This window comes from Vitis vinifera, chromosome 12 (genome assembly GCF_030704535.1).
Source record: "Vitis vinifera cultivar Pinot Noir 40024 chromosome 12, ASM3070453v1".
NCBI lineage: Eukaryota > Viridiplantae > Streptophyta > Magnoliopsida > Vitales > Vitaceae > Vitis > Vitis vinifera.
The window spans coordinates 7,561,810-7,633,898 of NC_081816.1; the positions used below are offsets into that span (position 1 = coordinate 7,561,810).

Consider the following 72,089-nt stretch of genomic DNA (forward strand, 5'->3'; position numbering starts at 1 on the left):
TGTTTAAATGAAAGATGAGATAAATAAGATATTTTTTTGGAAATTTTGACTGAGTAAGAATATGTTTCTGGGTAATATATATATATATATATATATATATATATATTATAAAAGGAAATAAGAGAGTGATTAGGAAAATATATATATATATTTACCCTTTTTACTTTTTCTATCCATCCAAACAAAGTATTAAACATGGGTAGGACCATAGCTTTAACAGTCCATTGGTGGATCCAAAACTATGGTACAAGGAAAGGTCCAAATGGGCAAATTCAGTATGATTGAAGTATCGACCAAGTGCATGGAGAGAGACTTTTTGTAGAGGGAAAAATAAAATATTGCAGAAGAGAGGTGGTGGGTGCTGAGCTACAGAGACTTGCAGCGAAAAAAATGGAATATACAAGTCATAAAGGAAAGCCAGCCATAGAAAAAGCTTCAATCCTAAGCCTCTCTGCTTCCCAAAAAACCCCACCAATTTTTCTGTAAATCAGTCTCGATATTTTTCCAGGAATGTCAGAGAGAGCTTAGTGGGTACACAACATCTCTCTCTCTCGCGCTCTCTCTCTCCCACTTTGTGTACACTTTTTATGTGTTTTCTCTGTCTTTATAGGACTTGTTGCTTCTCACGCAGTTGTCTCTCTTACCATATTGTTTCTGCACCAATTGACTACACATTGCAGAGCCAAAGGCCACATCTTGTGTTTGTCTTCTTGCAGATTGCAGAATATGGCCTTCTTGTTGTGGCTTCCTCTCTTTGTATTTGGTATCTGCATATCTCTGTCTTGGTGGGGTTGTTAATGTTATTCTGACACAAGTTCCAAAAAAAGAGACTCTTGATTTGAGTTGGGTCGTTGGGTTTTTGTGTTTCTGCTTATTCGCGGGGTATGGAAAGCTGTTGTGATCTTCAAGTGGATGTCAATGGAGAGGAGACTTTCATGGTGGACAAGGTAATTCCCTGCTCTATCTACCTTCCCATTTCTTCTGCTTTGTCTTTGCAAACTCTTATCTTCAATGGTTTTCCCTCCTTTTCTCTGTTTGGTTGCTGAGAAGTTGTTGTAGAACAAAAGAAAAGAAAATAAAAGAAAATTTGCACCATTAGTTGTCCTTTTTTGCTTTTAGGGAATCCTCAATAGAGTAGATTCACAAGTTATGATCTCTAATTTTTTTTTTCTTTTGGTAGAATGTGGAAGTAATTTGATTTGTCTGCTATGATTCTTCAAATTTTCCTTTTTAGTTGAAATTTGGGTCATTTTCCATTTTTCTTCCCATGATTTTCCTACTCCTGCTCCACACCCACCTCTTAATTTGTACTTATTTTGGAATGAGGTGGGACGTGGGTTCAATTCAATTGCTTTTCTCCACCATTTTCACAGATTGAACGCCTCTGCTCTGGCCTTTCTGTTTTGCTTCTTGTTCCTCTCATTTATTGCCATTGTTATTGTGCTTAAATGTTCATACCTTTTCTTGTTTTTTCTCACCTCTTTTGAGAAGGACTAGAAGTTGCTCTCAAAGTATTTACTACTGTTCCTTTCCCTTATTTGCTGGGACGTTTAGCAGACATCTTTTCCTGATTCACCTTACTCAATTTAATGCCTATAACGACCTCTCACCACTCTTTTGCAGAGACTGGTGTGATTCCCCTTTAATATATAATTTTTGTTTCGTTAGATTCAATGAATTCTAGGCTTTTCCAAGCCAGAAAAACCTACAATATTCAATGATTTTGATGGGGTTGTTTTTTAGCATGGCAACAAGGTTACACAGTTAGCTTCATTCTGTATCACTTGAATGAATTGATGTTGGGAAGTTCTGTTTTTCTGTGTTTGATCTTTTCTAGTTATCTGACTCTTCTATTATTGGCACTTGCAGAAAATTATTTCTTCGTTTTCGGGGAGATTAAGCAAATTATTTGCAAAATCAAGAAGTTCAGTGAACAATTTCAAGGTGATATTCCATGACTTTCCAGGAGGGGGAGAGAATTTTGAACTGGTTACCAGGTTCTGCTACAACAATGGCATCATAGAGATAAACCCCTCCAACATTGCCCTCCTAAATCGTGCTGCACATTTCATGGAAATGAACGAGTCGGTGTCTAGACGGCATAATTTGCTTGAACAAACTGAGAAATCGCTTGAACAGATCAGCTATTGGTCATGGTCTGAGCTTTTGGTAGCTTTGAAGCAGTGCCAAGATTTACCTCCAGTTGCAAAATCTTCTGGTATACTTCAAAAATGTTTGGATTCCCTCATTGGAAGAGTGGCATTGGCCAGTGGCAGTGAAGCAAGTCCATATCCATCTAATTCTTCCCCAGATAGCTCTGGGTTTCGGTTTTCTTGTGACACTAGAAGCACTGAGAGCTTGAAAAACAGCTTCTCTAGAGTAACCTGGTGGTTTGAAGATCTGTTGGTTTTGAATCCTAATTTGGTTGAAATGGTGGTAAAGTCCATGCTCTCCCGGAAATATGACCATGCCATTATCAGTAGGTTTCTCTTTTATTACCAGAAGTCTAAATTTGTCACTGCTACATCTGTTGAGAAGCGCAAAATCATTGAAAGTGTCGTTGACTTGTTTTGCTTTCTTGATCAGAGTTCTGTTTCTTGTAAGAGTTTATTTGGGATTCTTCGAGTTGCTCTAAGTTTAAACATAAGCAAAGGTTGTAGGATCAAGTTGGAGAGTATGATTGGCTCACAGATTGATCAAGCAGCACTAGACAATCTGCTTGTTCCATCTCCACATGGCTCCAACTATTTATATGATGTGAATCTTGTTCTAAGATTTTTGAAAGCATTTCTTCGTGGGGGGATCAGTAAAATTTCTCCAGTTCGTCTCAGAAGAGTTGCTAGCTTGGTGGACTTGTACATAGCAGAAGTAGCTCCTGATCCTAGTCTGAAACCTTCAAAATTCATCGCCCTCACCTCAGCTTTGCCAGGTTCTGCCAGAGAGTCTTATGATGGAATCTATTCTGCCATGGGCATGTATCTAGAGGTGATGCACTGCTTTCAACAATTTTTTTCTGGATCAAAAAGTTTTATGGCTTTTAATTTGGAAGATATGAGTTTAAACTTTAGGACTGAATTTGGTTTTTGAACAGGTGCATGCAGGACTATCCGAAGAAGAAAAGATGAAGATCTGTTGTACATTGAACTATGACAAACTCTCATCTGAAGCTTGCATGCATCTTGCTCAGAATACAAAATTCCCATCAAAAACCACGGTTCAAGCTCTCATCTCTCAGCAGTCCAAGCTCAAAAATTTACTCCATGAGACCAACCATTCAAGATCTTTCACAGATTCCCCTTGTAGTATCTCTTCAAATGGAAGCAGGGGAGCAAAAGATGATTCCCAAGAACAAATTGTGCTTTATGCTGGAAAACTTGATATTTCTGCTGATAATGAGAGGCTGAGAGCACATTTGCAGGGAATGCAATGGAGGGTGATGGAATTGGAGAAAGCCTGTAGGAAAATGCAAACCCAGATGGCAAAAATCATGAAGTCAAAAACCACCAGCCATAGCAATGCCATATCCTTGCCCAAGCTCTGTTCATGATGGAAATTTTGCTCGACCCTTTCGTTTCTTTTTCTCTTATTATATGTACAGAATGAGAAATTGGTTTGTGTTTGCAATAGTTTTTCTCCTTTTCTACAAAATTAAAGTTGGTTCAGAGCCGTTTCTTCAACAAAGATTTCACGTATTGGCTGTACAGATACAGACAAAGAAAACAATGTGTGTTCCTTTATATGAAAGGCATCTCTTTATTCTCTCTGCTGCTTATGTCCTTTCTTTGTCGCTCTCATATAAGGGCAAATATGTAATGCAAGTTAGCAAATGATCAGGATGCTTAATGAATGGATGTCAGTACTAATTAACTCTGTCTTATGGTTTCGGTTTCGGAATGATAAGGTCAAAACAAATCCTAGTTATCTAGTAGCTGATAAAGAAAAGAATGATATTGAATTTGAGTATAGAAGGGACCACATGGCGTGGAACCTACTTACTGAAGATGGAGATTTCTTTGGATCTTTTACTTCATTAGAGCTGTTTTGGTTGCTTCTACGAGCTTTCAGGCCATGGAAAACTACATAATTCAGCAATTGGGTTCCCTTGAATTCATCCTTACAGTTGAAACATTACCTTGGGAAGATGCATGTTCCCCAACTTATCAATATATGAATGATGCTTCTAACGAATATTCTCACCTATTCTCAGCCTGCTGACACGACTCCCAACTGAACCGACAAAGCCGTAAACAACACACATGTGGGGCTTACCAAGGCAGCATTCATAAACACAATTAACATGCAGGCCACAGTAGCATATGGCAGTGTACGCTAGACCTTGCTCCCTACAATGACTCAGAACTGGCCATGCCCAGAAGCATCAACTGAATGGATGCAGCATTGATCCCATAATGAGGAGGAACTGAGAAAGCCCATGAAGATGTTTCAACTGAATGAATGCAGCATTGATCAAATCCAGGCTTTGCTGAAGAGCAAGGAGGCAGAAAGTGGTTGTGGTCCATATGCAAACCACCTAAATCACCAGCAGCATCAAGCCTTGTGGCCCTGTGCCTAAACCACTTAGTATTTATTGTGCAGCCACCAAAACAGAACAAGTTACCTATAGTCTATTTATAGAAATCACTATAATACGATAATAATTCCTTCTACTATTAAACTCAGAAGTCAAACGCTAAACTTGGGTTATGTTCCTTGAAATGTATTATTATGCTAAATGACTTTGTTCTATCACAAAAGAGTCAAAGAATTTGCGAGAAAACATCGCGTATGTGACAAGAAATTAACTTAGAAATGAAGATTGTAATCCATGTGGAGTTGGCTCTAAGTCAGGGTTTAATGTGAGGCTTAATTTAATGTCTTGGGCACTGCATTTTTTTTTGGGAGGGGGGAGGCATGGAAATTAAGAGAGTGATGAAATGGTTGTGTTTTGCTACAACCTAGAGAACATTAATGGAGAGACAATAACCCAAAAGCATTTCCCTTAGACGCCACTCATCCCCTACTCCAAAGCCCCATATGGTAGTGGGTCTAAACTTATTTGTGTTATTAAAGAACATCCCCATAATACTCTAATGCTTTTATGTTGGTGTTCCAATAGAGGGATGTTGTTTCCAATGTTGTTTAGCTGCTTTCAGTGGGATTGGGCTTAATATGAGAGACTACGCCTGGGCTATAATTGGGCCATGGACTCATCCATGGGAAGAAAATAGCCCTGGCTTGTTCAATAGCCAAGTTACTGCGACTTGGCATCAACCCACTAGAAGAAAAGAAAAGAAAAACCTATGTGGTGATGTATTTTCGAAATCTAAAACATCTTCTTTGACACTATCAATTCAAGGCAATTCAAAATCAACTATGTTATTATTTTTAACTCATTTTATAAATTTTAAAAATATTATATTATTTTTATTTAATATTATAATTTCTTTAGTAAAAAATATATCTTTTTTGTTTGCTATGTAAAGCAACAAGTTGAATGTAGAGCTTGTGGTGTCTCAAACTATTTAACGAGTTTGATGTCCAGCATCCAAATCTTTTGGGTGGGATTTTGAGGTGAAAACATTAAACATTTAAATGAAAATTGTTTAATTGGGGCCTAGGCCCTTTTAATAATAAAAGGGGAGGGAGGTGGGTTGGGCCTGTTTGAACCTATGACCGAACCGGATTGAAAAGGTCTATGGTTGGATTAGTCGGTCAAATCCGGTTTTCAAAACATTGATAATCGAAGACCCAAAAGCTAAGTGTTAAATATAATCTTAGTTTGATTTTTTTTTTTTTTAGTCCAGTTCAGTTATGAGCTAGTTTGACCAATCCAAACACTGATAATTGGAGACCCAAAAGCCAAGTGATAAATATAATCTTAGTTTGAAAATTTCATAAATTGGATTAATCAATCCGATTTTCAAAACACTGATAATTGAAAACTCAAAAGCCAAGTGATAAATATAATCTTAGTTTGAAAATTTCACTAGCACACTTATTTTAAAAAAGATGTTTAGATGTGAGCATTAAAGAGTATAGCATGCATATTGAACTCAAATTCTGTAAACTTAATCGTTTTAAGAAAATTAGTTATTCAACATGATATCGAAACTTGGTTTGATAAAAATGTGAGTTTAAGCCACTTTTATGGGATATAAATCCAAATTCTCTCTCTTTACATGTGGGTATGAGGTGTGGCTCCGAAGGTTTATTAGTGAGATGCAAATAAGAAAATATTAATTGACCAATAAACCAATCAATAGATATTAAATTAACTAAACCCAAAGGCAAGTTTATTCATATCTTCCTCAATTTTTCCGAACTTGTTTGAATATGATATGATTTTGGTAAAATCTTTAAAAATAATATGTAAATATTTATAATAATTGCATTTGTATCGTAATCATTTTTATGGATAATCAATGAAATATAAAATAAAAAACTGCTTTTGATTCTATTAATCCCCCTTGAATCAACCTTTAGTAAGTTAGAATTGAATTTTGAAACAGCAATCAATTCTACTTGGGATTGTGCAAATGATCTTTAATTTGGGATGGAGTTTCGGCTAAGAGTCAACTTGACCTTCGAGTTATGGAGTCATGATTCATGAGTGTTGCATCCTATCGAAGATATTTTCCATGGCAACTCCGAGATATTTATAGGAAATATCCAGGAACATTGAATAGTTGGAAAAGTAGATGACTGCTTTGGATGCCGCATGTCCTCGAATAGGTCTGAAATCATTAAAAGGTGGGGCTAGATGTCTCACGCTATTGGGTGTTTGGATGCTTGCATGTCACATCCCATTTTTGTCCAACATAGATAGTGTCTTATCACATCTGCAATCATTCGGAAAATGGGAAACTGATATGAATAGCCACCCTTAATTAGGTAGACACAATTGGTCAAAAATTAAATTTTGATATATGTAAGCTCATCCTTTAAGTACAAGATCCAAAAAAAAATATAAAAATTGAGTAAAAAGATATAATTTTTTTTATCTTTTCATAAATGACTTTGCTAATTATAAAAAAAGAAAAAAAAGAAGAAAATCATTAATTTAAATTTTATTTATTTTATAAATATCAATAAAATTTAATATAATTTAGTGATTTGAAAAAAAATACACCCTTTTTTAAAAAATAAAAATAAATTATTATTATTATTTAAAACTCAAATATATTGGAAAATATATATTTTTAAAATTATGTATATAAAAAATAACTAAAAATATGTCAAATTTATTTTTTTAAAAATAATATATCTTTAAAATATATTATTTTAAAAATTAATTTTTTAAAAATAACAAAATTTTAAAATAATTATTAAAAAAAGATTTAAGATAAAAATATATATTAAACATTGTGATAAAAAATAGTTTTAAAGGGTATATTGATTTCTTCATATTTTATATCCCCATCAATTATACCATCCAAAATACAATTGCCCTTTTAATTTAGGAGGCTATAAAGAAATGTTGACTTGCCATTATATTTATTAATGGTTGTTTACTTGTTTATCCAATATCAAAAGTGCAAGCAATGTGATGGGCATGGATGTGGGCAACCATTATATTTCTTGTCTCGTTTTTTAAATCAATTCTAAACAATAGTTTTTTGAAATCATTATTTAATGTTTTATATAACAAAAATTTATTTAAAAACTTGAAATATAAACGTTAAAAATAAATATTTTCTAAAAACACTTTATTTATTATTTTTAAGAACAAAAAATTATTTTTAACTTTTTTAATTTTAAAAAACAAAAAATTATTTTAAAAATAATTATCAACCAGAAGCTATATTATGGAGAGCATTCATCACGGCGAGCTCGGAGGTTCATCTATCATTATCGTCAACACCCACACTCATTGACAGCATCTTTGAGAACATGCATCAAACCCTCACTAAAATTGAGAGAAATTCATGAACATCTCACATCAAATTTTCTCATCATGTGAAACCCCACGGAGGTCATGTCAATTCTTGAACTGAGAGGATAAGAAACTGTACATATTCACATGCTTTTATTTGGGGAGAATTGTGTTTTCACCCCAATTGGGTTGGATAATTGAGATAAGGTCATCTTATTATCTATAATTAAATTCAAAACCCAAGGAAAAAAAAATAGAAATTGAGAAAAATGATATTGCATTTCAAAAATCCCTAAAATACCCTTAACTATCAAATGAAAAACCTATATGCCACTCTTTCTTTCTTAAATTTTTCACTATTCTCTCACTTATTTATTAGTGGGATTAAGTTAAATGATTTACCAATTATTTTTCTCTAACAAATTGAATATGAAAGATAAATAATTAAAAATTATTATTATCAAATGTATTTTTAAAGTAAATAATTTTTAAATACCTTATCAAATTTTTTTTTTTTAAAACTTACATAATATATATTAAATATTATTATTTATTTCAAACTTATATTATTTCTTATATATATTAAATAATTTTTAAATATCTCATAAAATATTAGTATTCTTTATTTGTTCTAACTTGCAAATTAGACATCATTAAATTTTTTTTTTCAAACTTATAAAATATATAATAAATATTTTTTAAGTACCTTAGCAAATATTTTTTTTTGTTTCTTACTTAAAAAATAATAAATATGTTGTATATTATTTCTCATTGGTCTTAATGGCATAGTTTGGTAAAAAAACAAAAAAGAGAAAAAAAAACCATCGATAATTGTTTTAATGTCAAACTCAAGTTGATTAAAAATCATACAAAACCTATTAGGAGTCCTATACACTCTTGTACACTTGGCACATTTCCCCTATACAATTAGTGTAATATTATACAGTTGTGCAAATTTCATTTCCCTTCTAAGTTATGTGTCCATGTAGGTGTGTTAAACATGTTTTTAATCATTTGGTTGAGAAAATTGTGGATGACTTATGGTTAAATTTTTTTCCCCCGACATCATTATTGGGGAAAACATTAGAATTTCCATATGAGAATTAAATAAAGTGTATGACATGAGTATACAATTTTTGGGCGATAAGGAAAATAAAGGAGTAATTCATAATCAATCGAATTTTTTTACAAATACTAGTCTTGTACATCTTTGTACATTTAGTATATTTCCCTTGTACAATTAGTGTAATAAGTATACAATTCTTGGGTGACAAGGAAAATAAATGAGTAATTCATAATTGATTGAAAATTTTCACAAATGCTAGCCTTGTACATCCTTGTATACTTAGTATATTTCCATTGTACAATTAATGTAATACCCATGTACAGTTAATGTAACACCCTTGTACAGTGGTACAAATTTCATATTCCTCCTAAATTATGTATCCACGTAAGTGTGTTAACCATGTTTCTAATTATTTGGTTGAGAAAATATTAGATGACTCCGGGTCAATTTTTTTTCCCTAAACATCATTACTAGGGAAAGTATTGAAATTTTTATGTGAGAGTTAACTAAAGTATATGACATGAGTGTACAATATGTTGGCAACAAAGAAAGTAAAATGGAATGGTTCATAATCGATTGAAATATTTTACAAAAGGTAGCCTTATAAACCTTTGTACACTTAGTACATTTTCATTGTATAGTTAATATAATACCCTTATACAATGACACAAATTTCATATCTCTCTAAGTTATGTGTTCATGTAGGTGTGTTAATCATATTTTCAATGGTTTGGTTGAGAAAATGGTGGATAACTTAGGACCAAATTTTTTTCTCCAAACATCATTACCGTAGAAAGTATTGAAATTTCTATATGGAAGTTAAATAAAATGTATGACTTAGGATTAAACTCTTTAAGTCTTTTTATTATTTTCATATGAAAAATAGTATTAAACAAGGTTTTTAATTTTCATTTTTAAAAATAGTTTTAAACCAAACTCAAACACAATTTATATAATTTTTAATTTTTTTTTATCTAAAATGAGTAAATATACCTTTTAACCCTTTTATTTAAGAAAAATTTAATATCTATTATATATAGTTATAATTCAGTTCTAAAATTAAGTCATACGAAAATATTTTAATTGTATATTTAAAATAAAAACTCTTCATCCATCCTATTTTTCTCTTTTACTTTTTTTTTTTGATAAATTTTAATTAATTCAAATCATTAAAAAAATCTTTATTAAACAAATTTACAACATTTCATATAACTTATTACTAAAAGTTATATTCAAAAAGTTATTAAAAGAAGAAAGAAAGAATTCTTTTAGAAATAAAAAAATAAAAAATTGAACCTCTTATTTTATAATAGGAAAAAGAAAATTTTTAAATTCTTTTTAGTATAAAAGAAAATAAAATAATGAATATATTTATTTTAAATAGTGTTTTAATCATTAAATTATTTACTTCTAAAATATAAAAGATAATTTTTATTTATTTAAATTAACATTTTTTAGAAAGTATTTTTCAAAATAGTTTTTAAATCATCAATATAATTTTTGGTTATTTATAATTTAAAAATATAAAATGATGTTGATTTTTCAATTGTTTATAAAAAAGTTTAAAAAAACCAATGAAAAATAAAAAAAATGGTTAAAGAAGAGAGAATGTGTTAATAGTAACATGTGAAGAGTGATAGAATGAAGACAAAAATGAGTAAAGGGGTATTTGTGTCCGTTATCATATCATATTCTTGTAATCAATTATAAATTTATAAATGATAGGAGGACTTTAGCATAATTATCCACCCCAATTGGGGTGAAAACACAATTCTCCCTTTTATTTCTTCAGATTCATGGGGATTGGCTCAACTATCAGTGACAGGACCCGCTTCTTTGATCTGGCATCTGGAGCACCATGGGAATCTCCATACTGGTATGTACATTGGGCAATTCGCGCAAGGTTGATAGCGGTTTCCACGAAGGGTTTTGCAAAAGGAGAATCAGAATCCATTTCTCGAACTTTATTCATCTTCTTCCAGCTTTCATCAATCAAAATTTTCATGTGTTCACGAGCATCTTCCTCAGAGACGCCAGTTTGGTGCATGTAACATGAGATTGAATTTGCACTTTCACCTCTCTCTAACTCGGCCTGGATTACAAACAACCAAAAATATCATCAATATAACAAAGTAAGTTGAATTAGATTAGAGTGTGAAGATGGATTCTTAAATTTGCCTACTTTTGAAGTAGCTAAGTCATTGCAAAGCCGAAAAATAGTAGACGGCCAACGTAGGAGTTCATGGTCGTTCTCCAAGCACTCCAGTGCCTCCTTCGTGATATTCTTACTCATTAAGAAGTAGGCGTGAATTAGTATAGCAGCCCCTGATACCGAACGCCATCCATTTTCTAGATACTCCTCAAAGGTTGGGGTGTATTCCTTGTGGCACCATTTTGCTTCTACTAAGAATACTTTGCACAAGTCAGCCCACTGAAAAACAATCAGATGTTACAAGATCAGTAACATCCATAACAACAATTAAAAAAATTCTAAGTACGCGGTTATATTTCTAAGGATCAATGCCTATATATTTATACATATATACCGCTTTTGTTAAGTAAGGTAGGATGTTGTGTCCTTGTTCCTTGAGGGTGTCGTAGGCCATTTCATTGACAGTGTTGTAGAGTGCTAGGAAGCATAATTTCATGTAGCCTGGGAGGTTATTTACCATATTGATATCCCATCTGCAATTAGACCATATTTGAGATTAGTAAAAGAACAACAGAAATTAAGCATAATATATTGTATGAGGGGGCATAGTTTGCAGTACAAACCTTGCGACGGCATCTGTAAATAGCTCTAGTTCATCCACTGAACCATATACATCATATACATCATCAATGGTAGTTATAAATGAAGTCACTTTTGTTAGTCCTTTCCGGCAATTGCTAAATTCCGGTTCGAAAGCCATCCCCACAGTCCAAAAGAAGCATTCCATCAACCTGTCTCTAGCAAAATGCAACTTGCTTGCTAGGCCCATGTCTTTCCACCACCTAAATGACAGAAAGGCAAAAACCAAATTTCTACATAAGAGAATTTATGAACATTATCTATAGAAAGTTTTTTTGAGTTATATATATATATACCATGCCATGAGAGAGGTGGATATTGTCTATTTTGAGAATAGTTCTTTTAAGTCTTATGGCTTTAAAATGTGTCTATACCTAATGTCTGTCTTGCTCCTTAGGAATTTCTCTTTTTAGTGAGTTTTGAAAACTAGTTTTAGATTTGGCCTTACCTCGACATATCTTGAAGATCGTCTTGGAGTGTCCATTGCACCATATTGAAGTCTAGAATTGCGAGTTCAAGTAGAACATCATCCGCACCTTCCCTTCTCTTGTATGCTTCAATAAACCATCTGGCTTCTAATCTTGGCATTCGGCGGTGCAATGGAAGCTCCATGGCATGATTCACTAATTCTTCAAGGCTTTTGTCCAAGGTTCCCTCAAGGTCTTTAAGATGCATCTTTAAGAAAGCCATAGCCTCGTGTAGGAGGGTTTCTCCTTCCGAAGCGAGATATGAAGCTTCATAAAGACTCAACATTCCTTTCACATCTTTGCAAAGGCATGCCTTGAAGTGTCCATTCTGGTCTGTAAAACCCTCAAACACTTCTGTAAATTCAAACAAAACCATGTTTAGTTAGTCAAATTGTTTTTGCAGATACAATAAATGAAAAGGATGAAAGCCACATGTGTCTGTGTCAGCTTATCCATTAGGGTACCTTGAGAGACTTTGTAGCCATGTTGTTTGAGGATCCTGAATCTGAGAGCAGTGTGATGAAGACTCTCACCCTTCCCTGCATTAGATCCTTCCAATAGTAATATTTTATCAAGGGATCTCTTTATATCATTCTCAAACCGATGCCCTAAACCTAACCGTTGAATGTCATCAATAAATTCCAGAAGTGTCAATGGCTCTGCACTCTTCTCATGGATCATCCACTTCACTTCATCCTCCAGCTTCCTCGCTCTGTCCTCATACATTTTCTCCAGCTCCTTTACGCTGCCATCACATATTTCCTCCTGAGAGACACAGAATTAGTCTTAGTAATTAATAAATAAAATACGTAGTTGATGATAATTAATTAAATTCATATAATGAGATATAGATGTAATTGATCACCCTCTTCTTCAAGGACTCCACAAAGTCGTAGCTCCAAAAGGCGGGCTGGTAATGCGCTGATCGTCGACTCTCGGTCATTAGAGAGAAACTTTGTTCATTCGCTGAACATCGAATTTGTGCAGTAGTGCCGCGGGGTGGTTTCTTCATGGGATGTCCAGGCAAGTTATGGGTCAAAAAGCATTGTTTGGGAAAGTAGAAGAGGTGGAGTGCCATGGCGTGGCTCTGCAATGGTTTGTTTTCAGAGAAATTGGGAAATTTCTGAATGTATCAAGGTCTTGGTTCGTTGGAAGAACTAATGGTGAGATGCTGATCATGGCCATGGTTGGGCATCTATTTATAGGAGTTGGATATTGGCACGTCACTGCGGGTATAGTCAACGAAATGGAGGTTCCAACATCGTCATAGTACGCAGGTTTCAAAATCCCAAGTTCGATAGAGAATGGACCCACGAGTAGAGATGGAACTTTCCCACAGGCCACCACAAAAAAAAAAAAAAAAAAAAAAAAACAAATTTACAGCAATTTTCTAAAAATGATCACATGAGCTGGCATGATATACAATACAAACGTGAAAAATGTGAAATATGTACAAATGTTAAACAACCCTTATCTTACTAGTTTACCCTAATCCTTATCTATTAATTAATTGTGATGACTAATATTAATAATCACTTTTTCTATATCACATGCAATCAATAGAGTGTGACATATCAATAGCGATATGGTTGGACTAGTCTTTACCTACCGGGTTACCCTAATCATTATTTATAAATTAATTACTATGATTAATATTAATAATCACTTTTTATATATCATATGCAATAAAAACATTATGATATATTATATAAAATAGGGGAAGAAGTTACTTAGATTATACATGTAATAGACTTCAAGGGATAAGTAGACTTGATTTAAAACCATTTATTAGAATAATTATAGATTGTTATAATAAAAAGAGAAATATTTATAACTTTATTATGTTATTAATTAAGGATATTTGAAAGTTATTTTAGGATTTAAATATTTATGATTGTTGAAGCAAATAGAATAGTAGATTGTTTAGTTAAGAAATATATTTATAATTTATAATCAATAATTTGATAGTCAAATTTTCTTAGAGATGTTATAAAGCTTAGTTTTGAAGATTATTGTAACTCATCTTTCAATCAAATTTATAAGTATTCTGTTTTGTAATTTCTTTTCATCTTTAAAGCCAATTAAGTTATCGGTTTAATCACAATTAGTTTAACAATTTAAAATTGTTAAACCACTAATTTGATTCAAAAACAAATTTTCACAAGATAAGACTTTAATATCATATTACGCTACTAACTTAATTTAAAAACTTAAATTATTAATTAATAATGGCTTAACCATGTAAATCAATTAGTTGGAGGCGTAACAATGATGTTTTTAAGCTCATAGATGAGCCACCCAAATGATGGTTTTTAGAATAGACTCATGAAGTGTAATATGGAATACCGTAAAAAAATTTGACACATGCTGTCATTATAATAAGTGGTTAAAACCAAATTGATTAAATTATATGGATAAAAGAAATAATAACTCTTAATATTATCTTTCATTGTGCACCAAACGTGTCCCCAAATTATTTGGGTTACACAAATAATGACTTTGAATAAGACCTAGATGATTAAATTATATGGATCCCTCAAATGTTATTGATTCTTAATATTGTCACATATGAAGAAGTTTTATCATGTCCTTTCACACGCACAACGAATTTCAAACTTCAGATAAGATGTGAGTCATTGATTTATGGTCATATTTTAAACTTTAAAACTTCATCTAACATCGGACTCATTCATTTATATCAATATAATAAAGTTGTAGTTTTGTCTTACATTTTAGATGATTAACTTTAATACTCCATGTTAAGTGTGGAACTCTTAAGAGGGGTGAAGCTAGAACCGCATTTTCTAATAGGGAACTTGGGTCCACCATCATTTTCATGTGCTAATTTCTGTCTTTTTTATTTTATTTTATAATTTTAGTTATTATTATTTTGTATATATTGACTTGACTTTGTGTGCATGTGAAACACAAGGCCGGCCCCATTTCCACTGTTTGTACATACATGGAGTCATTGGTAATTTCCTTCTACATTTGAAAAAAATCAAGATTCCTAAATTTCTTTGCGCATCAGTGTAATATAATAAGGAACATTTTAGGAAGGAAAAAGGAAAAAGGAAAAAGGAAAAAATAAAAACACAAAACCTCGAGGGAGATGTTAAGAAGAGTATATATATATATATATATATATATCGAACTCAAATTTTATAAATTTAAGCTTTTAGGAAAATTAGTAATTCAATATATTATTAGAACTTGATTTGAAAGAAGGTCATAGGTTCAGTTACTTATCCATAATTTGTCTTTTGTCTGTCTGGTTGTTGAATATTAATATAAAATTTTGTTTATTTTTTACCAATTATTTTAACTAAAAATAAGATTGAGTCAATCAAATAATCCAAGGTGGCATAAATAAAACCTAGTAGTTAAGATTTATTTTCCACTCATCTCTCTTTTTGAAATTTTATGTGAAAATGCTCCTACATAGATTAACTTCTTTAATAAAGATAAAATGATAAAATATAAATATAAATAAATTAATTAAATTATAGTATTTTTTTTTTTAAAAAGGAGAGATTTGATAAAATAAAATAAAACATAAATAAAAAGTATTTAAACCTAAATATGAGAAAAAAAAAAGGTTTCTTCAAATTATTTTTTTTAATCAAGAAGCAATCTTTTAGTATTATAATAAAAAAGAAAAAAGCCCTTTATTAGGTCAAAATATAAGGGAAATTGATATTTTCGGCCCCTGATGAAAAAGCAAAGTCCTAGTACGTTTTCATGATTCACGAGAGTGGATAGCAACTTCATGCATTGAAAATGCTTTATGGGAGACTACGACAGGGAGGCGTTCACGTGTATGAATGTCAGATCCAATAATTGAGAGATATTTTGGAGATTAACTTGGCAAGTAAAGATGTGAGGAGCAATTTCTCAACCGTATATACACTCTGCCAAAAAAATTCCCTTTATCCAAAATTCAGGGTGAAACTTTGATGTTGTGGTAGTAGGAAATATTTTAATAAAATAATTTTTAAATTAGTATTTCTCAGTGATATGAAAATATACTAAGTCGAAAACTTATTTATTTTTATATGTTGTAATTGATAATTATGATTTTAGATTTTTTTAAATCTAAAAAATCATAATGATCAATTATATTTTTGAACTAAAACATAATATCGTAATTGGTGACTGCAACACGTTTTGTTATGCTTTTTTGAAAATAATGTAAGAAAAGTTCTAATAGGATAAGTAATATAAGATGACAAAAATGAAAGAAAAAAAAAAGTATATGACATAAGTGAAAGAAGAAAAAGAGTACACGATACCAAATAATAGGAGGGAGTGAAAGAAGAAAAATAGTACACGATATTAGGAAGAGGAATAGGAATTGGATTTTCCTTTTTAAAAATATTATTATGATAGATTGTAAGATACCCATGTTACAATGAAATAAAACTACCTTAATTACAATGATATATTGATGCCACAAATCAAGGAAAGTGTGTCACAAGTCAAACAAAATCAAATTCATGGTATCATTGACCTTACCACAAATAATTCATAGAATTATTGATAATGTATGAATTTAAAAAGTTAATAATAAATACTAATATTAAGATAAAAAATTTATTTTATTAAATTTCTTTATTTGAAAACCCCATTTCAATTCTTAAAACACATTACATTATATATACATATACATCTTAAAAGAAAGGGATGCCTCTAAGGTGGATATTGACCCTTAGTTGCAAAGACAGAAAAGAGCATCATGTTGAATGGGGATGGGAACACATTAATCTGCTCAACACTGAGAATAGAAAATAATTATATAATTAAGATGAAAATGGGATAAGTGTTGGTCCGTCCCAAACCTAACCCATTGTCATCCCTATACTCAATGATGAAAATATCGAAAATCACGGATATATCGATATTTCAATTTTATGAATATATCAGAGATATATCGACCGATATTTTGATACAAAATATTGATTGACCTAAAATTGATTAAAACTTATAAAAATATAAAATAAAACTCTTATAAATGAAATTATAAGTATAATAGATATTTTAAAGTTGTTTTGTTAAAGAAATTGATGTATATATATATATATATAATATTTTATGTGTCAATAAAAAATATAAATTTAATAAGTGTATATTGATTATTAAATTATATCAAATATTATTTGATGATAATATTTTGATATTTAATTATAATATGTTCAATTTTAAAATATATTTAATATTAAAATTATGATATAATATAAATAAATGATGATAAATGTATAATTTTTTAATATTTAATCAATATATTAATAATATTAAAAATACTATGAAAAAAATTACCATGGTCATTTTTATATTTTTGCTAATCAATTAAATGAAAAATTTTCATTTAATTATAAAATAATTATAATTAATTTTTTCTTTAAATGATTCTTTTTTAAATATTTTGTTTATATCCTAACTTTTGATATATATATGTTTGGTACATTTTATTTAACCTTGCCCCAGTGGTACTTGTGCTAATGGAACCTTTTGTTGGGGGTTTGAATACCTCAAACTGAAGCAAGAAAATAGCTCAATTTGAGAACTTTTTGAGTAACATACAATTGGGTTATGCTACGAAAATCACTTATTTGGTACCATACCCACCTTTTTAGGCTAATAGGATTAAGACACATGGCATGGAAGATAAATAAAAAAAATTAAAGAAAACCAAATTTTCAGGTTACTCAATCTTACCAACCGGTTGCCATGGGAATTTGGGAATTTTTTTTTCTTAAGGAGAAAAATAAAGAAAATTTTGGAAAAATAAATTACAATTTATTTATTCTTGTAATATAAAGTGATAAACCCAAGAGGTAAAGATAAAAGTTAAATTTAAAATAAACTATTTAAAAAAAATATATAATTTGGTGATATAATTTATAAATTAAGGAAAAGTAAATTTAATTTATTTTAAATTCAAATTATTTGTTGAAAAAATTGGATGAATTTTTGAAGTGTGAAAAACAATATAATTGGTTTATGAAGTGAAAAAAATGGGAAAAAATAGAAATAAAATTTTAAAATATATATTAATTTTAAAATAAATTAGTTGTATAGTAATTATTAATTGAGAAATATATGAATAAATTATTTCTTAGCGTTTAAATTGAATTATATATGAATAAATTAACTGAACATCGTAAAGCCATATGAAGTTCCTAATTTAAAAAAAAAAAAAAATTCAAATAAGTGGATAATGGGAAGGTACGAAGAATGTGAGGAATCCTCATACCTTTGCTATTTTTGGATTTGATTTTTTGGGACATCATTTGAAAGTGTAATGAATCTATTTAAACAATTTCCAAGTCATATGAAGTCCCAAAATTATTTTAAAAATTCAAAAAAGTGGAGAATGAGGAGGGCACGAAGAATGTGTGGATTCCTCATACCCTTTCTGATTTTGAAGTATTTTTTGAGTTTGATTTTTTCGGATATCATTTGAACACCCACTAAGTGTAATGAACTTATTTAAATAATATCTAAGCCATATGAATCCCTAATTTTTTTTTTTAAATCAAATAAGTTAATAATGGGAATGATACGAAGAATGTGAGGAATGAATCATTCTTCGTACTCTTGCTAATTTTTCAATATTTTTGAATTTTGATTTTTTTAGGCATCATTTGAACATCCACTTAGTGTAATGAACCTATTTAAACAATATTCAAGCCATACAAAGTCCCAAAATTATTTTAAAAATTTAAAGAAGTGGATAATAGGGAGGGTACGAAGAATGTGAGGATTCCTAACATTCTTCATACCCTTTCTAATTTTTAAGTATTTTTGGAGTTTAATTTTTTGGGCATAATTTGAACACCCACTAAGTGTAATGAACTTATTGAAACAATATCTAAGCCATATAAAGTCCCTAAACATTTTTAAAACATCAAAGAAATGGAAAATGGGGAGGGCACGAAGAATGTGAGGATAATGAACTTATTTAAACAATATCTAAGCCATATGAATTCCCAAAATTTAAAAAAAATTCAAATAAGTGAATAATGGGAATGATATGAAGAATGTGAGGAATGAATCATTCTTCGTACCCTTTCTAATTTTTCAGTATTTTTGGATTTTGATTTTTTTTTTCAGGCATCATTTGAACATCCACTAAGTGTAATGAACCTATTTAAACAATATCCAAATCATACAAAGTCCCAAAATTATTTTAAAAATTTAAAGAAGTGGATAATAGAGAGGGTCCTCACATTCTTCATACCCTTTCTAATTTTTAAGTATTTTTAGAGTTTGATTTTTTGGGCATAATTTGAACACTCACTAAGTGTAATGAACTTATTGAAACAATATCTAAGCCATATGAAGTCCCTAAACATTTTTAAAACATCAAAGAAATGAAAAATGGGGAGAGTACGAAGAATGTGAGGATTTCTCACATTCTTCGTTCTCTCTCTAATTTTTAAGTATTTTTTGAGTTTGATTTTTTAGGGCATTATTTGAACACTAACTAAGAGCCTGTTTGGTAGTGATTCTAGGAAGCACTTTTAACCTAAAAAGTGTTTTTGGAAAAAAAAAAAAATTAGGTGTTTGAAAAAATTTAGGAAACACTTTTAAAAATTTGAAAAATCACTTGTAGCATTGAAAAACTATTTGTAGCGTTTTCTGGAAAAACACTTAAAATGATTCTCCAAAAACTACTTTAAGAGAAAACACTTCTACTAGAAACACTTTGAGTAGAAGCATTGTCAAACACACATTAAGTGTAATGAACCTATTTAAACAATACCCAAACTATACGAAGTCCCAAAATTATTTTAAAATTTTAAAGAAGTGGATAATGGGGAGAGTACGAAGAGTGAGGATTCCTCACATTCTTCGTACCTTTTCTAATTTTTAAGTATTTTTCGAGTTTGAGTTTTCCATACATCATTTAAACACCCATTAAGTGTAGTGAAACTATTTAAAAAATATCAAAGCCAAATGAAGTCCTGGATTTTTTTTAAAACATCAAAGAAGTGGAGAATGAGGAGGGTATAAAGAATATGAGGAATCCTCACATTCTTCGTACCCTTTCTAACTTTTAGTATTTTTGGAGTTCAATATTTTCGGACATCATTAGAATGCCCACTAAGTGTACTAAACTTATTTAAACAATATCCAAACCATATGAAGTCCCAAAAAAAATTTTAAAACATGAAAGAAATGGAGAATGGGAAGAGTACGAAGAATATGAGGATTCCTCACATTCTTCGTACTCTTTCTAATTTTTTTAGTATTTTTGGAGTTTTATATTTCCGAGCATCATTTGAACACCTACTAAGTGTAATGAACCTATTTAAACAATATCAAAGTCATATAAAGTCCCAAATTTTTTTTTAAAACATCAAAGAAGTGAAGAATGAGGAGGGTACGAAGAATGTGATATTCCTCACATTCTTCGTACCCTTTCTAATTTTTTAGTATTTTTGGAGTTTGATATTTTTGTACATCATTTGAATACCCACTAAGTGTAATGAACCTATTTAAAAGATACCAAAGCCATATGAAGTCCTAAATTTTTTTTTAAAACATTAAAGAAGTGGAGAATGAGAAGGGTCTCACATTCTTCGTACCCTTTCTAATTTTTAAGTATATTTGGAGTTTAATTTTTTTTGGGCATCATTTGAACACACACTAAGTGTAATGTACTTATTTAAATAATATCTAAGCCATATGAAGTCCCAAAAAAAAAAAATTTAAAACATCAAAGAAGTGGAGAATGGGGAGAGTACGAAGACCCTTACTAATTTTTTAGTATTTTTAGAGTTTGATATTTCCAGGCATCATTTAAACACCCACTAAGTGTAATGAACCTATTTAAACAATATCCAAACCATACGAAGTCCCAAAATTATTTTAAAAAATTCAAAGAAGTGGAGAATGGAGAGGGTATGAAGAATGTGAGGATTTCTCACATTCTTCATTCCCTTTCTAATTTTTTAGTATTTTTGGAGGTTTTTTTTTTGGGGCAAATTTGAACACCCACTAAGTGTAATGAACCTATTTAAAAAATATCAAAGCTATATGAAGTCCCAAAAAATTTTCAAAACATGAAATAAGTGGAGAATGGGGAAAGTACGAAGAATGTGAGGATACCCTTTTTAATTTTTAAGTATATTTGGAGTTTGATTTTTTCAAACATCATTTGAACACCTATTAAGTGTAATGAACCTATTTAAACAATATCAAAGTCATATGAAATCCCAAAAAAAATTTAAAACATAAAAAAAGTGGAGAATGGGGGGATACAAAGAATGTGAGGAATCCTCACATTCTTCATATTTTTGCTAAATTTTTAGTATTTTTGGAGTTTGATTTTTTCGGACATCATTTGAATACCCAATAAGTGTAATGAACCTATTTAAATAATATCAAAGTCATATAAAGTCCAAAAAAAAAAATAAAAAATTAAAACATCAAAGAAGTGGAGAATGAGGAAAGTATGAAGAATATGAGGATTCTTTGTACATTTTCTAATTTGTTTTAGTATTTTTGGAGTTTGATTTTCTTGAGTATCATTTGAACACCCACTAAGTATAATGTACCTATTTAAACAATATCTAAGTCATATGAAGTCTCTAAACATTTTTAAAACATTAAAGAGGTGGAGAATGGGGAGAGTACCAAGAATGTGAGGATTCCTCACATTCTTTGTACCCTTTCTAATTTTTTAGTATTTTTTGGAGTTTGATTTTTGAAACACCCACAATCCCACCTAAGAAAAATAGAAAAAAAAGAACAAAAACAACTTATTAAAGGGATGTGTAATTATAGCTTAGATAAACAATATTCGTGTGAGTTATATATTAATACTAACCCATTATCTTGGGTCAGAATCGAAGGTGCCCAATCAATGGAGAATTGCATGACATTTTTCCCTATGTCATAAAGCTTGAAGAACGTTTGACAAAATTCAACCTAATTTATTTTCAAATGTTAATAATTATGCAATAGATAAACAAAAAAGAACAAAGTAGTTTAAAAACATACCACTATTTTGACACTATTAAACCAAAACTTGTCTCGACTCCTTGATCGCAATGAATCCAAAATTTGGATATGACATTTTTTAAAGTCAATGATATAGAGATACCAATGACCGGGACAATTTTCATGCATTGGAATAAATAGCTGTAAAGTTAAAAAAATTCAAATTGTGAAACTTTATTGTTGGTGAAAATAAAATCTACTCTAATTTTGATATATACAATAAAACATTAGAAATAATTACTAACCTTCTCACAATCATCCAATTCGCTAATGCACTTACTCACGATGGATGTTTTTATATCAAAAAAATGTTGAGGACTCTTGCACAAAATCATTTTCTAATAATACAACATAACACAAACATTAGTATATTATACTTAATATGTACCTAAACAACAAAAAGAATGTGAGCTTATTGAAAATGTCGTGAGAAGAAAACATCTTATAATTCTTATGCCTATGAATTGCCTTTCAAAATAATTAAGCTTTGATGCTTCTAGATTTATTACTTGTTGTTAACCAATAACTTTAATAAATCTATTTCATTAATAAAACAACATTTGATACGAATAAAATATATACTTACAACATCCAACAAATTTTGTCTAGGACGTAAGCACTCAAAATCTCCATGTACTCCATGTTCATGATCGAAGTCAACAAGAAGCTCACTACAACAATAATATGATAAAACATTCTTTACATACATGGAAAAATGGAAGCTAAAATTGTAACAACACATCTATGAATGCTCTAGACACTATAAACCTTGTTGACAACGATTTATTGAAAACATAATCAACAACAAGAGATTGAAGTACATTGAATGATTGAGAATCCTACACGTTTTCACAAATGGACATGAGGATTGACTAAATTCAAAACAATATAATATTATTAGCTCTATATTTCATGTAAAAAAAAAGAAAAAGAAAATGGTATTAGAGTATTTTTATTATACCTCTGATGTTTAACGCTTTCCTATCTTCCTTAAATTTTGTACAAATGGGAAGACCTTGAATTTACTTGGTTTCTTCTCCCTCAATTTACGTGTTTTCATGACATGCTCGGGAAGACCACATAATGCTTAAAATGGTTCATAACATGGAAAATGTCATTAATATACATTTATTTACTATGTAATGGTTAAGTAGTTATAATCATGATACTTTTTTCAGATTATATATACATTTCCATAATCTTTGGTAGTTCTTTTCATTGGAAGTGGTAAAATATGTGCATTTTCGTCGAGAGTGATATGCACTTCAATTGATGTAGGACATGCATATTCATTCTTTCCATTCACATTCTCAGTGCATAACTTGTTAGTTGACAAAGTGTCAACATAATGTTCATTTCCTTTTTTATTGTCCTCTCTTCTAAACTTATCACACACAAAACAATGTCACTTTTATTTCCCTTGTCGTTCTCTCTCAAAATTTTTCTCTTGAGGCAAGGAAAAGTCCTTTCAATGTTTTATACTTCGCCTCAAATTCATTAAAAACATTTTGACAACTACTATTGTTTGCAACATCACACAAATCAATTACTTGTGTCTTCAATTGCTCAAATGTTTTATCCATCTACATTAAGCTCCCACCATCAACCTAGTGATATGTAGGAACTTGATTAATAACATCATAATAAAAGGGTTAACTACTAATATTTGTATTCATAATGAATATTGTAAAACTTACTTGTTTCATAACATCTTTGTGTGGATGGTTTTCCTATTTCTTATCTTCCTCATTCTCCCCCTCCATTGTCATCCCATTTTGGTCAACGCAATCCCATCTCTTGTTTTGTATCACCCATATTTTTATCTACAATATGTTCATCGATATATCACACATATCCTATTTAAAATCACTAAAAACAAAAACAAATATTAAACGAGTTTCAAAACTATAACTTACATTGTTATTTGCATATCCATCGAGTTATTTCATTCTTCGTTTCATCTCCAGTACTTCATTATCTCCCCAAGCACTAATCCGAGGAGAAGGTCGAGTACATAGTGGTGGAAATTTTTGTTAGAACGATATATACTCGTGGTAGAATAATTGAAAATATATTTTACATGAATATATAGTTAGTTTACAAAATCTTTTATAACAAATTTGAAATTCACTATGACGTAAATTATATACAAGGACATTACCATAAAAAACAATGGGCAACTGCAAATCCCACTTAGTTTTTTCCTCTTAAACTCCACAATCCCATGCACAAGATAAGACAACACAAATTCAACCAAATTCATCTTTTTTATTGAATCGATGTCTTCCACAAGATATAAGAAAAAACGTTTCACAAAAAGTTTCATTGCTGGGCACAACAATGCACCTAACACAAACAATACAAAACAAACTTTGAAATTATTTCCACCTTGTTTATGCTTCCTAATTTGATTTTCTAACATGACTAATGACAATCACCCTTTTTTTTTTTTTTTTTATCACAATATTTTTTACATAAATCATTCTTATTGCTAACATCTTTGTTCATGTCAATTTTCAACCCTCTTGCCCTCAATCCCATAATAAATTCAACATCAATTGAGGATAATTTGATACAAGTAGTACACAACTCTAACATATAAGTGTTCATATTGTAATTATTTATCAACCAAAAACATAACTCATGATTGATTTTCCTACATTGAAGTTGCAAGAGGCTACCAAATCCTATTTCTTTTATGGCTGCTTTTTGCTTTTGTTCTAATTTTTCAATAACTCTAATCACGTGCTTGGGTAAGCATCTAGTTTGAAGATATAACTGAAAAGATATACAAACATCAAACATGTTTACATTAATATAATTTGTAACAAATACATAAGTAATGAAATTTTTTATTCATCACAAAAAATTCACCTTTGGACCCACACCCTTTTGAAGCGAATATTGTTTTGAACTTTCCTTTGACTTTGCCATGAATTTTTTTTTTCTACTTTTGAAAACGCATTCCATTTCTTGCTCAATTTTTTCCTCAACTACATTAATTTGCTACTTACTTCAAATTCAAATTTTAAAATTTAATTATATTAGCCACAAAAGTATAACTCCTTACATCATCATTGATCTTCACTCCTTTATCCTTTCCTTTGATCATGGCCAGTTGATTGTTACTATAAAATAATTTCAAACAAATATAACTATACAACCGCAAAAAAAAAAAAAAAACATAATTCTTTTACATATTTCTATTTTTCCTTACTAGTAATGTATCCAAGTGACAAAATTAACATATAAATTATTTTCAATGTTCAATTATGGATATAACCACATTATTTTTCATTAATGTGATCAATCCATAAATCTAACAAAAAACATGAAATATAATCGATACAATTTTGTAAAACACATTATCAATACTCACATTTTTTTTCTTAATATAGAACTCTTCAAATAATTACGGCACAACCACCTTTTGATTAACAAAAAATTATGTCGGTTTCAGCTTTCTTTTTCTTTGTACTTCAGGCCGTCTTTTTTTTTTTTTTTCCAACTACGTCTTCAATTCGGGTCTTCAAACCAGAGAGTTTAGAACCTGAAATCACCCCCTTGCAACTCTTAAACCAAATATGAAATATGAAGAAGATGAGGGATATGGAAAGGAGATGAGAGGAGAGGGAGAGGGGGTGGGGGGTAGAGAGAGAGAGAGAATATCACACTCCTGAATATCACACATTTTACTCGAAAATAAAAAAAACTTGAAATAAGAAAATGAAATATGGACAACAGAGGGGGATATAGAGAAGAAAGAGAGAAGTCGGGAAAATGACACTAATACAAGAAAAATTTAGCACCTGAAACAAGTAGAATAGCTCAGTCGAAAATACTCGAAAATAACAAAAATATCTTAAAACACAACACTTTTTAACCTTCTGAAAACACCTGAAATGCATAGATCATATATGGAGAAGAGAAGGAGCCTAAAAAACACAAAGATATGGAGAAGAGTGGGGGATGAGATATGGATAATAGAGGAAAATAGAGGAGAAAGGCGGAAAAAGGGGGAGAGGGAGGCTGTTCTCCAGGTACTCGGTTTCAGCCAGTATTTTTTTTTTTCACTTATCATTTGGACGGTAAAGATGAAATCTTTTCCATCTAACGACTCAAATAAAATAGAGGCATGATACCTTCGGAGGCACTGTAGGATTTTCCCACACAATTAGGGTTTACATAAGGAAAGGTTGCCTAGAAGCTAAAGGCCCAAAGCAATTTGGACTCCACTAATTTAGCTATTTCTTCCATGTCACATCCTTTATATTCAAGATAGGATTCTTATCATATCTGAAATCATTCAAAACATGGAAAACTTACATGGATTGCCACCCTTTTAATTAGGAGGATAGAAAGAAATGTTGACATAACATGATATTGATTGCTATTTGTCCAATATCAAAGTGTAAGCAAGGATGTTAAATGTGATGGGTATGGATGCATGCATGCAATCATAATATTTCAATGTAGAAATATATATCCGAGTGACATTGATGTATATAACAAGATTTAGATACTTAAAAAAAAATTATTATCAAGTAACTTAAAATATTTAATTTTGAGTTAAATTGGTAGTTTAATTAACTTGGTATGAGAGCATGCTTCCTGTGAAGCTGCTGGGTTCAGACCTCATCTTTCAATGTCTTTTAACACTGAGACTCAACACCTTTGAGGACATGAATCAAATCCGTATTGCAATCGAGAGAAATTCAGAAGAATGTGAAGTCAATGAATTTCTCATCTGTCTTTTGACAATGGCATGTGCAGCCCCCCATGGAGGTGAGTGCCAATTATTGAGCTGATGATATGAAATTGTGCTTAACGAACAAGAAGATAGCCATCCCTGGTAAAAAAGAAAAAGCTTTGGGAACAAAAAGGAAATCACTATTCTCCAATTGTCTCATCACACACATATTCATATATTCAGAGGCTTTTATTTCTTCAGATTCAGTGGGATTGGCTCGATTATCAGTGACAGGACTCGCTGCCTTGATCTAGCGTCCGGAGCACCATGGGCATCTCCATACTGGTATGTGCACTCGGAAATTCGCGCAAGATTGAAAGCGATTTCCATGAAGGGTTTTGAAAAAGGAGAATCGTAATCCGGTTCTCGAACTTTATTCATCTTCTTCCAGCTTTCACCAGTCAAAATTTTCATGTGTTCACGAGCACTTTCCTCAGAGACACCAGTTTGGTGCATGTAACATGATATTGAATTTGCACTTTCACCCCTCTCTAACTCGGCCTGGATTACAAACAACCAAAAATGTCATCAATTAATGTAATAATAAAGTAAGCTGAATTAGAATAGAGTGTGAAGATGGATTTTTAAATTTGCCTACTTTTGAAGTAGCTAAATCATTGCAAAGCCGTAAAATAGTAGATGGCCAACGTAGGAGTTCATGGTCGTTCTCTAAGCACTCCAGTGCCTCCTTTGTGATATTCTTACTCATTAAGAAGTAGGCATGAATTAGTATTGCAACCCCTGATGCCGAACGCCATCCATTCTCTAGATACTCCTCAAAGGTTGGGATGTATTCCTTGTGAGCCCATTTTGCTTCTACTAAGAATACTTTGCATAAGTCAGCCCACTGAAAAACATTTAGATGTTTCAAGATCAGTAACATCCATAAGTACAACAATTAAGAAAATTCCAGGTATGTGGTTGTATTTCGAAGGATCAATGTTTATATATTTATACATATATACCGCTTTTGTCAAGTAAGGTAGGATATTGTGTCCTTGTTCTTTGAGGGTGTGGTAGGCCATTTCATTGACAGTGTTGTAGAGTGCTAGGAAGCATAATTTCATGTAGTCTGGGAGGTTATTCACCATATTAATATCCCATCTGCAAGTACACCATATTTGGAATCCAAAACATATATTGATTAGTAAAAGAACAACACGAATTAAGCATGTAGTATGAGGGGTATAGTTTGCAGTACAAACCTCGTGACGGCATCTGTAAATAGCTCGAGTTCATCCAACGAACCATATACATCATATACATCATCAATGGAAGATATAAATGCAGCCACTTTTGTTAGTCCTTTCCGGCATTTACTAAATTCGGGTTTGAACGCCATCCCCACAGCTGAAAAGAAGCATTCCATCAACCTGTCTCTGGCAAAATCCAACTTGTTTGCTAGGCCCATATCTTTCCACCACCTAAATGACAGAAGGCAAAAACCAAATCATGAACATACGGCAATGTATCTAAATTTATCTGGTTTTTCCACTTAAGGGAATATGTAGAAGGAGCATTTTTAAGTTATACCATGTCATAATCAGCGATGTAGATATTGTCGTCTTTTAACTGAATCTTGAAAATTAGTTTTAGATCTTATTGTATTAATTACTAGAGTATCTTATAGTAAAAATTTTTGGGACTATTGCCTGACCCTGCTTTCAGCTAACTAGTACACAAATATGTTAGAGCCATATTAAAGATCTTTTTGGCCTTACTTGAACATGTCTTTAAGCTCGTCTTGGAGTGTCGATTGCACCATGTTGAAGCCTAGCATAGCGAGTTCAAGTAACACATCATCTCTGCCTTCCCTTCTCTTGTATGCTTCAATACACCATCTATCTTCTAATCTTGGCATTCGATGGTGCAATGGAAGCTCCATGGCATGATTCACTAGTTCTTCAAGGCTTTTGTCCATATTTCCCCCAAGGGCTTTAAGATGCATCTTTGTGAAAACCATAGCCTCATGTAGAAGGGTTTCTCCTTCCAAAGCTAGATACGAAGCTTCATAAAGACTTAACATTCCTTTCACATCTTTGCAAAGGCATGGCTTGAAGTCTCCATTACAGTCTGTGAAAGCCTCAAATACATCTGTGAATTCAAACAAAATCATGCATATTTTTAAAAATTGAAACTTTTATATAAAAATAAAATAAAAATAGAAACTCCTACATAAAAAAAATATAGGCTTATACATGCAGTATCCTTAAAAATTATTTAAAATTTTAATATGTCAAATTTATGACTAATTCAAGTTTACTGCTATTTTCTATCATTAAAAACAAAAAATATAAAGCATACCTAAATGGATACTAAATAATAAAATTGTTTTTACAAATACAAGATAAGAAATGGAGTAGCTGCAAAAATCATCAAATGCTACTGTTTCTTCTTCCTCATTAAGGTATCGCTGAGAAAAAAAGGACAAAGAGAAAAAGATAACAGCCACACATGGCTGTTTCAGCTTATCCATAATGTACTAGCTTGTGATATAGCTAGTTCGTTTAGAGACTACTTCCAGAACAATATCTCAAAAATACAAGTACCTTGAGTGACTTTGTAGCCATGTTGTTTGAGGATCCTGAATCTGAGAGCAGTATGATGAAGACTCTCACCCTTCCCTGCATTGGATCCTTCCAATAGTAATATTTTATCAAGGGATCTCTTTATATCATTCTCAAACCGATACCCTAAACCTAACCGTTGAATGTCATCAATAAATTCCAGAAGTGTCAATGGCTCTGCACTCTTCTCATGGATCATCCACTTCACTTCATCCTCCAGCTTCCTCGCTCTGTCCTCATACATTTTCTCCAGCTCCTTTACGCTGCCATCACATATTTCCTCCTGAGAGACACGGAATTAATCGTAGTAATTAATAAATAAAATACATAGTTGATGATAATTAATTAAATTCATATAATGAGATATATAGATGTAATTGATCACCCTCTTCTTCAAGGACTCCACAAAGTTGTAGCTCCAAAAGGCGGGCTGGTAATGCGCTGATCGTCGGCTCTTGGTCATTAGAGAGAAACTTTGTTCAGTCGCTGAACATCGAATTTGTGGAGTAGTGCCGCGGGGTAGTTTCTTCATGGGATGTCCAGGCAAGTTACGGGTCAAAAAGCGTTGTTTGGGAAATTAGGAGAGGTGGAGTGCCATGGCAGTGGCTCTGCAATGGTTTGTTTTCCGAGAAATTGGGAAATTTCTGACTGTATCAAGGATTTTGGCTCGTTGGAAAAACTAATGGTGAGATGCTGATCATGGCCATGGTTGGGCATCTATTTATAGGAGTTGGATATTGGTACGTCACTGCGGGTATAGTCAACGAAATGGAGGTTCCAACATCATCATAGTACGCAGGTTTCAAAATCCTAAGTTCGATAGAAAATGGACTCGCAAGTAGAGATGGAACTTTCCCACATGACACCAAACAAAAAAGAAAACAATTTTACAGCAATTTTCTAAAAATGATCACATGAGCTGTTAGGATATACAATACTAACGTGAAAAAGGTGAAATATGGACAAACGTGTCATACAGTCAGGTTAGGGTTGGGTATTAAAAGATACAAACGTCTCATATGGTTAGGTTAGGGTTTAGGTATATCTAATTAAGAACTATAATATACAACCCTTACCTTACTAGTTTACCCTAAACCTTATCTATTAATTAATTGTGATGACTAATATTGATAATCACTTTTTCCATATCACATGCAATCAATAGTGTGACATATCAATAGCGTTATGGTTGGACTAGTCCTTACCTACTGGGTTACCCTAATTGTTATTTATAAATTAATTACTATGATTAATATTAATAATCACTTTTTATATATCACATGCAATAAAAAACATTATGATATATTATATAAAATAGAGGAAGAAGTTACTTAGATTATACGTGTAATAGACTCCAATAGATAAGTAGACTTGATTTAAAACCGTCTATTAGAACATCATCATAGTACGCAGGTTTCAAAGTCCTAAGTTCGATAGAAAATGGACTCACAAGTAGAGATGGAACTTTCCCACATGACACCAAACAAAAAAAAAAACAATTTTACAGTAATTTTCTAAAAATGATCACATGAGCTGTCAGGATACACAATACTAACGTGAAAAATGTGAAATATGGACAAACGTGTCATATAGTCAGGTTAGGGTGTTGGGTATTAAAAGATACAAACGTCTCATATGGTTAGGTTAGGGTTTAGGTATATCTAATTAAGAACTATGATATACAACCCTTACCTTACTAGTTTACCCTAAACCTTATCTATTAATTAATTGTGATGACTAATATTGATAATCACTTTTTCCATATCACATGCAATCAATAGAGTGTGACATATCAATAGCGTTATGGTTGGACTAGTCCTTACCCACTGGGTTACCCTAATTGTTATTTATAAATTAATTACTATGATTAATATTAATAATCACTTTTTATATATCACATGCAATAAAAAACATTATGATATATTATATAAAATAGGGGAAGAAGTTACTTAGATTATATGTGTAATAGACTTCAAGAGATAAGTAGACTTGATTTAAAACCGTTTATTAGAATAGTTAGAGATTGTTATAATAAAAAGAGAAATATTTATACTTTTATTATGTTACTAAGGAAGGATATTTGAAAGATATTTTAGCATCTAAATATTTATGATTGTTTTAGGGGTCTAAATATTTAAATCAAAATAATTATTAAGCTCTAAGGTTTTAATTTAGAGAAGGACCTCAAAGCCTAAAATTTGTCTCAATCTAAGGTTATCATCCTTAAGCCCAAGCCAAGATCTTAGATAAATTCCCCCTAAGAATCTAATACTCCCTCTAAAATACAGGCCCACAGTAAAGCATACTAAACAAGAAGTTCTACAAATAGAAATGACTTTATAACTCACCATTGCATTAGGACTAAAGATAGAACAATACAGTTAGGTCCTATATCTTCTTGCTTCTACCAAACATGTTTCATCCCAAGAAGTATGCTAGGAGGGCTCTTCCAATCTCTAGGCTAAGTGTTAGGTTTCTTTCCTTTTTTTATATTAAAAAAATATATATATTAGGAAATTCGACTCATCCACTAGCCTATTTAAATGTACCTACTATAGCACCTACCTTGAGTATGCCTGGTTTTTTTGTATATTAAGCATTAAGGGGTGTACGTTAGAGGAGGCTACACGGTTAGGAGTTTCCTCGCCTTAAGAAAGATTTCCCTATAATCAGAGTTTCAGTCTGGTTTACATAACCAAGGTTTTTCTTATATCTATGGGACTTATATTTATTAATTATTTCATTTAAGATTTTAGTTTCAAGGTGAAAATTCTCATTTTTATAAGAGACTTCTTTTCCTTGGTGTTCAATCCATGGAGTTGAGTATTATTTTTCTCAAGCAAAGATCTATATTCATTCTTTAAAAATTGAATCTTTTCAAGATAATTTACTTTTTCTTCTTTTAATACACTACGTTTAATTTTTAATGATTTATATGCAATAGTTACTTTGATGCATTTATTCAATAATGATTGATATTCTTCACGCCAATTTCTAGTAATGGAGGCATTTTCATCAAAATCATTACCACTATCACTAAAGTTATTGAAATATTGAAATGTTCTTCACAAGGAAGATTAATTGGGCATTTTCAACATTGACAAAAAAAAAAATCAAAATGCCTTTTAGTATGGTAATTATGATATACAAATACCCAGTGAATTGAAGCTCAATTTTTCAAAATAAAATCAACTAAAATGTAGCAATAAATATAATTGTGGAGATTGGAATATTTGTTGCACTTGAGTGCGCCCTTAGGAGTGCTTAAGTTCTTAGGAGCATTTAAGCACTCCAAGCAACTTGAGGACTTAAAAAGAAGTTTTTTAAAAACTAATTGAAAACCTTTTTCGCTCAAATTAAAAATCTTTGGTCCACTCCATTCCTTTGAGCATTTCTAAACTTCATTATCTATGTCATTTCGGTTGATCACACAATAATTTTAAATATTTAATAGAGAGTAAGGTAGGAGTCTATTTGGCAAGATTTTAAAAAACGCTTATAATATTTTTAACATTTAAAAATTTTTATCATTCAAATGTTAAAAAGATTATAATTATTTTCCAAAATGAATACCAAATGCACTCTAAAACACAATTTCAAAAAGTTCTAAGCCAAAATAAATGGTAAAAAATTACCAACAAAAAAAATGTCTAGTCTAATATATGAACTGATCAAGTGTCGCCCAAAAGCGAAGCCAAAAGCAATCTTGACACCACTAGTTTATCATCAGATGATTGGACCAATAGATTGTTTGCTCACCTTTATCACCCACGTGAAGGAGCTCAACGGGCGGTTTGAGTGGAAAGTGTGAGGACACAATGTCGATACCCTCTGGACAGTAGTAGGGGGTACAAACGAAATGCATGTAGCTGAGTCGGAAGTTTCCAGTGTTTTAAAAATCGGATCGGACCGGCTAGTCCAACGTCAATCGATGACCTTTCCGGTCTGGTTCCTCATTTTGAGTTGGCTAACAATTGGATCGGTGTTGAACCGCTGGAGTCGACAATTGAACCGTTGAACCGCTTGGGCTGGCGGTTTTGGGAGAACCGAAATGTTCAACACCCTTAGTCTTTTTTTACTAAGTGAGCCACTCCCTCACGACCCAACAGTAATTGCCTACCCTTTTCTTTTTTTGACAAAATGGGCTTCTCTCTATGGCCCAACATTAAATATCCCCCAATCTTGCAAAATGGGCCCCCTTACTCAAGTACCGTACCATAAGGCCCACCAACCATTTGGCTTAACCACCTGGCTTCAGTTAGATTGGAAAAGGTTTATAAAGCACTCTATTTTTCCTCTTATTTCCGACGATGTGGGATAAGGTAAAGAGATTTAAAAGCAAAAATCAACTTTGCTTCAGGCTGCAACAAGAGAAAATAACTACATAATGAGCATAACCCCTCCATTGTGCTACATCTTTTTTGTGTTAATATTTAACAGAAAATAACTACATAGGCTATTTCAAAAAATAATATATATAAATCACATATTTTGTTTTTCATTTTCAATTTGTTTTCATATTTACATACGATTCTTTTTTTTTACCATTTTGAATATATTTTCATATTTAAATATTGTATATATTTTGTTTAATAAATTTATATAAAAATGATTAAATAATATTATAAATATTATTTAATTTATAATTATATATTTAAAATATTTTATAATTATTTTTAAATTTAATAAAATATTAAATATATATTTATAACGTCACCCGTTCGACCGCGGTTCAATCACCGATTTGATTAGTGAATCATGAATCGATAACTTTTTCAGTTCAATATCCGATCTGGTTCTGAAAATATTGGAAGTTTCAAACACGACGGTGACACATGGCGACGCCCTCTGGCACAGTACAAGCTCCTTGAAAACTAGGAAGGGTGGTGGTACACCTTCTCTTTTTTTTTCCATGCCAGAATCGTGAAGGCATCGTTACCCTTTTCGGTGGTAAACCCACCTAGAAGTCTAGAACTCAGCCAGCGGACCACTGTTTGCTACGTCTTGATCTTTGCAGGAGGCAGAGCATGTTAATTGTTGCATCCCTTGTCCGGAAAAATTGCAGGGGACTTATTATCCAACCATTAGTCCACTATCATAATTGTTTATCCGGGGATAAAAGCAAAGTTGTTTAAGAACCTTGCATTTAAAATGCCATGTTTACATCTAGCTAATTTGGTAGTTTGCTTTGATAAGGGAAATAATGATCACTTTGATTTTGGAGATGATAAGGCAAATACTTTCGTTGACACGCAATGAAACGTCAAGCCAGCAGATATTAAAGATAATTGTTGGTGGATTGCATGAATAGAATTCATTCTGATAATTAATCAATTTGTATAAGTAACCATGCAAGAAAGAGATTCTTTTATGTATAAGTTACCATTATCTTTGCCCTTTTTAGTTGGTGAACCATGTACAAAAGAAACAGAGACCATTATTGTAGCAGAAATTGGTGGTCATGAAGCGTAGGGGATTAGCCTTTAGGCACCTATAACATAGTGACAACTGTGCGGTTTCAATATTGTTTCAGGATATGAAATAGGTTTTTTTTTCCCTATTTTTTCATGTTATTATGAATAAACTTATTTCTTTTTATTGAGAGAGAGAGAAAGAGAGAGAGAGAGAGAGAGAACCAAACAATATTGAAAACAAAAGGAGAAAATCATCATTATTTTATGCATGCATATATACGTATATCTATACACATATTTTCACAAGTTGTCCTTATCTCTCCATTAATGGAATTGGTTCAACTATCACTGACAAGACTCGCTTCTTTGATCTATCATCTGGGGCACTATGCGAATCTCCATACTGGTATGTGCACTGCGCAATTCGAGCAGGATTAATAGCCGTTTCTACAAAAGGTTTTTCAAAAGGAGAACTGGAATCCACTGCTCGAACTTTGTTCATCTTCTTCCAGCTTTCATCAATTAAAATATTCATGTGTTCACGAGCACGATCCTCAGAAAGACCCGTTTGATTCATGTAACAAGAGATTGACTTTGCGCTTTCACCTCCCTCTATCTCCGCCTGGATTACAGAAACAAACATGGGTGTTAAGGCAGTACTGAAATGGAGAATTGGACAGAAAGGAAGGTGATAATTAATTAAACTTCATACTTTCCAGGAAGCCAAATCATTGCTAAGTCAAAAAATAATGTTGGGACAACGCAAGAAGTCGTGCTCTTTCTCTAAGCCCTCCAGAGCCTCCTTTGTGATGTTCTTGCTCATTAGGAAATAGGCATGAACTAGTAGAACAAGTCCTGATGCTGATCGCCATCCGTTGTCTAGATACTCCTCAAAGGTCGGTGTAAATTTCGTAGAAAACCATTTTGCTTCTTGTAAGAAGACTTTGCATAAAACAGCCCACTGAAATACAAATATATAGAAGTCAAGATCAGAACTTGTATCGATATATAAGTATCTGGGTTGGTATTTTGAAGAGCCAAGATGTATATCGCTTTTCTGAGATAAGGCAGGATGTTCTCTCCTTGTTCCTTGAGACAATCATAAGTCATTTCATTGGTGGTGTTGTAGAGTGCTAGGAAGAATAATTTCATGTAGTCTGGAAGGTTATTCATCATATTGATATCCCACCTGCAAATATGGTTTGAATTCAAAATTAATTAGGAGAGAAATAAATTCGGAGAAGTATATATGAAGTAATTGATTTGAGTTTGAACCTATCACATTTTTTTGTTTCTTTATTTTTTTTCCTCGCACTTTCTAAGATTCGATTGGGTGCTAAGGGATTGTTTATAATACAAACCTCTCAACGGCATCTGTAAATTGCTCTAGCTCATCTAATGAGCCATAGATATCATAGATGTCATCCAGTGTAGTTATCAGTGCAGCCACTTTTGTCAGCCCTTTCCGACAATTACTGTATTCAGGTTCGAAGACCATCCCCACAGCCCAAAAGAAGGATTCCATCAGCCTGTCCCTTGCAAACTGCAACTTGTTTGCTATGCCCATACGTCTCCACCACCTAAAACGACATAAGGTGAGATCGAATTAATCACAATAATCCCAAGAATTAGATTTACAAGTTGTTAGAGGGTGTATCCTAAATGAGCTTAATGACGTTTAAGTTAATTGGTAACTTAATACGGTAGTTTAGAATGGCTATATGTCTACTTAGGAGAAAGGTTTTTTGTCTTCTTTGCCTAGATTCTTAGGCATTCTGATTGTATACTTGGTGTGTCCTGCCGCTTCTAGAGCTTCTAATACAAGCTCTATTTACCTATCAGAAAAAAAAAACAAAAAAAGGTATCAGGGCGTCAAGTACATGCCAAAAGAAGCCGACGTGTACGAGGTGGTGTGTTAGAGGATAACTAACCTTGACATGTCTTGAAGTTCTCGTAGGAGACTTGATTGCACCATGTTGAAGTCTAGTATAGCAAGCTCAAGTAACACATCATCTGCGCCTTCCCTTCTCTTGTATTCTTCAATACGCCATCTCGCCTCTAATCTTAGCATTCTATGGTGCGATGGAAGCTCCATGGCATGATTCACTAATTCTTGGATGCTTTTGTCAATGTTTGCGTCAAGGTTTTTGAGATGTGTTCTGGTGAATGCCTTAGCCTCTTGCAGGAGGTTTTCTTCTTCGAAGGCATGATATGAAGCTTCATAGAGACTCAGCATTCCCTTCACATCTTTGCAAAGCTCTGCCTGAAAATTGCCGTTCTGATCCATGAAACTCTTGAACACATCTATGCATTCAAAAAAGAACCACATCTAATCAGATCTTCTTACCAAATCTATAAGAATAGCCAAAGACTAGTGGGACATTAGCAAAGGTATGGTGCAATTGTGACTATGAAAAGAAAAAGAGAGGTTCTTCATAAGCCACAAACAGCCCTTTCAGCTCATCCCTTAGTGCATGTCTTCTTTAGAGATTCCCTAACTCAAAAAAGGAAAAAAAGAAAAAAGGTCTTGAGAATATGAATATCTTGAGAGACTTCATAGCCATGTTGTCTGAGGATCCTGAAGCTGAGAGCAGCAGCATGGAGACTTTTCTCCAATGTCACATTAGAAACTTCCAATATTCTTCTTTGGAGGGATCTCTTTATATCCTTCTCAAAACGGTAACCCAAGCCTAAATTCTGGATGTCATCAACCAGTTCCAGAAGTGCCAATGGCTCAATGTTATCATCATACATCCTACACTTCACTTCTTCCTCCAACTTCTTCGCCCTGTCCTCGTACATTTTCTCCAGCGTCTTCACTCCCCCATCAAATATTTCCTCCTAAGAGCACAAAAGCATAATTACAAAAACAGTCCATGAACATCTAACATATATATATATACACACATGCATGGCTCAGGAAGAAATTGAAAATAATACTCACTCTATTATCTTTCTTCAAGGACTCCAACAAATCGTAGCTCCAAGCCGCTGGCTGGTAATTGGCCGACCGTCTCTCAATTGTTTGAGAGAGATCCTGATTCCCTGCTAAACATTTGATCCGCTGTTTCATACAAGTTCCATGAAGGGGATGTCTAGACACATTTTGAGTTAGGGAGAATTGTTTAGGGATGTTGAAGAGATGGAGTGCCATTACAATGCCGCTGCAACTGCTTGGGACTCAGATTTTGTGGTTTCTGGATGTATAGAAAGAAGCCTTAGCTTGGGCAGTTAATCTAACATTTGGACCCCTATATATAGAATTTGGATGTTGATCAGTCGTTGCAATCAGCAAGTGAACCATTTTTTTTTTCCCGAATTCGAAAACATATAAATTTATAAATAATTTTCACTTTTTATTTTTGTTGAAATCCGTACAACGATTTATGGTGAAAAGTAATAGAAAAACGAGAAAAAAAACATATAGATTTAATGTGGTTCAACTAATTGCCTACGTCCACGGGAACAGGGAAGATGATTTTCACTATATTAAAATTAGGGTTACATAAAAAATGCATTTATACTAATACTTAGGAATGAAATTCCAAAAATACCCCTAAACCATAGCGCAGGAGGCTTTGCCCCCCGCACCCCCCAACCTTTGTTCGTCCGACAAGAAAAGAAATATAAGCCTAAATGACAAATGTCATCGTATCAACATTTTGCCCATTTTTCTTCATATGTTTTTCACTCAAATATGAGCCACATACTACAACAATTTTTATTTTTTTGAGGTATTTTTTATGTTGAATTAAACAAGAAACTTTAGATTCTTCCCTAAATTTTTATTCATTTGCCAAAAAGAAACCTTTCAACGTTCATTTTAAACCATGAAAGAAAGAAAAAAAAGTCTCTTTCACATAAAGCATTTTCAAACTTCTAAAAAGCTCTGATGAAGGCAGCCGGAGGATGACACTTATGGTGTAGAATTATTTGTAGAGCAGATAATTTTTCATTTTGTTCTTTTAAAGAAAAATAAATAAAAATCAGAACAAGAAAGAAGGCATCTCCTGCGTAAAAGATTTCTAGACTCTTGAGAAGTTCCGAGAAGGGTCTAGAGTGACTTAGACAGATGGATCTAGAAGTCGAACTCATCAGGTCCTGTGTATGGTATGGAATTGATGTGTATTGATACCTTAAAACTTAGATTTTATCTAGTCCATTTCTTATTAAAGGATATCATGCACCCTCATATATGTGGTCTGAGGTAGACAAGAAATACAGTTTCTTTCATGCGAAAAACTTCTGGAACTTACTGAAAATATGCGGCTCCGAGAAGGGGCCAGGATGACATTCACAGATGGGCCCAAGAGCCAAATCCAAAGTCCCATGATTCCTATCTGTCCCACTCAAACCCTAGCTTTCACTGGAAATTTTGTGCATAGAAGAAGGCGTATCTCTGTTGTAAGTGTATGAATGATGGAGCCATTGGTCGGAATTTAAAAATAAATATTATTATTATTTTGATGAAATATTAGTAAAATATTAAAGTTTTAAGAAATTTATGAGGCCTCCTGCACCAACACATACATAATTTCCCTTGTGGAATGATATGAAAATTGGAAGTTTAATTTATATCATTGTTTTTTATTAGTTTAAAGTAAAAAATAAAATAAAATAAAATAAAATATTAAAAGGTAGAAAACAAGGTCGCATCAATAGCTCCACTTGTCCAAACCTTGAGGTCTCATCTCTAAGACTATTGCAGTCCAATCATATACAAATCGATGATACATTCCTATGTGGTAAGCATGCAAGGAATTTATGCTTTATAGCATGTGGCCAATAATTTCAACAAATATAGAAACAAAGTCTTGAAAGACTTGGTGTACAAGGTAATATCATAACATCAGCCTCGCAAGTTTGTACAAATATGGTAGAACTGCAAAAGCTTAGTGACAAATGTCTATAATTTTTTTAAAACAAAAAATGAATAAAGAAAAAGGAACACAAGCTTATGATAAAGGGATATCGGTATGGATGTAAGACCATAAATATTGCAAAAAGCATTTGTAGGTTGCTTGAAGGGGCACTTATGTTGCCTATTACATCTTAGTGATATTTATCTTCCTAAATGGATAGATGTATTCTCTGAGATATCCACCCATATCCTGTCTTAGAACTTGCGTTAATTTGGTAGTATAGAATACACTCATAATTTTGAGCTTCATGTTACTCCTCTTAAGAGATATCTTAGAGTCAAGGCATCCCAATTGGATTGAATGGGATGACAGTTTCTCTTCTGAATCTGTAAAATCAAAATTTCGATCAAATCACACATCGCAATATATTAAGCCTTCTAATTCTTTAAGAGGTTTATCTAAAATATTTGTGATATAACTAGGAAGACGTTTTAAATACCACACATGCGTTACTGGGCATAACAGTTTGATGTAACCCATTTGATATCTTTGTATCCGAGAATCAACAAATTCGACTCCGCATTGTTCACAAAATTTTGAGTCGTCTTTTTCATCTCCGATTACTCGAGAATCAACAGGGAATGAGTTTGATTTGTTCTTTTCCCTAGTAGTGGACAAGGTGATATGAATCATATGAGACAACAAATTACACAGGGACGGCCATATGATATGCCAGGAAGTCTGTAGTTCACACAGCTCTTCAAATGGGGAAGTTGCTCGACTTACGAAAGGAAACTTGAGTAGCCACATGTAAGGTAGGGAGCGAGGAATCTAACCTCTACGGTCTTTGTCAGAGACATTTCCCACAAGGCAGTCTGGTCCAAGCTCTGGCCATTTGATCTTCTTTCCGAACTCTAACTTGGAAGTAAAAACTAACCATACAACCAGAACACCCATGGAAAAGGACACCACATCGGAGTGTCATATTTGAGCGTACGACAGGCATCGAGAAAGGTCATTAAAAGAATCAAAAGAGATGATTGAACGAGACTACAACAATGCAGAACCACACCACAAAAGAAATCTCATAGCATACTTTTCGTCAATCCACATATACATATACTTGAAAACATATTGTAGTTTTTTATTTTTCAAACTATAATTGTAACTTCTTTTTTTTCCGGAAAAGCTTTCTATTGTACAAAATGAGTAATAAAAAAAGCGAAAAAAAAAAAGAAAAAAAGAAAAAAACTGAAGAGAATCTTCAATCCCAACTTAAGATTTTTATATCCGAGACTTAAGATTATTATACCTATAAAGAGGTAACCTATAAAAAAAAAATTGGATGATATATCCTCCAATTTATCTTATCATATGTTTGATTAAATATAAAATATAATATTAATAACTAGGATAATTTATAACTTCTTGTTGTCGAGTATAAATAACATAATAACTTGTAACTTATCCTATTTTGTGAAGTATCGTAAGTTATGATATATCATCTATAGAGGTTGATACTAATGTTAAATTAATTTCATAATTGAGGAAGCTACCTTGACACTAATTTTATAATTAGGGTCAAATATATTACCGGAGAAACATCTCACATTGCAAGAACTTCCCACTTCCTTGGATCATAGAAAAATCTATAGATAAAATTTCCACCAGGGAAAATGATTAAAGGTTAGAACAGAGGGTATAGAGGACCAGGGTTCAAATGTGTCCAATTAGCAATGATGATAGCTTAAACGGATTATCAAAGCAGCAACTTGAGCTTAGATGAGCCCCATTAGACCTCTCTCTGTGATTCAAGCCGAAGTGCACCAGAGAGATGGATGTCTCTGTTGCTTCCATTAAGTCATTCTTGGATCATTTTGGTGGTTGGGATTTGTAAGTCTCCTGGTTCTGTTGCTGTTTAGCTCTTAAATCATCATCTGGGAATGTTTCAAATCTTCAAGTCTGATACTGTATTAAAGTAACAACTGAAAGAAAAAAGAAAAATCTTACCTAATTCATTCCAACAAGGTAGAAAACAGAGAAACTCAGATCAAAATTGTATTAAAACCAACTGCGACACCACAAGGGCTAACTAAAAGTAAATGGAGCAATCTGATGAGGAAATCTTGTCAAATAGTAGAGACAGAGCCCTAATAATTCTCTTTTGGATTTTGGGATCATAACACGGATTTATCGGCATTCTGCATAGACATATCACAAATATCAGATGAACCAAAGCAGTCTCTTAATGGGGACTGGTTTTACCAGTAGCCACATAATAAAAAAAAGATATTTTTCACCTTTGTCTCCAGTTCCCACGGATCCATATAAAGTTTTGGATTGGCACTTGTGCGGGTAGAAATTAGGGCTACCATGTGAGGAGCACAGCTCTGCACGTGGCATAGTATAAAACGTTGTGTAACTTTCTACTAGTAAGTCACAAGGGCACGAGTCACGACACATGGCAGAAACCAGTCTTTAACCTCAAGGCCTACAGGCTGGCAGAATCAGAATAAAACCAACACTCAGGACCTGAAGGAGACGTCTCCTAAGCCAGTCTTAGAGAACTGGATGAACAGGTTGTGCGCGGGTGAACCACACAGAAGGTAACAGATTATCATTTGCAGTGAAGACAAGCAATATTGTTTGTGGTCATTAAAGCTTTAGGGGCATACGGCATATACCAAAGCTACCATACAATGTCGCAGGGGCCAAACAAGTATCTTCACTACTAGGAATTCAACAGAAGTCAAGAATTTAAACATGATCCTTCGAATTTAATTATGCTCTCTAACATACCTTAATCCCATATCCAGATACCAAAACTTCAACATAATCATCTCACTTATCCATTGGCAAGTCAATAAAAGATGTTCTAAACCCACAACAAAAATGAGAAACAGATCAACATAACAGTGCTCTCTAAGCCTTGTCTGCTTTTGCAGCTGTAGCAGCAGCTTGACCTCGGAGACGACCAGTCCTCCTGGCCGCAATAAGACCAACCTTTTGCCCTGGAGGGGCATCACGGCGAACAGTACTGGCATGACCGATATGCTGGTGGTTACCACCACCATGGGGATGCTCCACAGGATTCATGGCAACACCACGTACCTTAGGCCAGCAGTTTCTCTTGACCCTGAACTTGTGATATGCATTTCCTGCCTTCAACATTGGCTTTTCAGTCCTACCTCCACCTGCAACTTGACCAATCATAGCTCGGCACCCACTGGGCACAATCTTCTTGGCTCCAGATGGAAGCTTGATTCTACACAAATACCACGATTTAGAGATTGATTAACAGCCACATCAAAAAATAATAATAGTTAGGCCCAGATTATAAGGTTCATGAGGATTGATAACCATGTTAAAAAGAAATTAAATATTATTAAAAGGCTGAGCCACACAGTCAGTAAACCTAGAACCATTAACACGGGCTTGCAATGCAGGAAGAAACAGTGTTCTATTATTAAGGCTTACGCCTTGAGCAGCCTTGAGGCTATAGACTTATTACAGGGTAATCAAGGCTTAAGCCTTACCTCTTGAGGCTTCTAGTCTTACGATTATAGCCTTAAGGCTACTGAAGCTTAAGCCTCAAACATTCAAAAGGTTTTAATAGATTTAGGGCCTTTATGGGTTTTGGTATACATTTTCTAAGAGGTTAGGGCCTTTATGGGCTTTTGTGTACACTTTATAAGAGGTTTAAGCCTCAATATTCATTAGTTTTAATGACTAGTGTTTTTACTAGTTTCGGTAAAGATTTATATGTTTTGCCTTGCATCCAAGACTAGGGCTAAACCTTTTAAAAAATAAGGCTTTGGCTACCAATTTACCATTGAAATGGAAAGGATAAGAAGAGATTGAGAAAAATAAATAAAGGAATCATTGGCTCTTGAGGCCTGGTTCTAGTGGTAAATGGTTGAGAGGGTTTGTAGGAGGTTTCTAGATTCAAGCCCCAATGGGAACAAAAATTTATATATCCAAAAAATAAAAGAAAAAAATTATTGGTCACTATATATTTTTTTTTTTTGATGGGTAAACACATAAGAGAATGTATTAAATAGAGAAAGGAAGCCCGGAGGGATTGCGCTTGGCCACCATAATGATTGCGCTTGTATATAATCATTACCATTAATGGATGAAAAAGAAAAGCATGTTGCCATTAACACTAATGGAGAGGATAATAGAGCAACTGGATACAATTATAATCAATTGGAGGATCTTACTAGCGATAGTGATGCCAATTTTGAAGATTATTTGACAAAGACATGAGAGAGTATAATTTTAAGAAAGAAAAAAAAAGGAATTAAATTAGAAACTATTGAAAGTGACATACAATTTATTTGATTATTATGAATTTTATGGTTGTCTAATTATTGAATTTTCATATGATTTTATTAGTATTTTTAAATTTTCTTATTTTTATTTTTATTATTATTTATATTTATTATTATTATCTTTGTTCAAGTTGATTACCTATCAAAAAAAAATTATCTTTGTTCAAGTTGAGGCTCACATCTTGTTTTGCCCCAAGGATTATGCTTTACCTAATTTGGACAGAACCCATCAAAACTGTTTTTAGCCTTATAAAACATTGGGAAGAACGTATCAGTGACGTAGCAGAATAGAGCGTGCAATGCAATTTTCGAAAAAATGCATTCTAGACATGAAATCTTGCTATAGAAATCAGTCCATGAGAATATAAACCTTATTTAGGTGCATTATTGTGGAATAAAAGCCTTCGAGGGGTAACAGCATGGTGTTCAATGTAACCATTCAAAGATGCCTAGTAGACACTAAACCTTGTGAGAGAATTCAGTCAAGAGATCATTAACTTAATATATGAGGCTTAACACCTTGAGATCTGAGACAACCAACTCAAGTTATATCAACACTCAACTGAATCTGTATAGCGATCAGAAGAAGGATAAAACAATGAAATCAAGAATGCCACAAATATAAATCATTGAGATAAAAGTTATAATAAGGTGAAGCAAATGTTAGAAAGTGTCTTGTGCCAAAGCACTGGATTTTTCATTCCTTACAATCCAGGCTACCATTTTTAACCTTCATGTCCCCTCTTTTAACCCAAAGTCATGGCCAAATCAAAACCACAAAAAAGGGACACCTAAGATCATGATCGCTAAAGCCTCGTTGCATTCATTCTTGTTAGTTTTCTTATATATCTCGGAAGGCAATTCCTTATATTTTTTTTCACCTCATGGCATTCCTCAAGGTTTATTGAATGTGCATATTTCTAATTTGGATTTCCTTGTGGCTAAATATAGGGCCAAACTCATGCAGGTTGCTTGTGCAAAGGAGGGATCAAAGCTGCCCTAAATAACAAAACAGTTTTCCAATGACCAGGGCAAACCCATCTCTAAAGCAAATGAGCTCAAATGATGCTTTTATATCTCTCACTTTAGGGAGAACATAGTAAGAATAGGTGGTATTGATTACTATTTTAGAAATTTGGCAATTGGAATAGAGTTAGAAAATGATTGGTGAAAAGCACAATTAAAAAGCTACAAAATTTGGAGGGAGGCAGGTCTACATTGAGTGCAGAACCTTTCATCGTGAAGAGAATGAAGTTTTAGGATTTGGTTAACCATAGGCTTACAGAAATGAAAAGGGCATATTAGGGGATAAACCAAATATTTTCTTACTTCCAGGCATTTGGGAAGATATTCAGACTCATTGCCCTGTTCATCACATGATTTCATTTGAAAAAAAAAAAAAAAAACTCTCAATCAACACCTAGAATGTAGAAAGAGAATAGAAAGACTAATGTCGATGCCAACACAAAGCCAGATGGAACCTAAAAACTACCACTCATTTTCTCAGTTAATCCTGACAGGGTATGGAATCTCCAAGCCATAAACAAGGTTTTCAATTTTCCAAATCCTAAATATAATCCCGGCCAATAGAATCCACATTATATTCCATGCTTCAACATAAGCAATACAGCCATAGGGTCCCAGGGCACCAAATTTTTGCAGTGCACACATACAAAAACCACTTTATCCAAATATAACACAATCATCAAAGCCCCATGGAACTGGGTTCAATTAATACAATTACAAATTGTGGAACACTTCCTAATATTTCCCACAAATCACCCGGTTTGATCAATACAATTATAAATTGTGGAACACTTCCTAATCCTTCCCACAAATCGCTCTTATCAAAAAGCCCAAGTTCAATCATGATTCATGATTACCACCTACCATTTCTATTGCTAATTTCAATCATGCAACGCAGAAATTTAATCGAATTGCACCCCAAAAGACACCATCTTTTTGATAATATAAACATCTATGTACTCCAAATTGCCAATTCAATAAGACCCTGATAAGCTAGAAAACAGTCTTACGAACACATTGACCCTAAATTCACCATTTACACATCCAAAAACAGAGTTTTAGGAAATGGTATGGATCCAAAATCATAGAATTCATACTAAAATACAAATTATTCGGCGATTTTCAACTGTTAAATTCACAAATGAAAAATCAATTTTCTTCCATACCTGGAGGTTCCATTATCAGGGTTGTGACTGACAACGATCGAATAATCCCCAGAAGCCCTAGCGAAGACCCCGCGGTCACCCACATGGTGCTCAACGTTGCACACAACGGCACCCTCGGGGATGGATCTAAGCGGCAGAACATTGCCAACAACGAGATTGGCCTTCTTGCCACAGTAGACGAACTGGCCGGTGTACATGCCCTCGGCGGCGACGAACAGCTCTTTCTGATGCTTGTACCGGAAAGGGTGGCGGAAGGTAACTCGAGCGAGTGGGGCGCCGCGACCGGGATCGTGGATGATCTCGGTGACCACACCCTTGAGGTAGCCGTTCCGCTCGCCGAAGTCCAGGCTCCGGAACCTCGCCGGACCCTTGCGGTGATGGGTGTGGGACTTGAATACGGATCCGGCACCTTTACGCTGGGCGCGGATGACCCGACCCATCTTGGTGAAGGTTTCTGGTTCTGGTTTAGCGCTAGGGTTAGGGTTTTGGAAACGGCGGAAGTCAGTGAGGGAGATGAGAGGTTTATATGGTGTGGAGCTTGTTACATAAATGGATATACATTTGAACTTTATTACCAAATTGACCTCGTTTTCATTTTTAGGGTTTGAAATTGGATTCTACGATTTTACCATGTCCTTTCGAAAAAAACTTGTCCGCTTTGAGGTGGGCTGGGCCTGACCCTTGAGCCCCTTAGATAGTGATGGGGCCTGGGCCGGGCCATGGCTGCAAATTTGGGCTGCCTTTTTAGCGGTGATACACTTAAGCTTCAACATCAACTGCAGAGCGTCCAAATTTTATTTAACCTCCGCAAAGAGAAGGGAGAATATGCCATGGAATTTAGATGGTCAATTATATAAAAATTAATTAGGTCTTAAATCAAATTTGAAGTTCAAAATACATTAAAAAAAATTAATTTGAAATATAATGAATGTATTTAAAAATTTATTTCACCTAACCTTAATAACATTCAATTACTTGAAAACTCAAATTTAGAAATTTAGGATTTATTAGGAAATTGTTTTTAAGAACAGTTTTCTATTTTTTAAAATAAAAAATATTAAAAATATATTTAATAATCAAGAATTATTTTTTATTTAAGAATAAAAGATATAATGTTTTTAAATAATATTTTTTTTGTTTTTATATTATTTTCAGATTATTTTAAAAAATAATTATATAAACACGTAAAATAATTAAAAATAAAACATTATATATAAAAACTATTTCTCAGAGTTACCAAACATGAGCTAGCTGTCACAGGATGCTTCAAATGACCCTCTCCATGGGCTTATATAAGAGGAGGGAAGCTTCTGGAGACTCCTGGAGCCATCTACACTAAGCTATTGGTGGGAAGAGTGTGGAAGGTTCTAGAAATGCCTAGAGATGTCCACATATCTCTACAGATGTCCACACATCTCTACACTATGGTGGAAGGCATGGGAGGAGTCCAAGGCTTTCTAGAGACTTCTAGGAATCTCTTGTATATTCTTGTACATAAGGTTGTACATAGAATAGGGTAGGATGTTCTAGAATATTCTTGATTTGTAAGGAACCCTCCAAGGTTCTAGAGAGTTCCCTTGGTGCCTATAAATAGGTGAGGGCCTCATTTGGCCAAGGCACCACCCAAATCACTTCCTAACCAAGCAAGTGAGCTTCCAAGCACTTGTAAAAGCTTCCTTGAGTAATAAAGAGCTTCCATTCTTTAAGGAGTTGCCTACTAAGCTTCGTAAGCTTTCGAGTCGCGAGTGTCTTAGCCTAGCAAGTTAAGCATTGGGGAACAAGGCTGACTTAGCAAGATCAAGCGTCTTGACTTGTCTAAGTGCCGCACGAGCTTAGTAAACGACTAAGTCCGTGACATAGCGCTAGCATTCAGGCTGGGCTGAGCCATTGTTCACTGTTGGAATCACAAGGCCTGAAATTCTGGAGGTTGTGGTTGCACAGTTTAACTCAAAGAGAGATTGCTAGTAGGGAAATACGTAATATGTTGACAGAAAGGGCAGCCAATTTCAACATTACTCTGGCTGATGCGTCCTTGACAAGCCTTACTTTTGGGAAGGAGCTCACTATTGCTATCGAAGCTGAATAGTGGCACCCTTGGGGCCCACTTTTTAGCTCTTGCTCAATCCGACCAGCACCTCTCTATCCCTAGGCCCCACTCCATCGTTGCCACCTTTGGTGCACCATTCTTATGTCCGCGTGATCCTTCCTCTTTGTGTAATTTTTCTCATGGAAGAAAATGTCCGGAGGTCGTGGACACGAATTTCGTGGAAATTTATTATAGGGGAGAAAAATTGTAAAATTTCAACAAAATATCACCCGATATATCGCAAAAGATGATAAATCATAGATAAATTAAAAAAATAACTTGGAACAATGGAATATCATTTATTTTTTGGCAATAAATCATTGACTTTTTGACGATTTTTCGCCTCTCCCTTCAGTGGAATCTAGTGGCCCAGATCACGCCCGCCTCCAACGGTCATCCATCCAACGCCTCAAATTGAATTTGAGTTTGATCAAATGGTTGAATTACTTTTCTAACGTTAAAATCATAATCCAATGGTCAAATTTCACCCAAATTTTGTTCAAACGGCCAAAATTATTTTTCAACAGTAAAATTATCTTTCAACGGCTATTTTGGTTCAAAATTTTTCTATAAATAACTCATTTTATATCTGTTTCATTCTTCATTGCTCCAAATTTTTATAAGGTTGCTCAATTATTCAATTATTTTAAGATATGTTTGTTTTAAATTGTGATTAATTTTGTTTTTAATTGTATTTAATTCATATATTTTCAATTAATTAGTATATTTGCAATATGGATGATTTAATATTATTTTTACATTCAATTGTAATTAATTTGTATATTTTTATTGAATTAACTTAAGTTAATTTGATTATTTAATTATAGATGGATATATTTATTTTAGATGATTATTTAATTTTATTTTCACATTCAATCTAGTTAGAATTAGATTGAACTAATTTATTTAGCTAAATTATTTAATTAATTTAATTAACATGAACTAGTATATTTGGAATATCAAATATATTCATTTTTTATAATTATTGTGATTTATTTTCACATTCAATTATAGTTTATTTTTATATTTAGTAAATATTTCATAGGATTAGATTTAAATTCAAAAAATTAACCTAGTTAAATTATGTAATTAATTTAATTAACATGAACTAGTATATTTGGAATATCAAATATGTTCATTTTTTTTTATGATTATTGTGATTTATTTTCACATTCAATTATAGTTAATTTTTATATTTAGTAAACTTTCCATAGAATTATATTTAGATTCAAAAAAGTAACTTAGCTAAATTATTTAATAAATTTAATTAATATGAACTAGTATATTTGAAATATCAAATATGTTATTTTTTATTATTATTGTGATTTATTTTCACATTCAATTATAGTTAATTCTTATATTTAGTAAATTTTTCATAAATTTAGATTTAGATTTAGATTAAAAAAAATTCATATTAAATGATTATTTAATTTTATTTTTACATTCAATTATAATTAATTAGTATATTTTGTAGATTTCTCATAGATTTAGATTTAGTAAACTAACTTAGCTAAATTATTTAATTAATTTAGCTATTAGCATAAATCAATATATTTGGAATATGCTCATTTTACATGATTATTTAATTTTCTTTTCACATTCCATTGCAACATGTTAAATTTAAATGTTTACTTAATTTTTGTTTACATTGAAATCTCATTCAAGAGATATATGCATGACATGTTAAAATTTTTAATCAATATTATCGAAGCTCATTGAGTTGGTATCAATATTGTCTCCAACAGTAAGACGGGGTTGAACCACATCGATCCTTATTTTGGCACTAAAGGGACATTGTAATGTAATGTGCACAAGTTATTGATATTTAATGAAATGAAGTATTTTATGTAACTTCATAATGAGTGTACAATTACAAAATTAACATTTTCTTATAGATCTACATGATATAATTACATCTAATATCGTAAATTATATCATACATGTGGGGATCTTCCACATGTCATTCCACGTGTCACTTCCAACTAAGCACTGTTCGGATAAGGGGGAAGCAGTGTTTGGATTCTTCCATCTAGACCATGACCAATTCATCTGGTCATAGATAGGAGGGATCATTCCCCTATGTAGACAAATAACAAGCAAAACCGAACTCCCCAAGGGGATGGAACCACCTAGTCAGCCTTCAAGGCCCACTACTTTACGAAATCATTCACATCTGGCATGGGAATGACTTATGGGACCTCCTCTAACGCTCAAGTCCATGTCAATTAATTACCGCACACAACCCCACACCTCCAACAGGTTGAAGGGACAGGCAACTGCACGGTTAAGCATTATGACATATTTTCTCATTACACCTACAACTATAATGATTGTCTTGTCACCTACAAGACAATCATCATTACAGAAAAGGTCAAAGTGCTTAGTTAGCACTACAGTGGTTTTCTCCCTAGCACTATAAGAACCCTCTTAAAGCAAAAACAAGGTACGCACGAATAAGTTGATCCATTCATTCTCTCTTTGGGGGATCCTAAACTATCTTTACCTAACTTAAGCTTCGGAGGGGTGTGCCTAGACCACCTGTCCTGACATCCTTTGAGTAAAAAATAAATTCACCTAGTCTCCCCATTATTGGGCTGGAGTTCTAAGAGGCACAACGTAGGGAGGAAGGTTGTTTAAGCCCTATTAACTTAGACGGATCTGACTTCAATTGACACTACATCAACATTGGTGCCGTCTATGGGAATGTTTAAGGATGTCAACGCCCTTTAGGAGTCGATCATCGGCCATGGGTAGCGAAGGATACTTCGACTGGCGTGAAAGTATGGAAAGACGTCAGCAAAAGAGTGAGTGATAGGTACAATCCCTACTCTGCGAGACGATGAGACTTAAAGAAGAAAATGATGTGTTGAGTGCCCAAGTATTGTCATCGGGCCCCTCTCACAGTCGACAACCCAAAAGTCAGCGAACAACCTCTAGAAAAAATGACGAGGTGTTATTTCCCAGGAACGTAAAGTTCTCTTTTGGTAGTTAGGAGATACAACCCGATGAGAAGTTTTCACTAGCTTGCCAAGTGCTGCTAGACGAAAGCTCTAACTCTACCCGCGTGTCAACAAAAATGAGGCGCAACAGGAGGTTGAAACTATCTAACACAATGCGGGTCGGATTGGGACCTCAGACACCTGGTGTGGAGAGAAGACCATGTGTAGCAGCAACCCAGGAGGTCCGACTTGGTCCCTCGGCTGCAGCGGTTATATCGGAGTGACCCTCCCACCCTCCAGCATAGCAATAAGCGAGGGTTCTAGAAGATCGAGGTCCACTCAGCTCTGTCAATCGACAATTAGATGACATACTCTCCATGCCTTTTAGCCCTCACATCATCAACCATGACCCCTCAAGGGGGTTTATGGTGCCAAAATTCACGACATATGACAGAATGAGCGATCCGTTTGACTATATCATGCACTACAGGCAGCTCATGACCCTAGACATAGGGAACGATGCACTATTATGCAAAGTCTTTCCAGCCAGCTTACATGCTCAGGGTCTCTCGTGGTTCCACCGCCTCCCAAAGAACTCTGTGAACAATTTTCGGGATCTATCAGAAACTTTTGTGGGACACTACCTATGTTTAACTCACCATAAGCAAAACAAAAGCACCATTCAAAACATCAAGATACAAGAAAATGAATCCTTAAGAGATTTCGTGAAACAGTTCGAACAGGTCGCACTCCAAGTAGAGTCCTAGTCCTATAGCATGGACGCCGTCCTACAAATCTTTAAGAAAAACATCTGTCCGAGTGCGCCGTTCTTCGAATCTCTCGCCAAGAAGCTGCTAGCAACAATGGATGACTTGTTTAGACCAGTAAACAAGTACTCCATGCTCGAGGACGACATCTGCGCGACTACCAAGCAGGTCCTAGTCACCAACCGGCTAACTAGAAACCACCATGCCGGAAGTTCTAAGCCCTCAAACCAACTGAGGCAAGCTAGTAAGGGACGTGACAACCAACAACAGTCTAGCCAAGCTAACCTAACCCCACTCAACATTTCATATGACAAACTCCTCCCCATGATCCATGACCTGTTCGATTTCAGATGGTCAAGCTAATTAAGACAGATCCGGTAAAACGAGATCGGAGGCAGAAGTATGCCTACCACAAAGATCATGGCCATACCATGGATTAGTGAAGAAGTCTCCACTACTTAGTGGAAAGACTAATCGGGGTTGGGCACATGAGACAATATGTCTGCACAGCCACATGACAAAGAGAAATGGCCCAGGGTTTGGCCGTCCAAGCCCCCACAACTTTGGTAGCTCTCAGAGTTGTCATCAACTACATTCACGGAGGCCCCGCTGATAAAAAATATAATTCCAAGTGGAAAAAGCAAAGGTTGCTTCGCGTGGACTTCGTAAGGGAACATATCAGCTTTATTCAACATAACTTGTCAGACGGGGGTGTGTGCCCTGTAGATGAGACGATTACCTTCCCTCGTTAACAAAAGTTTAGTCTTCTAAACTTGACGTACATAAATCTTCAAATAATGAGGATGCTTTTCTCTTATCTCATTTTCTAATTCCTAAGTGACCTCTTGAATATTAAGATTGCATCATTAAACCTTTATCAACTTGGCAATAATAGATTGCAATTTTTTTCGTTTTTTTTTTATCATGCACCACATAACCATAAAACCCTTAACAACCCTTCCTATGCAAGGAACTAGCCCAAAAAGCTAAGATCATACACAATGGTCTAGTCACATGTTTTCCTCAAAACTAAACTCAAGCTTACTAGAAATGTGGAAAGTCACAATTTTCCTAAAACAATTAACATAGACATAGCAGGAAACTAACAAATCTATTACCAAAATCTTGAAGGTTAGGGAATACTAAGTCAATTGACATCTTTCTATAACCAATCATCACAAGACAACCTCCAAACATTATAACTTATATTAAATGAAACCAAAATTTAAACTAATGTGTCACTCATCTATCGTCAATCTAAACCAATTCAAGTTCCTAACAAGATCATAACCTAGTGCTCCGATACTACTCTGTCACACCCTAAAACCCACTCCAAGGGTATGACGATCATTTCACACCTCAAGCCCAAAGGCTCAAAGTGGAAACGACTCAAATATTCGTATTGTAACAAGAAATTTACCAATTACCAAATTTATGTTCACAGTAATAGGACAAAATTCTAAAATCTCCAAGTATCAACTAAAAAAAAAAAACTAATACATCAACCAAAGTGTTATTGTCCAAATAACTCCAAACTCAAAATAATTCAAACGAGAATTAAGTTTTAACATCTAAACAATGTCCAAAATAAAGAGAGTTTAAAAAAATGTCCTAATATAGCCAAATTTGCCTCCTAACAAACACTCCTCGCCCCAACTGAGGTTACTTGAAAGATTATCAACAAAGGAGGATGAACTCAAAACCCAATAAAGAACATTAATACAGTTTCATAGATCAAACATTTTCAATCATGCTTACAAATAGGGGATATAACATATACCTATTTTCATAAAAACTTTTGAATTCAAAATACTAACACATTCAAAATTTTCAACAAAACTTTCTCATATCAATTTCAAAACAATTTTTCATAAAAAAGAAATCGAATACATTCAAAATATCTTTATTGTGATTATCGTATGACAAATGGTGCCCAAGGGACTTCACAATTGAGTAACTAGTTTCAAATTTGTTTCATTTAAGGTGAACAAAACCAAATGTCAACAATTATAACCCGTTGACTAGGGTCATAAGGTCAACTATTATAACCGTTGACTAGAGCCATAAAGTCAACAATTATAACTCGTTAACTAGGGTCATACAATATCAACTATTATAATCCGTTGATTAGGACCGAATATGTCAACAATTATAACTCGTTGACTAGGGTCATAGAAATCAGAGTCAAACACTTTATTTCATTAATTAAAACTTGCAAAACAAAATATCATATCTCCAAAAAATTTTATTTTTCATAAACAAAGAAAATTCTCAAATATACTTTCCATACAAAACACATATTTGATCCATGCAAAAAAGTAAAAATAATATTTTTACACATTTCAAAATACAACATAAAAAGGAAATTATTTTATTTTATAAAAATCTACGTTAATTTCCCTTACCTTGAAGAAACGCTAAAAAACTTGAAGTATTTAGCTTGACAAATTTACTCTTCTCCTAACATAATATCATACATAATTATCTAAAGGTAAAAATTTGACAATCCTAAAAATATTTTATTTAGTATTAGAGATCCTAATTAATTTCTCATGCTAATATTATTACTACCCAATATTATTTTCAACTTCTTAAACAATAGTAATATAATTTAATGAATCTTCAAATTTTTTATAAACTCATATTTCTTCCAAATCTTATTCTAACCATTTATTTCTTTTGTATACTTAAACTAAATTAAAACTTTTATTAAAAACAATTACTATTATTATTACTATATTTTTCAATACCTCGTAACATCCAAATAACCCTACTGTACGTCACTCACAAGTATCCAAATCACACAATTCTTACTATTATTATTATTATTATTATTATTATTATTATTATTATTATTATTATTATTATTATTAATATCATTATTCTTATTAATCCCAATGTCCCCTCTTACTTAACAAAATACCCCATATACTTTTAACAACCCCATGAACTCTACTCATTATTATTATTTTAATTTATTGCATTACCACCCTTTGTCTCTCATAGTTACATATATATATTTTTTTTGTCACCCCAACACAATGCCTCAAATCCAAAATCTAGAAACATGCAATTATTCTTATTATTATTTTCCAATCCCTTAAGCCACATATAATCATATATTTATTTACTCATTTATTTTTTAAAATTTCATTGTTTAGATCTCTTCATCTAAAAAAAGAAATTCGAATTTCCCTATTTTCATTAATGAAATAACCTATATTCATAATTGCAATTTTTTTTATCTTAAAATAAATTAACTAAATTAACCCTAATATAAATTAAAACTTTCTAAAGAATATATAATGTGTTCAACACTAACTAACGAATATAATATATTAATTTAGGGTTAAAATCTTACTTGGAAAAATCTGAATTTCAAACTCTAGAACTTCAAATCTTTAACCTTACGTTTTTTAATTCTCTGTTTTTTGGTTAATATAGTCTTCTGAATAAAGAAGATAAGAAGAAAATCTAATTTATACCAATGATTATTAATTGTAATTAAAATGACTCTTTTACCTTTAATGAGTTTAATTAATTAATTAATTAATTAGTAATTTATTATTTTGTCCCTAAAGTTTATTTTGGGGTGTTACATATCTAGTACTTTATTTGTTCATGATTTAATTTCAGTTGGATCCAAGGATGAAAATATTGGTAATTACGGATATATCGGTATTTCGATTTTACGGATATATCGGATATATCGGTGTGATAAAACAAAGGCTATGAATAATTAAGGAAAATACCCAAAAAGGGGGGGAGGGGGGTGAATTGGGTTTTTCAAAATCTTTTTCCACACAATAATATATGCACAAAATAAATAAAGAAAAAAGATGAAGTTAGAGAATTCAAACTCGGGTTTATAGTGGTTCGACACTCTCTTGCCTATGTCTACTCTCCTCAATCTCCTAACCGAGTGAGAGTTCCACTAACTTGAAGCTTCAATCAAGCTTTCAATCTTCTTACACTTGGATTCCGGCTCCAATGAGCTCTTACACAATCTCTTCAAGATTTGAACCACTTGAAGGCTTTCACACTCAGTTTACACAAAGATGAAACTCTCAACCTAGCTTAAAGATGGCTCAAGTACAAGAGAAAGCTAGGATGATTTACAAGAGTGCACTAAGAATATGCAAGTGATGGTTTAATGCACTAAGAAATAAATGAGAGCTTTTTGATCAAGAACAGGTAGGTAGACAATTGATTGTAAAGGTTCTCTTAGTCATAAATGAAGTAGAGCTCTCAATTTATAGGTTTCTAAGCTCAGGAGACAAAAACAGCAGAAAGTAGCCTCGATCGGACGAGCAAAGGGTCGATCGAATCACTAGCCGTTGGAGCATTCAATGCATGACAGGTTACCATTGCCTCGACCAGACCTCGATCGGACAAGGGTGAGGCTCGACCGGGAAGAGAAAGCTACTAGGAGAGAGAGAAGGTTTTTGTGCCTCCCTCGACTTGACCTCGACCGAACAAGGGAAACCGGTCAATCGGTTCCCAAACCGATTGAGCCGGTTGGCCATAGCCTCGACCGGTTGAGCCATTTGGCCCCGAAAACCTATCCTTTTTTATTTTTTTCTTTTCCAATACTTAGGCAAGGTCTTTAGGTGAGTTAATATGCCAATTTTGAATCAATTTGCCTAAGGTATATTTGATAAAACTCGGGTTTTAAAGAAAATCAAGTTTTAAAGAATAAACCGAGTTTTCTAAGATGCATGAAAAGGTATGAACATCCTAAGTGCACTCATGCTATCATCTTACATTCATTTCCTATGATCTCAAGTCTTCCAAGCGTCTCGATCTTGTATCCATTTGGTCATTTGATGAATTTTCGAGTTTATACCCGAGATTCTTAAACATTAAACCAATTAGTTACTTAACCATGATTTGTTATCATTAAAACCAAATGAGGAGAACCCTTGGGCTAACAATCTCCCCCTTTTTGATGATGACAAACCTTGGTTATCTAGGAGAGAAATAAATCTCCCCCTCAAACCAATCATGGATCAATCAAATGATAAGCAATATAAAACACGAAGAATCAATGGATAAAAATATCATATCATATATATATGGAAATCTCACATGTACAATAAGATAGATATGACAATGATAACAATGACATGCATGAGAGACTCCTAGATCCTAGATCTTATAAATATCTCCCCCTTTGGCAACATAAAAAAGAAACGAAGGGGGATGTCTAAAAAGCCTCAAGGCTGAGGGGGTGGAGAAGGAAACATGGAGCGGAGATGTGCCATCATCTCCTCATGCTGACTCGCCTGACGGTTCTCAATACGATCCATGTGCTGCTCAAGATGGTCGAAGGTAGCCTGCTGCTAATCCATACGCTCCTCTATGCGCTCAAATCGCTGCTGGAAGTGATCAAATCGAGAGGTGACTCCGGTTTGATACTGATCGAGATGCTCCTCCATGGAATAAAAGCTAGTATCATGGATTACGACTAACTCCTCCATACGAGTCCCGAGAGAGCTGATCTATGTCGACAAATCCATCCAAGGTGGATGATCAGGAGCATGAGGAGTCGGAGGAGGTGGTAGCTCGGTAAATGATGGCTGAGATGAAGGACCTGCTGTGAAGGACAACTCAGTCATCATAGGCTCGAAGAAGGTAGCCTCAACATGAATGCCCTCTGATTGATGTGGAGGTGGAATGTCAAACTTGGGCCCTTTCTACTCAAAGACCCTCTGAGGGTCCAACCCATCCTCCATCTCTCTAATCTCGGCCTCCTCCTCTACTCTGGGGTGTATCTGATCATGTCCCCGGGCCTATCGCTCGACTTTCCTAACCCAGGAGCCATCGGGTGCCTTCTCGAACTTCATGCACCCCAGAGACTGCTCATCATACGTATCATAGGTGGTGGGGGCCTCAAAATCTCTCTCTACTCAAGTCGACCCTGGCATCCTTGAAAGCACGGGTAAGGAAGCGGCCGTAGGGGAGTACTCGTGTCGAGCTCTCAACACAGGAGATCATATGCATCATCATAAGGTAGCCAACATGAATCCGTCTCCCGGTGAAGATCGAGTCAACAATGAAAGCCTTGAGGTAGGAGACCTCATCTCGATGTCCTCCACGTGGCAAGAGAATCGAACAAATCATATGGTGAAGGACTCGGCTAGTCACTGTCAAGCTGTGAGCCGATGGTTTGCCCATCCCCTGAGGATCGGCAAGTCCGCACAACCTCTGAACAGCCTCTCTAGGTTCAAATCCCGGCACAGTGGGCCACGCCTTGGCCTCATAAACATAGAGTCCAACCGAAGGGATGTCAAGAATGCGGCAGATGCTCTCGGGACTCAAACGGATCTCAACGCCTCTCATAGTGGATAATACGGGTCCTCCAAGCCCGTAGGTCGCCCAAGAGTAGAAAGCCCGCGCCAGATTCGGGAAGACCGGCTCAAAGATCGTCACTACGGGCAACCATCCCATCCTTCCGAACAACCCCTTAAATCCAAAGAGCTGAAGTTGGGAGAAGTTGACACTTCTCCCTGGGACGACTTTCCTCTGGGCAAATTTCTGCTTGTAGCGCTGATAATCTTCATTCGAACTGAAGAGTGCCGTGTCAAACCTAGCCTTTCGGCGAGTCTCCGTCTGCTTGGGCTGAGATGGCTCAACAGGGCGCTTGCCCTGAACCTTGGAAGTGCCCGTCTCTCTCCGTGGTGCCATCAATGAAGCGAAAGAGGAGAAGAAGAAGTCCAAACAGAGAATGAAAGTAGAGAGGAAGATGCAACCACAAACCCAAAACCGTAGACGCCTGGAAATGGAGCTGGAAGGCCCTGAGACGCGTGGTGCAGGGAATAAATGCTCTCAAGAGGTGAAACCCTGGGTTTCAAACCAAAACCCTAGCCCAAATCCGTCCCAAAATCAAGTCTTCAACCGGCAAACGGTCCGAAATCTGGCCAAAGAGTCTTCGGGAAGCAGGGATGTGAAGGAGCGGCAAGCTCTGGAGGCGAAAATGGGATAAATGAAGTGCGCGGGGGGCGTTTTAAATTCTCAGCCCCGACGAACCGGTCGACTGCTTGGTCAATGGTCAACGGTCAATTTTTCCAAATTTTCTTGCATTTTCTTGTCTTGTGATCCTCCCCCTACCCTTTTCAGTTGAAATCCCCAATTTTTTATGTCCAATGCCACGAGAATTTTGATTTTTGGTCAAAATTTGACCTATTTCCTATGATTATTTCTATATGATGCATATGATATGAATTTCACCCAATCATAGGGTATATTCAAGAGTAATATCAACAAGAATTCATCAAGCAATCATTTGATCATAAAGAAATCACCCCTAGTTGTCTTCTAATATCAACAAATTGTTCTTTACTTAGGGGTTTTGTAAAAATATCGGCAAGTTGATATTTTGTGCTTACAAATTCAAGAATAATGTCACCCTTTTGTGTATGGTCTCTAAGAAAATGATGTCTTATCTCTATATGCTTAGTCTTAGAGTGTTGTACCAGATTCTTTGAAATATTTATGGCACTAGTGTTATCACATTTTATAGGAACATGCTCAAAAATCAAATTGAAATTACTAAGTGTTTGTTTCATCCAAAGGATTTGTGCACAACATAAACCGGCTGCTATGTATTCGGCTTCCGCCGTAGACAAGGTTACCGAATTTTGCTTCTTACTATGCCATGAAACAAGTGAGTGTCCTAGGAAATGACAAGTGCCACTAGTGCTTTTCCTCTCAATTTTACAACCGGCAAAGTCGGCATTCGAGTATCCAATTAATTCAAAGTTATCACCCTTAGGATACCATAGGCCTATGTCCATAGTTCCTTTTAAATATCTAAGGATTCGTTTTGCAGCACTTAAATGTGATTCCTTAGGGCAAGATTGAAATCTAGCACACAAGCATACACTATACATGATGTCGGATCTACTAGCGGTCAAATATAGCAAAGAACCTATCATGCCTCTATACATAGTTGAGTTGATGGGCTTACCTTTCTCATCCATGTCAAGCTTGATGGATGAACTCATTGGAGTCTTCATTGTTTTGGCTTCCTCCATATTGAACCTTTTGAGGAGATTCTTTATATACTTGGCTTGATTGATGAAGGTTCCTTCCTTTAGTTGCTTGATTTGAAGTCCAAGGAAGAAGTTAAGTTCTCCCATCATGCTCATTTCAAACTCACTATGCATGCATTTAGAGAATTCTTCACAAAGAGAAACATTAGTAGCCCCAAAAATGATATCATCAACGTATATTTGAACTAATAGCATGTCATTATCTTTGGTTTTTATGAAAAGAGTTGTGTCAATTTTTCCCATTTTAAAACCCCTTTTCAAAAGAAATTTACTCAATCTTTCATACCATGCTCTAGGTGCTTGTTTCAAACCATAAAGTGCCTTTTTAAGTTTAAAAACATGATTAGGAAAGTTAAAACTTTGAAAACCGGGTGGTTGTTCAACATATACCTCTTCATTTATAAAGCCATTTAAGAAAGCACTTTTCACATCCATTTGATATAAAACACAAGTCTTTAAAACATGCAAAGGCAAGTAGCATCCTAATGGCTTCCAATCTAGCTACGGGAACAAAGGTTTCTTCATAATCTATCCCTTCTTCTTGATTAAAACCTTGGGTTACCAATCTTGCTTTATTCCTTATAATTATGCCATTTTCATCCATTTTGTTTCTAAAGACCCATCTAGTTCCAATAACACTTTGATTTTGAGGTCTTGGCACTAATTCCCATACTTCACTTCTTTCAAATTGGTTTAACTCTTCTTGCATGGCAATCATCCAATTTTCATCAACTAGAGCATCTTTTATATTTTTAGGTTCAATTTGAGAGATAAAAGCAAGATTATTGCAAATATTTCTAAGAGATGATCTAGTTCTTACCCTACTAGATGGATTACCTATAATTTGATCTTGTGGGTGGTTGATGACAAACTTCCAATCTTTAGGGAGGTCTTGACTTGATTCACCTTGCACTTGTTGAGGAGAAGGTAGTGCCAAAGGTGATTCCTCTTTCTTGGGATCCTCTACAACTTCTTCTTGTTGCCTTCTATCTTCGATTTGTACTTTTCCCATGGAGGTCTCCAAGCCTAAATCATCATCAAAGCTCTCTCTTTCTTGGAGAGAATTGTTAGATTCATAAAAAATAACATGGATGGACTCCTCAACTACCATGGTTCTTTTGTTAAAAACTCTAAAAGCTTTACTTGAAGTTGAGTAACCAAGAAAAATTCCAACATCCGATTTTGCATCAAATTTTCCAAGATTGTCTTTGGTGTTTAATATAAAGCATTTGCACCCAAAGACTTTGAAATAGCTAATGTTGGGTTTCTTGTTTTTCCAAAGCTCATAGGGAGTTTTCTTAAGAATAGGCCTTAATAAAATTTTATTTAAAACATAACAAGAAGTGTTAACGGCTTCGGCCCAAAAGTATTTTGGTAAATTGTTTTCATTTAGCATGGTTCTAGCCATTTCTTGAAGAGTTCTATTTTTCCTTTCAACTACCCCATTTTGTTAAGGAGTTCTAGGAGCCGAAAAGTTGTGGTTAATACCATGCTCATTGCAATAGTCTTCAAAATCAATATTTTCAAATTCTCTCCCATGATCACTTCTTATACAAGTAATTGTAAAACCTTTTTCATTTTGAACCTTATTGCAAAACTTTGAAAACTCATAAAAGGCTTCATTCTTTTGACTTAAAATAAGACCCAAGTGTATCTAGAGAAGTCATCCACAATAACAAAAGCATAAGATTTTCCTCCAAGGCTTGGTGTCCTAGAGGAACCAAATAAATCCATATGCAACAATTCAAGAGGTCTAATTGTTGAAATGAAATTTTTGTTTTTAAAAGAGTTTTTGATTTGCTTTCCCATTTGACAAGCTTTACAAACTTTGTCTTTTTGAAAATTTATTTTGGGAAGGCCTCTAACAAGTTCATCTTTGTTGAGTTGAGAAATGAGGTCCACGTTAGCATGTCCCAACCTCCTATGCCACAACCAACTTTGATCATGCATGCTTGAAAAACATCTATCATGGCCATCATATTTTGAAATATTTATTGCATAAACATTATCACATCTATGGCCCATGAAGATGGTTTTATCATTTTGAATATCTTTGATGATACAATGAGATGCTTCAAAAATCACTTTAAGACCTTTGTCACAAAGTTGACTCATGCTCAAAAGATTATGTTTTAAACCATCAACTAATAAAACACTTTCAATAAGAAAGGATGTTGTGGACCCCGCATTTCGGCTCAATGCGTTTTCCACTCGAATGGCGAGCTCGATTTTTATTTGAAAAATTGATTTTTATTGATTAAGAAAAATTGACTTGGAGTCGCCACTTATTTTTGTTTTATTTTTAAAGGGTAAACAAAATAAGAAAGAAAAACCCTAAGTGTGACTCCTTATTTTGGAAAAGGCGGTCTGTAGAAAACCGGATCAGGTTCGGGGGTCAGGTTACTTATCGGGAAGGTACGGTAAAAACCATAGCACCCCTCTAAGTCCCTAAAGTCGGGTCTCTACTAATAAAATGAAGCTGATGTGGCAATGATGAGGAAATCAATGAATACTCAGAGTGATCATGCACATATGAGAAACAGAACAATGCATAGAAGATGGCTAGAGTGAAAGTGGGTACGTACCTGAGCAACGAGCCACCATGCGGTATCAAGAAATGGGGTTAGTGCACAATTAATGAATATAAAATATAGCCCGCAAGTCAGTAAACAGATAAAGAACCATCAACAGCACACATGGCATTTCACTCAAATTCAGTTTTATTTGATAAAAATTTATTTGATGTTGGGCCCCCACCAAAGCCCTTTTATTTTGCATGAATCAATTCCATAAATTTCATCACTTGGAATTACGGAATTTAATTCTTACTTATTTTAAAAACATTTTAAAAACAAAGAAAATGCAAAAGTGGCTTGCCGGAAAGAAAATGGCAACCAAATTTTATTGAAAATGAGATTTTTGGTATCTTAAAAAAAACGAAATGTGAAAAAGTAGAGGAGCCGGGATTATTTGAAAAGATGAATTGAAGAAAATATTTACAAAACGGGACATGGGGCAATTGTTTTAAAATCAAAGATGATGAAGAATAAAAGAAAGGAGGACACGTGCCTAAGACTGCATGCAAAAATACTTGAGTGGGGGAGTTGGTGAGGAATGGTCACGCAGGGATGAAATCCTGATCATAACTGTGCTTACTCGATCAACTTGTGGATTGGGATCATCAAATTCTGAAAACCCTGCGTCAAACTCAAACCATTGAATGTACCACCATCAATCACAGCGCTGTTGACCTTCTTAAACAGCCCGTATGGTGCCTCTATCTCACTCACACTAAATACTGTTTCCCTTGCCAGAACTTCAGGATCATGAAGACCTCTTGCTTGATTCTGCAGAGAAAACCTGAAGAGGAAGAGTGAAGATGCCAGGGTACCTGAAAATCCTCATTATCAAGAACATGAGTGACAACCTTTGCAGGCCTTTCTTGACCTTCTTGCATTTCCAGCACATGAGCAGCTGCATCCCCACAACTCCCAGATTTACCATGTTTCCTAGCATAGCATGAATCATCAGAATCACTGTCACCAGCACCTTCTTTTGACCATTATCAAATCAACCCACAGTTTCTCTTGTTTTTAGCTCTTCACTTCCGTCGTTCAGTGTAAAGCCATTGAAATGTTGAAGGCGCCGAGATGAGGAATAAGCTTGCATGCGGGCTTAGCAACAGCCTGATTTCCTCTTCAGTAAATGAAACTAACAGCAGTAACCTTTAAGGGATTGGCAATGAGTATCAAATCCCAGCACAAGAACATCCACCAGTTATTTCTTCAAATTTCCATGATCGAGGTGAACAATGATAGGAGTATCAATCCTGTACTGACATAGCAGAGAAGAATGAAATCCATTGCCAGTGATAACCCTCAACAAACTTTACCACAATGTGAGAGGTGTAGCAGCCAAGGACTGGGACATAACCATTTCCGATTTTGGCCATAGTGATTCTTAGTTATCATGTCTGGATGGCCTGGTGGAACCCTAGTAGAGACTCCATTCCAACCACGTTTTCAGATTCAGAAAACTCTGATTGGAAAGAAACCTTAAGCCACACCTTGAATTGATATCCAAACTTCAATTTTTCACAAGAGAATTTTGATTCGCAAAATCGGTCAAGTTCATTTCCCTTCACTTCCCTGAAAATCTGGAAGCTTCCTACAAAAGATCCTCGTCTGAAGTCGAGAAGCTAGAAAGCTCAGAGAGGTTCTCCCCGTAAGACGCCAACCTCGTATTGAGAACCTCAGTCTATGAATCAAGCTGCGTTTTCTCTCCTGCACCGTGCCGTGGATGACTCCCCACTCTCTGAGGACACCAAAACTCAGGGATGACACCCTCCGCACACCCACATACCTCACCTAGCTTCCTGTGAATCCCCTTCTCTAGCTCGCTTCCACTGCATAAACCGTCTTTGCACCTGCTTGTGCTAACCAGATCGCAAGAATGCCACTCCCAGTTCCTTTTCAATTAAAATCAAATCCGAGTAACAATTGATCTCTCCAACCAGTTTTTCCTATTTCAACAATATCTTCCGCAGCATCAAGAAGAATTTGGAGATATATCAGCAGCCATGGATGAGAATATCTGTGACTAAGACCAACTCGGTCAACAAAGGGAACCTACAATTCTCTTCGCGTGATTGCATGGCTACACAGTCTCTGAGAAGCATAGATCTAAATAGTGCACCAAACGCTTTCATGCCTTACAAAGAGGCCACGTAGGAATCGCCAATACCCTGTGGCCTTGATGCGGCTGCTAAATGAGTTCACCACTCTGGCTGCTCGATAGGGAAAGCTACTGGCCTGGGCACTCTTTACTTTTTGCCAGATTGAAGGCTTACTTGATGAATGAGCTTCATGAATGTACAAGGTGGAAAAGTGAGGGTGGCAACTATAGGATGTAAGAAATGAGTATGAATGAGTCCTATGCCCGTGGGTATAGTGAGAGGTGAACTGCAAATGATGGGCATGATGTGGTGTGGGGTGGATTAGTGGGAAGGCAGTATGCAAAGAGAGCGTGGTATAGAGAGAGAATGCAAGATGATGAGTGCATGTGTAGTATGGGACATGGGTATGAATATGAGTAGGAAGGGATGGGCAAATGGGTGTGAAATCAATTAATGGATCGACACATGGAGAGATTTATGCAAGGGTTCATGCATGCACGTGAGAAGATTAGAAGGGAATCCGATTAGAAATGGATGGTAGAGAGCAAACACATGATGTGGGGTAGCTATTTGGCACCAAAACTTCATAATCTAGGACACATTCCAATACTCTGTTGATGGGTGATAGCACTGGTGAAAAGGGTGGACCGGTCAAAATCACTCTCAACTTATTCTCTTCAATGTATTTTTCTTTTACCGCTCATGGAAAACCTACCAGCTGTAATATCCCCACTGTTCGTCTCAGCGAGTATAATTAGACCTCAAACTAAGAATTTGTCTTAGCGCATCATGTGAAACACGCGACCAGATATGCCATCTACAACATAAATTCTGCTTGAGAGGGTACACTGGTCTTCACAGGTATTGGTCCCAATAATGTATGCATATACTTTCAGTCCAAGGTAGCCATTAAGTGTCCCCATAATCTTCTCAAACCATTATGTAAGCTCACAAATAGGTACCTGAATCGAGGCTTGACATTCTACCAATTCACAAACAGACTGCTCTGAGACAACTTTCTTGCAAACCCATAGCATCAAAATAATCCCAAAATATCATCATGAGATATGAAGAAATTCTGCCCATCCATTAAAAACATTCATCCATTTTAGCAATCAACTCAACAATTGCACACTCAGTAGGTAGTCGGACCAACTGTGATGCTCAGTTCTTCACACGCGCAAGCAGCAAAGGAACAAAAATGGCAGAAAAGGATCCAAAACCAAAAAAACGAGGGAAGGATAAAAGAGGAATGAAGCAAAAAAAACATGAGTGTATCAAGCCTCATTTCAGGTGATATCCATGGGCTGATACAGGTAAGGAGATCTCAAGCCAAAGTCACAAAATACGTGAAGAACAGAGTTCTATTAACTCCAAGCCAAACCACAAGAACAATCAGTAAGATCAACAACAATAGAGTATAAAAACGATTCAGAAATCAACAAAATTCAGTATACATGATCCAACAAAAAATTGATGAGCAATGCAGAGCAGATCAAAATGAGAAAAAGATGAGAAGAATATGAATCAAAATAAGCAAGAAACTCACCTCAAACTCACCTGTAGACGCTCCTTTCCTCTGTTATCCTTCTCTAAGCTCCAACTAGCCAAAAACACGCCCAAAATCTCCGTCAAACAACCGTGAAAAACCTCCTCCTCTGCAGTCTCCAACTTCTATCTCCCCCCTCTCTGGTTCTCCCTTTCAAAAATATCTCCCTCTACTCAACAGAATCACCCCCTCTCTTCTGCAGCTAAAAACGCTCCCCCTCCTGCAGCTGGCCTTCTGCTTGCTTTCTCCAAAAATCCTCACCGGCAGAAAAACACCTCCCCCCTCTCTCAAAAGCACCACAACCTCTGAAAAACACCTCGGTTCCTGCAGCTTCTAACCTCTCCAAAAGCACCTCCCAGCTTGCACTAACGGCCAGTAGATTTTCTCAGAATCACCTTTACAGGTGTCAACCCCTGATTGCTCCTCCAACTCCACTATTGTGATTCTCTAGCAGCTAGTCAAAATGTGACACGTGGCTTCCCCCAGATGGTGACACCTGGCTAAAAGCAAGCTGCAGAAAATGAGCCCCAAATGGGGGTCTACAAAATGGCGACTCCACTAGGGATCATTAGAGGGTCAAGCTTGAACTTAAGATGAAGCAAATGTGGCTTTTGATGAGTCGATTAGTGGATACTCACTTCTTGATTGCACATTGAGGGTTCCCGAGTTTTCACTTGGGACATTGACATGATTGATCGTATTAGTCGATTATCTTGATTGGGGATTTTGACACAGTGATTTTCTTTGTGCTTCATTGATATATTTGTTTGAGATATTCGACATGCTGATTATGATGATTGATTCGTATTGATAGAGGATTTCGAGATAGCTATTTTCTCTATGCTTCATTGATATATTCATTTGAGATTTTGACATGCTGATTATATTGATTGATCATTTCGTATTGCTTAGCGCATTGATCCTGATTTTGCCATGATTATTCTGATCACTTCACATGCATACACTCACCACTGTATATCACTCAGTTTGACATGTTGATTCTCTGACTTGTATATCCTCTCGATCGTCTTTGAGCATGGTGTATATATTTATCATTTTTTTTATCTATTTATCATGGTTTGTGTGGACATGAGTGATATACCTGTACTCTGCTTGACTGTATGGTGCATGACTACCCTTCCTTTGTGTGATTGCATGCTGTCTGTCCGTGTGGGCCGCACTTCTATCCCCCTACTTCCAACTCTCTTGGTGTCGGTCATTCCTTTCATCTCGGTTCTCACTATTGCAAATGTGAGACCTTCTGTGTGCTTGCTCTCTGACCGAGCCAGGGATTAGGAGTAGGGTCTAGCGACGGACTATATCGATGTACGGGAGCATTCTGGAGGTGACTGATACACTGATGTCGGGAGGAGTCCGATCATTGAAGACCTATATAGCCCGGAGCCAGGTTTCATGGATATTTGTGTGACCAGTGTGTTTTCTCTCTTGTTTTAGCTCCTTAGGGTTTTCGGATGCACCCACACCATTCACTGTGCACTCTAGTCGACCATTGAGCGTTGAGAGTTTGAGAGGTTTCACCATAGGAAACCCCCTGGGATGTTGAGGTAGTGCATGTGTGGAGGTGATGACCACCTTGCATGGAAGCGCCCCGTCTCTTCGGAGGGGTGCAGAGGGTTGCGTACCGCTGGAGGGTATGATCGCTTCTGCTAGGGATCCTTTAAAATCCACCCATATCCATTTAGAGCCACCTTGACCTTGTAGGTTGAGCCGTAGATCCTTCGATTAGGACTCCCTTCCAACACGTGGGTGCATCTGAGGGCTTCCAGAGCCTCTGTGGTTACAGTTTGGATCCAGTATTCCCTCTTTTTAGTCTCCAGTGAGAGTGCTCGGAGATCGGTATGAGTTTGAGTATCGGTTGGATCACCTTTCGTCTTGTCGCCTTAGTTCGTGTTTTTCACTCGATGAGTTTTGCATGTTTTCTCCCTAGGGCTTTTCGTTCTCATTTCTTGGCTCGACGCACCTCTTCACTTTGTTGTCACTCACTCGATATTTTGGGATATGTTCATTGATCATCTTTTTATACTGTATACCTATCATGGGCTCAGTACCATATTCTTTGTTTGATCCTTGGTTCGATTTTCGACTCGATGCTCATATTTTCATTACAGAAAGGTGAAGGCATATTTTCATATTCACACATTTTTCGAGAGATTCGCCTTGATCATCTTATCATTTTGTCTCTTATGGAGCTCGAGTTGAAGGTTGAATCAAGGATATTTTTGGTCTGGACTGAGTATTGATCTCGTGATAGTGTTGTTCTTCACACCCCATTCATTTTCTTCACACCTCGATCATTTTTTGGATCATCGATAGAAATTCTTTAGTCATATTTGTAGTTGTCTCACACTGGACACTCATGTGACTCTAGAGATTCTATCGTCTATCCAAATTTTGATTGTCACCATATGATTGTGTATCGCGCCCTGTCATGTTGTGGATTGTGTTGTATCATGCATTGGTCATTGTTCGTTGCATCCCATGTCGTTGCGTGAGTCGTGTTTGAGTCGTTTTGATTGGCTCTTCTGTAGGAGTCTATATGTAGTCCCAGTCTTGGTTCAGTGTCCTGGGTTGAGTGGGAGAGAGCTTGATTAGTATTGCTGAGCTGCTATAGACGGATTCACAGTCAGTTCCGATTGGTTAGCTTATCGCTTCTGTGGTTTCGATTCAGGGGGCATTGACCAGTTTGCATTAGAGGATGGATACTCATCAGAGCAAGCATGTAGTGCTCGAGGACACGCCATTTGATTTAGTGGCACCACCTGTTCTACCTGTTCAGATGCCAGCTACACAGACGTTGCCTATTGTTTCACATGATCATGTTGTTGTCATTCCACCCATGGTCACGCCAGTTACCGTTATTGAGGATCCTCGTTCTCGTATGGACAGACTCGAGCGGAGGATTAGACAGATGAGAGATCTTGATGAGATGATTTCATGGGATGACCCTGGCGATGTGCCAGTGGCCACTTTGCCAGTCGGTTTCAGGATGCCTGATATAGAGAGATATACGGGTGTTGGATGTCCTCGTATTCATCTCAGACTTTATATCACAGTTATGAGGGCCCTTGGTCTAGATGAGGCACAGTTGCTCACTTTGTTCCCATTGTCATTGAGCGGCGTGACACAGAGATGGTACGTTTCATTAGAGTCATCTCGTCGGAGAACTTGGGAGGACTTAGCACAGGAGTTTCTGAGACAGTATTCCTTCAATGGTGATACGAGTGTTACACGTAGAGAGCTTGAGTTTCTTAGACAAGGATCAGATGAGTCTGTTTCTTCTTTTATCTCCCGTTGGAGGGAGAAGGCTGCGGGGATGATTAAGCGACCTACCGAGAGAGATCAGATGGGCATGTTTTTGAGGAGCTTGGATCCTAGGTTTGCTCGGCATCTGACAGGAGTCCCATTCCAGGATTTCAGATCATTGGTTCAGGCTTTGCTTGATGTAGACGATGGCATATCTAGAGGATTATGGTCAGATATTATTCCTTCTTCAGATACTGAGAGAGGGGGAGTTGGTGGATCATCTGAGAGCTATAGAGATGTATGTTCTGCGGACTTTCAGCATCGACGACCTGGTTATCATTCCTATACGAGATCATTGCAGATACCCAAGAGTGATTTCCCACTTTTACAGCATCGTCATCCTCATCCAGTTCGGCAGTACCCTTTTACGCATCCTCATGCTGTCACAGTGCGACCTTCATGTCAGTTTCAGCGTCCACAGACTAGTATCCCACGTCATGAGCAATCTCGTCCCCATCGACGACATCAGAGGACTTATTCTGATTTGGGGATGCCTCTAGATAGAGCTTTTGAGCGACTCAGAGCTACTGGTTTTTTAGTACCATTGGCCCCTAGGCTACCCCCGAGTACCTTCCCTCCGCTTTTTCGTGCTCATGAGTTCTGTGCATATCACCAGATGGCAGACCACCGTACTGATTATTGTGCTTCTCTACGTCATACTATACAGGATCTTATTGATAGTGGTGTAGTTAGCTTTCCCATATCGACCACAGATACTGATCTTGGTCCAGATATGACTGTTGATTCCTTTCCAGCCTATTCCACACATGCAGTTCCTCCTCTTTCAGGCTTATACCATCACATTTTGGACACCCAGGGCACTGATATTCACAGGACACTTTGATACCTTGTTGGTGTATTTTGGGACTACATTGTTAGTTGGTCGTTTGAGTTTTTGTTCTCTTTTATTTTATATTTGAGTCTTATTTTATAGTTAGTGATTCGAGTCGTACCCTGTGTTTCGAGAGTAGACCTTATTGTCTTATTTTTCGCATGATGTACTCTCATTTCACTTAGTGATATTGTTGTTTTCTTGGGTATGTGTTTTTGTTTTCTTTTTATTATTATCATTGTTTCGTATCATGCATTTTATGTGTTGTTATCTTGAATAGTGTTGTGTGTTGCTTTTTTTTTTTGTCTTTTGCGTGTGTTTGTTTTAGAGTCTTGGACAGTTTTAGTGTCGTGACTGGTCCCCGAGCAGAGATTGATGGCATGATGGTTATGACATTTTCAGAGTACATTGAGATTAGACTTCTTCAGTTGAGGTTCACCATGTCGGACGAGATTGCACCCATTACTCTCACTACTCTTTACGAGATGATGATGGATTTGACACAGAGGGTTGAGAGGATTGAGCTTATTTTGTCGGAGTATCCATCGTCATTGAGAGGAGCTCTAGGAGTAGCAATGCCTTCATTGCCACACTTGACTTCGCCGACACCTGTTACTTTGGGTGCCTCGCATCCACGACCTCGCCCACATTTAGTACTCCAGCAGCATTCCTCATCCATTTCATTGGCTACGTTGGCACGACCTCCATCCCGGCTTCGGGGCCCTCCGGTCGTTACAGTTCCTCAGGAGTGATTTCGCCCCCATCGACGATGTCAGAGACACTTTTCAGATTTGAGCGCACCCCTGAGCAGAGTTTTTGAGACGTTCCAGGCCATGGGACTTTTGGCTCCTCTGGCTCCTAGGGCACTTCCAGATCCTGTGCCTCCACAGTTTCGACTTGATTTATATTGTATGTACCATCAGTCAGTAGGACATCACACTGATCGTTGCACTGCTCTACGACATGCCATACAAGACATTGTTGATTCTAGGACGTTTGGGCATCCTCAGTACGATATGTTTCCTATTCCTACCTCAGCTCAGGCCATGCATGCAGACGCCCCTTCACCAACAGTCCCTGATTTTATTGACTTGGGCGATTGACTCATGACTGGCTTACCTTGGTGTGGTGGCACTCAGATTTTGTTCCTTCTGTGGCCAGAGATGTGATGACAGGACCGGTCACTGTTTTTGTTTTTGTTTGTTTAGTCTTGTTTTGCTTTTGACTTTTAGAGACTATAACTCGATTCTTGAGTATTGTCTTTTTTGTCTTTCTTTTACATGATGTACTCATCGGATTATCCCATTGGATGCATTTTCCTTTATGGACATGTGTTTGTGTTTTGTGATATGATGTGTTGTACTTTCGACTTGAGGCATCTCTTCACTTGCACATTGTGGTCTTGAGGCTTGACCTATCATGGGGGATATTGAGCCTATTAGCCTAGGATCAGAGATTTGACCTAGAGAGTTCGAGACTGTGACATATCTTCTTATGATCAGAGCAGTACCTCGCTCACTTCCCACACCTTGCTTTTGT

General features: G+C 35.0%; 6 protein-coding genes across 7 annotated transcripts; 2 read left to right on the forward strand and 4 right to left on the reverse strand.

Moving 5' to 3' along the window:
• The first annotated feature begins 256 nt into the window (after positions 1-256).
• On the forward strand, positions 257-3,764 carry LOC100241475 (BTB/POZ domain-containing protein At3g22104). The gene is made up of 3 exons (XM_002281301.5): positions 257-947; positions 1,870-2,985; positions 3,092-3,764. Exons 1-3 carry the CDS (start codon positions 885-887, stop codon positions 3,545-3,547), a joined length of 1,635 nt encoding a protein of 544 aa, XP_002281337.2. The 5' UTR covers positions 257-884; the 3' UTR covers positions 3,548-3,764.
• A 6,853-nt stretch (positions 3,765-10,617) lies between these two features.
• On the reverse strand, positions 10,618-13,364 carry LOC100243167 ((E)-beta-ocimene synthase). Of its 2 annotated transcripts, none has more exons than XM_019223227.2 (7): positions 13,063-13,364; positions 12,662-12,962; positions 12,179-12,551; positions 11,715-11,933; positions 11,609-11,624; positions 11,122-11,370; positions 10,618-11,031 (listed from the first exon to the last, which is right to left on the reverse strand). In XM_019223227.2, the coding sequence occupies exons 1-7, from the start codon at positions 13,273-13,275 to the stop codon at positions 10,720-10,722; spliced, it is 1,683 nt and encodes a 560-aa protein (XP_019078772.1). In that variant the 5' UTR covers positions 13,276-13,364; the 3' UTR covers positions 10,618-10,719.
• A 13,780-nt stretch (positions 13,365-27,144) lies between these two features.
• Positions 27,145-30,054, reverse strand: LOC100263737 (isoprene synthase, chloroplastic-like). The gene is given in 7 exon segments (NM_001281016.1): positions 27,145-27,456; positions 27,554-27,802; positions 27,921-28,059; positions 28,161-28,379; positions 28,677-29,049; positions 29,505-29,805; positions 29,908-30,054. Coding segments are annotated over 7 exon segments (1,740 nt in total).
• A 5,117-nt stretch (positions 30,055-35,171) lies between these two features.
• Positions 35,172-38,293, reverse strand: LOC100265475 (isoprene synthase, chloroplastic). Its single transcript, XM_059741370.1, is given in 7 exon segments — positions 35,172-35,558; positions 35,649-35,897; positions 35,975-36,125; positions 36,298-36,516; positions 36,868-37,242; positions 37,482-37,777; positions 37,881-38,293. Coding segments are annotated over 7 exon segments (1,809 nt in total). The 5' UTR covers positions 38,091-38,293; the 3' UTR covers positions 35,172-35,249.
• Positions 38,294-42,500: 4,207 nt separating this feature from the next.
• Positions 42,501-46,983, reverse strand: LOC100258586 (60S ribosomal protein L8-like). Its single transcript, XM_002281440.5, has 2 exons — positions 46,325-46,983; positions 42,501-43,063 (listed from the first exon to the last, which is right to left on the reverse strand). The coding sequence occupies exons 1-2, from the start codon at positions 46,762-46,764 to the stop codon at positions 42,721-42,723; spliced, it is 783 nt and encodes a 260-aa protein (XP_002281476.1). The 5' UTR covers positions 46,765-46,983; the 3' UTR covers positions 42,501-42,720.
• Positions 46,984-69,110: 22,127 nt separating this feature from the next.
• LOC104880906 (uncharacterized) lies at positions 69,111-70,562 on the forward strand. The gene has a single exon (XM_010659085.1). It carries the CDS (start codon positions 69,111-69,113, stop codon positions 70,560-70,562), a length of 1,452 nt encoding a protein of 483 aa, XP_010657387.1.
• The last annotated feature ends 1,527 nt before the right edge of the window (positions 70,563-72,089 follow it).

Coding starts and splice junctions, on each gene's coding strand:
- LOC100241475 (XM_002281301.5), top strand. CDS start 885: ATGGAAAGCTGTTGTGATCTTCAAGTGGATGTCAATGGAGAGGAGACT. Junction 948..1,869: donor AGACTTTCATGGTGGACAAG/GTAATTCCCTGC, acceptor TGGCACTTGCAG/AAAATTATTTCTTCGTTTTC. Junction 2,986..3,091: donor CCATGGGCATGTATCTAGAG/GTGATGCACTGC, acceptor GTTTTTGAACAG/GTGCATGCAGGACTATCCGA.
- LOC100243167 (XM_019223227.2), bottom strand. CDS start 13,275: ATGGCACTCCACCTCTTCTACTTTCCCAAACAATGCTTTTTGACCCAT. Junction 12,963..13,062: donor TGGAGTCCTTGAAGAAGAGG/GTGATCAATTAC, acceptor TGTGTCTCTCAG/GAGGAAATATGTGATGGCAG. Junction 11,032..11,121: donor ATGACTTAGCTACTTCAAAA/GTAGGCAAATTT, acceptor TTTGTAATCCAG/GCCGAGTTAGAGAGAGGTGA.
- LOC100258586 (XM_002281440.5), bottom strand. CDS start 46,764: ATGGGTCGGGTCATCCGCGCCCAGCGTAAAGGTGCCGGATCCGTATTC. Junction 43,064..46,324: donor CCTGATAATGGAACCTCCAG/GTATGGAAGAAA, acceptor GTATTTGTGTAG/AATCAAGCTTCCATCTGGAG.
- LOC104880906 (XM_010659085.1), top strand. CDS start 69,111: ATGGATACTCATCAGAGCAAGCATGTAGTGCTCGAGGACACGCCATTT.